The 72089-nt window shown below is 39.3% G+C and overlaps 3 protein-coding genes and 1 long non-coding RNA gene across 6 annotated transcripts; 2 read left to right on the plus strand and 2 right to left on the minus strand.

Annotated features, from left to right (window-relative positions):
• Window positions 1-55: 55 nt before the first annotated feature.
• On the plus strand, window positions 56-5175 carry LOC104120017 (calcium/calmodulin-regulated receptor-like kinase 2). The gene is made up of 8 exons (XM_009631663.4): window positions 56-223; window positions 1324-1711; window positions 2083-2236; window positions 3133-3259; window positions 3967-4049; window positions 4132-4203; window positions 4360-4563; window positions 4664-5175. The coding sequence occupies exons 2-8, from the start codon at window positions 1386-1388 to the stop codon at window positions 4964-4966; spliced, it is 1269 nt and encodes a 422-aa protein (XP_009629958.1). The 5' UTR covers window positions 56-223; window positions 1324-1385; the 3' UTR covers window positions 4967-5175.
• Window positions 5176-19926: 14751 nt separating this feature from the next.
• Window positions 19927-21307, minus strand: LOC104094298 (uncharacterized). Its single transcript, XR_685849.4, has 2 exons — window positions 21189-21307; window positions 19927-21012 (listed from the first exon to the last, which is right to left on the minus strand). It is a non-coding gene; the product is annotated as an uncharacterized lncRNA (long non-coding RNA).
• On the plus strand, window positions 20824-24356 carry LOC104094299 (uncharacterized). Of its 2 annotated transcripts, XM_070195709.1 has the most exons (5): window positions 20824-21004; window positions 22269-22452; window positions 22543-22650; window positions 23242-23316; window positions 23664-24356. In XM_070195709.1, exons 2-5 carry the CDS (start codon window positions 22319-22321, stop codon window positions 23893-23895), a joined length of 549 nt encoding a protein of 182 aa, XP_070051810.1. In that variant the 5' UTR covers window positions 20824-21004; window positions 22269-22318; the 3' UTR covers window positions 23896-24356. The 2 variants fall into 2 exon arrangements, with proteins under 2 accessions (XP_070051810.1, XP_009598506.1); XM_009600211.3 differs by lacking the exon at window positions 20824-21004 and having other exon boundaries at window positions 22198-22452.
• Window positions 24357-25626: 1270 nt separating this feature from the next.
• LOC104094300 (auxin transport protein BIG) lies at window positions 25627-46323 on the minus strand. Of its 2 annotated transcripts, none has more exons than XM_009600213.4 (14): window positions 45787-46323; window positions 45596-45702; window positions 45328-45493; window positions 39155-45234; window positions 36835-37452; window positions 36553-36733; window positions 35913-36147; window positions 31261-35814; window positions 30952-31174; window positions 29990-30394; window positions 29649-29792; window positions 28350-29375; window positions 26997-27503; window positions 25627-26792 (listed from the first exon to the last, which is right to left on the minus strand). In XM_009600213.4, exons 1-14 carry the CDS (start codon window positions 46025-46027, stop codon window positions 25971-25973), a joined length of 15309 nt encoding a protein of 5102 aa, XP_009598508.1. In that variant the 5' UTR covers window positions 46028-46323; the 3' UTR covers window positions 25627-25970. The 2 variants fall into 2 exon arrangements, with proteins under 2 accessions (XP_009598508.1, XP_009598507.1); XM_009600212.4 differs by having other exon boundaries at window positions 29990-30397.
• Window positions 46324-72089: the final 25766 nt, after the last annotated feature.

Genomic DNA, 72089 nt, shown 5'->3' on the forward strand with positions numbered 1-72089 from the left:
CCATTACTAACGTCTGTTCCTTTATAAAGTAAACCGCGTGCATTTGCTTTGGTCTATTATTCTCTGCACCAAAAGCAGCCAATCCAAATTGACACACACCCTTTACAGTTTCTTTGTCATAATTCAGTATTTCCTCATGTCCCGTCTCCAACAACCATCAAACTTGTTGGTTTTGTTGGAATCCCAGTTTCCTCCTTTGACACCTGCTATGTCAGCTCATTAGGTATGCTTTTCTTGATCTTCATTTTCTTTCTTTGTTTTGCTTATTCAGTTACTACATGTATTCTGTTCTTGTGAATTGATGGGGTTTAGGGGAAAAAGATCCTTACTTTCGTATGTTTGCTAGATGCGCGAACTGGGGTTTTAAAGTACTTTGATTTTGTTATGGCACCAGTAGAGGGAGTAGAATGAAAAGAATCGCGTGATCTAGTCTTTTACCGTTATTTTTGGACTGCACGCTCTCTTGAAAACTGAATTTATTGGTTTCTGTCTCATAAAAGAAAGCAAAGAAGACAGTACTGAAATTGTCTCCTATCGAGATAAGAATGAAGGATCATTGTAATTTGTTAGGCTAAGTAGCAGTTCTGAGTCTTTGTTAGCACATTGTCCACATGGAAACTTGAAGGTGCATTTTGGCCCCCGTGTTGGAGCTACAAGGTTTTGTTAAATAGGCTAATGTGATTTTCTATAGCCAAACTAGGGGACTCATTGTGGTCTTACACTGTTAGATGACATCAAATAAATTAGAATTTGACCACCGAGCAATGTATCTGATGCGAAGCCAAATGGGGAATAGGAGACGGATAATTCTTCAGGGGCTGTGGTTTATCTTACCTGATTCTTTTTGTCCTTATTTATTTTCATAGATATGTGTTTTTATTTTAATCTACTTCATAATCCTAAGTGAATGGATTTGCTGAAATTTCCATCCTTTTAGGGGTTTTACCCAAAGCAAAGAGTAGGAAATAGAAGCAACCACAATTCTTGGATCACAGCTAAAAGGGATAGGTGTGTGGAGCAATTTGTCTTCAGCTGATGCTCCCATACGCTTACCCAGTTCAATTGACAATGTGTAATTTTCTTCCTACTGTCAATGTGAACAATATATCAGTGGGGAGGGTACTCTCCTGCTGATGCTCGGTGCTCTCTACTTGCCAAATTTAATTGACAACGCGTAATCTTTCTTCCTTCAGCTAGTATGAATAATATTATATGTTCTGCTACGTTTAATATTTTTCTTCCTTACTTCAATCTTAATTTGGAGATTGATTGGAGAAGGTGCATTATTCACTTCCGAATGGATACTTACATTTGTTATGACAGCTAATCTCCATCCCAGTCTCGCAACATGGTCAAGTTTCTTGCTTTTGGGAAAAGATTGAAGAATGGTTCATAAAGCTGATTTAGTTATTATTGGCATCTGTGTCGGTGTGACTTTTGGAATTCTCATTGCATCACTTGTGTTTTTTGGAATTCGGTGGTACAAAAGACGTGCTCGTCTTCAGCGCCAAGCAAATGAGCGATGTATAGCAGCTCTTCCAATACGGACAAATGGACTCAATACAAGCGTTGATTTTAGTGCATCTCTGTCGAGTTCTGTTGCTATTAATACATCAGGATTTCCGGCCACAAATTCACAGCCCAGTTGGTGGAGTCACCCTAGTAAAGTTCACTTTGCTTCAGCATCTGGAATACCAAGATACTCTTACAAGTATGTAATCTACAGCTCTAAAGTTTAACATCTGTAGTGGGGAAATTACCTTGTATGTTCAACAGCTTTTCATGTTATTGTATTCTGAATAGTAACTAACGGAAACTCATCAATCATGGTTCCTCTTCTCAATGTCTATTGATTAGCTACTTGCCTTTTTTTTCCACTAATGAACCTATTGGTTTTCAAACATGATATTAATGTGTTAGGAAATCAGGATGTTGAAGAATATCTTGAATCTGTAATTGGATTTTATTTTTACTTCGCACTGTGAAAATAAACTTATTATTGGTTACATTTGTCTCTATGAATTGCCCATTAAATTCTTAACAACTGCCAACTGCTTGAGCTGGTCTTTTGTGGGACTCCAGGGACATTCAGAAAGCTACCCAAAACTTTACAACCATACTGGGTCAGGGGTCTTTCGGCCCAGTATACAAAGCTACAATGCCTGCTGGTGGAGTGGTTGCTGTGAAAGTTCTTGCTACGGACTCAAAACAAGGAGAAAAGGAGTTCTTTACAGAGGTGTGGATTGCTTGTTAACTTTTTGCCACGAATATACCACTACTGTGGCTTCCATGTTAAAAGTTCCCTTTTATTTTTGAGATTTATTTCCTGCCTTTAACATGCAAATGTTGTTCACATATATCATGAATTTTGTTCGAGGTATACAATATTTCACATTAGATGCATAAGGGTACCGAAAAGTGGTTACTCCACTAATTATGTTAGAACTTTGGGTTGGATACCTAGATTCTCTTACATGCATTGAGCTAGCTAACCGTTTGTAATTCTATTCCTCACGCGTGAATTCAATCGTTTAATTCATGTGTAGACCCTTAAATTGGATTGTATGTACGGGAGGGTATTTTAAAAATGCAATGCCTCACATCAGGTGTTGAAGGACATTCAAGACGGTTATAAAGATTCTGGGTTAATCTACTCATTACCGAACCTACCCATTATCTTAATGTTTTTGATTAGACACTCAATGTAGGTTCGCAAGTGTTGATGAACTATATCAAATTTGTACATTGGTCCTGAAAAATAGGTTTATCTATCTTATTCTATTATCTTGGCCCCTCTAAGAATTTAGTTCTGCATCTGCCACCTTATTTTGGGATAAAAAGTGGTATCTCAATTGAACCTTTTATCTCGTAAGGCAAAGATGATGTGAACTCACTTTAATGTAATGGATTTACTTGGGACATCTTTAGGGGAAGTTCCTATTTACAATAGGTAAGAAAAAGGCCCAAAAAAAAATACCATATAGTTTCTGAAAGTCTTTTAGAGTTTCTTCTAAGCATATTGATTTCCAACTCTCAGATAGTACAATAATGCATCTTTACACTCCTCTATTTGTATTTTTCAAGAATGTGATTGTTCTGGATCAAGTTCTGATTAGATTGGTGTTTGTGCAGGTAACACTTCTAGGTAGGCTTCATCATCGGAATTTGGTAAATTTGGTTGGCTATTGTGTGGATAAAGGACATCGCATGTTAATCTATGAATTCATGAGTAATGGAAGTTTGGCAAACCTTTTATACAGTAAGTGTATTGCTCCTTTTTGTTGATAATATTACTTTTATTGGAGATAACTATTGATCAGAAACTTCTAGATATTTTAATCTTCCTAGTTTCCCGCAGATGTTTATTGTCATACAAGATTGTTTTCCAGGCAGCTAAATTTAGAGGTGTAATTATCATTTAGTGAATAAGAGATATTTTTATTACTGGATAAATCTAAAGGATTCACTTATACTGAACCAAGAAGGTGTTTGCAAAGGTGTGATTTTGATATATAAATCAAGTAAGCAAAAGAAATATAAGAGAACATTGAACCTCGTCAACGAATTCTCATTGCCTTAAAAAATATCCTATTTCTTTCTCTCCCTTCATATTAACCGTAATAAGGGGCAGGCTTTAGAGTTTTTTTTTTTTTTTTTTCTAGTTCTCATATTACTTAACCTCCAACTTGCCGTCATCTCTGCCGCTACTATCGACAGTTATATCCATCCATGTATATGTTATACAAACTCAAACTTTTTTGCAACTGAACTGCCAATTCCCGTTGAATCATCACTTAAAAGGAAAGGAATCTGGAGTGGATGGTCAGTAAATAGAAAAGAATCTGAATGTTAATTGTCTCTACATTCAATGGAGCTTCTTGTTGTCCTTCTGTGTGGTTTCTCTATTTTTAACCTTTTGTCGACTAAGAAGAGGTGATGAAATTTCTTCATTCTGCACATGTTCAGGTGAGGAACACACCTTGAGTTGGGAAGATCGGTTGCAAATAGCCCTTGATGTTTCACATGGCGTTGAGTATCTTCATGACGGGGTAAGCTTACTAACCAATTTGCTTGTATTTTCCATGGTTACAAAACTAGTTACTTATTCTTTGTTCACATTTCTTCCAAAAGGCGGTTCCCCCAGTGATACATCGTGATTTGAAGTCTGCCAATATATTGCTAGATCATTCTATGAGAGCTAAGGTCAGTGGATCACGTGTTTATATCATGCTAATAGTGAATTAGTTGACAAGTGCAGACTTAATTTTGCTGCTATCGATGTCACTAATAAGTTACTTCCTCTGCATATAGGCTGATATCATTGTCTTTTCGAATATTTACCTCTCACTTTATAACTAGGTTGCTGATTTTGGGCTGTCAAAAGAAGAGGTATATGATGGCCGCAACTCAGGCCTTAAAGGTACATATGGCTACATCGATCCAGTGTATATATCCACAAGCAAGTTTACGACAAGGAGTGACATCTATAGCTTTGGCGTTATCCTTTTTGAACTGATCACCGCTATTCATCCACATCAGAACTTAATGGAATACGTAAATCTTGTAAGTTTCCATATCATCCCAACACAGACACTTACCTTTTATGTTTTCGGATGCAAATTTTACATTCTTATATTTGTTCTTGACTTCTTTATCTACCAAGGCGGCTATGAGCTCAGATGGGGTTGACGAGATCCTTGACAAGAAGCTTGTTGGGACATGCAGTCTAGAGCAAGTAAGGAGTCTTGCTGCAATTGCTCACAAATGCATACACAGGACTCCTAGAAAGCGTCCTTCCATGGGTGAAATTTCGCATGCAATACTGAGAATAAGACAGAGGCGCCTTGTCAAAGAAGATACCATGTCCTTTACAGGATACGACAGTTCAAGAATGGCAAGTAGGATAGAAAATCAGCAGGTTGAATTAAGAAACATGGCCAGCATAAATGAGAGAGAAGCAGAATGAGCACTTTGTCTTTCGTTCCTTGTTTCAACGCTTGAGCTTATTTTTGCAGCTTAAAAGATATAGGAAAGTCATCATGCAGAGTATTGAATCAACAAATTGGCATGGAATTGTGTTTTTGGATATGATTTAAGTTATATACACTAACAATGTAAAGCTTTTTTATACCATTAACTTAATTTAACAAATCGCAACATGTTTCTTTCTTTCCACATCATTAGTTCATGCTTATTATGATACTAGTTTCTCCGCACGTGTATGTTAAGCTATGTAATACATGATTTTGTAAAATAAAAATAGTATTATTAAACTAAGCTTTGAATAAATAATTATACATAAAAAAAGATAAAGTAAAAATTTCTATGAATGATCAATATTGATCGTCCTGTGATTACTTCTTTGTCGGGGTTTATCCGTTGGATATATAGGTACTAATATTAATAATTATTACTCTATGTCCCTTCAAACATTAGCAATTTTATTTATTGATCATGCCATTTTATCTATACATACATGCCAAGATATGTTTTTACCCCAAGATGGAAATATGTTGAATGGAAATTTGTTGCATTCTATACAAGGAAATTAAACATAGCAAAATCATGACAAACACGTACACAAAAAATCAGGTAAATCGAACAAAGTTATTAGTTATCGATTAATATTGTACTTTTGTCACAATTCGTATACTCATCACATAATAAACTTAAAGGAAATAAATGAAAATTAATTGTAATATTATATGTTACTACTTGATAAAGATGTACATAGTGATAGATCATTCAGATAATGTTATTTATACCTAAAAAATAAAAAGATAACCGACACACATGTACATATAATTATATACATGTGTGTTTACATGCATGTGCATCTATATATATTCATATATATTATATTGGGCAGCCATGTGCACAAGGTAATCCGCGTTCACGCAGGGTCCGGGGAAGGATCGCATCCCAAGGGGTGTAATGTGGACAACCTACTCTTATGCTAGCATAATGACTTATAATACTCTTTATGTAGTTTCCGAAAATATAAATTTTATTTTCAAAAACTTGAAAAATTTATGTCCAAATTCACAGTCAAAATTAAGTACTTTGACTCTCATACTTCAAACTATACTAATCTTTTTGTAACGGAGGGAGTAATAAATTTTACAAAACTCACAATAAATGGAGTTTTATACAGTAAAAACCTGATTTAATTGTTATTTTCTCATCATTTTAATTATGATGTCATCTTTTTGGCTATACAATGTCAAGACCACAAGTATCTTATATTGGAAGTGACGAAGGAATTTCCACAAGTATCAAACAGGAAAATGCAGTTGTACGTGCAACAAGGCCATATGGAAATTTTTCTCCAACCCTTGACATACTTGAATGCATTTTATATAATTTTTCCTTTGTGCCTCTTTATATATCTTTAATTTTGTTTGCATCTGCCCTGACTTTAATTTGATAGTATTTGCTTTGACCATCTTTACAATTTCACATCCGGGCACTCCATCATCAAATCAGAGGCTTTAAATATCACTATTCTCTATATTTATATAAATTTGCTTCCGAGAAAAGTGCACTGTGCAGCCTTTGCCATTTTAAAATGTCATTTCCGCTTGGTGTAGTATTTGCATAACATTAGCAACATAATCACCACTCTAGTCAGGCATTCATATTATTGACAAAAAATACCACATGCATAGTTTTATTCTTTTCTTTTTCATTTAAAAAAATTGAAAATTTGTTGTATTACCTCAAAAAGAAATTGGTAGTGTCTTACTCATTATCCAAGTCACAGGATCCACTTCTAACTTTGAGTGGAGACCCTTGTTACTCTTTCAATTTCAAAGAGAGACACTCATTTTAACGAAACGGTGTCAACATGCCCAACTGTGAATTTTCCATTTCAAAGAAATTTGGTGCTATATTTCTTTGTATAAATAAAGAAGTAGAGATGGAAGAATCACTATATGTCGTATACAGAATTTCGGTATATCGTGCTCCTGCGATTTCAAAATCAAAAATGCTATACTTTTGAAGAAAATATTTTTCCAAACTTCTGTCTAAGTCACATTGGAAACGGAAGATTTGATTTCGGAAGCAATTATCTATTGCAAAGTCAAACAATTTATGGGGGAAGAAAAAATCAACTTAAGATGAAAATATGCAACCTTTCATCTTAAGACACAACTCTTCACTAAAATATTTTATTTATCTATATTTAAAACGTTAATTTTTTATCTATTTAAAAGGGCATTTAAGTCTTTTAACTTTTTTGTTTTGAGTTTTCCACTTTTATAATAATATAGATTTAAAAGGGCATTTAAGTGTTTTAACTTTTTTGTTTTGGGCTTTTCACTTTTATAATAATGCTAGTCTCTATGTACGTGCTTTGCACGTAAATCTTCAGTCAATTATTTACATAGAAGAGCAAAAAATTAAACTTAAGGAAAATTATATACGAGAAATAATTTTATTTGAAGATATAGTCTTTTTTTTAAGAAGTTTGAAGTATCTTCGGTCCATTATTTGCTTTTTAAAATAAATTTTATTTTCTATTATATTTTTTAATTTTTAAATAATTTTTTTGAACCAAAAGAAGCAATTTTTGAAGATATGGCCATAAGTCATTTAAACAATTCACCTCAATTTATACGATAAAAATTGAGTAATTACATATACTTATTATAACCTCTAGAGTTTTCATAGAACAATTTAAATACAATAAGATTAAGATAAACTCAATCGTAATAAATAATATCACATTATCAACAAAACTCAAAGACATTAGAAGACAAAAGAAAAAAAAATAATACTCCATGTATAAAAGCCTATCAATATTTTTGCATCGATTCAAAAGAATAAAAAATTAAACACAAAACTTACACTTCATAGAGAAATTAAAAAGCTATACTTTTGTGATATATATATATATATAGAGAGAGAGAGAGAGTCAAATAGTCATGTAAGTTTAAAGTTATACACAATTAATCGAACTTATAATTCAACAAATGTTCTATGTGTTAAATAGCAAACTCTAGGTTCCATGTGAGTGCTTTGCGCTTATATTTCCAATCAATTGTTATAAAACGTATTTTAAAAAGATAAATTTTCAATTGCATGTATTCACCAAGTATATAGATAAAAAATAATTAAATATTTCTTGAACCTTCCAAGATGAATGATTAAATTAGATAATTGTTGTACTTGTTCTAGATAAAAAAATAATTAAATATTTTCTAAGAGGAATGTCCTACCTATAATAGGAAAAGGTGCAGAGGCGCGAGCATGATGTATCTGATAGGCTACCTTGAATCTACGGTGAGAAAGAGAACTGAATTAGAATCACAGGGCAGATGCAGTGGTCATTAACTCTATTTTTTCACGTTATTTTCTTCTAAAATAAGCTACATGTTATCCTACAATAAGCTACATGCTAATCACTACAGATTCCAAAGAAAAAAAGAGGGAAAAAAAAAACAAAAAAAAAAGAATCTAGGGAGAAAACCTTAGTGTGGTGTAAATCTTAAATATTAGACATAGGCCTACGAAAGATACCAAAAATAGGAGAATCGAACTGATAAATTTATACTTCATTTCAGAGAAGTCTTGTAGTTTAATTCGAAAAGGAATTCCTATCATTGGTTAATTTACAATTAGATCCTTAAATTATATAAATATTTAAGGGCATAAAAGTCGATCAATATTTCGAGGATATTTTAGTCGTTCAAGATTCTGCATAAATTATTCGTGTTTTTATAATAATATAGATAGATAGATAGATATAGATTGTAAGCTTCATTACTGGCATCATTTTGCACTTCCACTAGGATGTACATTGTCGCAGACGAGTTAGCCATCATCATCGCAAGGGGAAGAAATCCTCTGTAATCAGGAAATTAGTTCAGTTTCCTGTTTCTGAATGAACAACCAAAGGATTTTTTTTGGTACCATAGATGTTTGGCTATAAATAAGGAGTATGTTCAGCATTTGCAAATAATGGTTTGGTCATAGATCCTCTCGCAGATATGCAGGGTAAGATTGCGTACAATAGATTCTTGTGGTCCGGCCCTTCCCGGATCCCGCGCATAACGCGAGCTTAGTGCACCGGGCTGCCCTTTTGGTCATCATTGTTTGCAAATATTGAACTTCTGTATTTTGAAATACCGGTGAAATAGTGATTAAAAACTTGAGTATTTCAAGTAAGATAATGTTTTTCTGATAGAACTTCAGCCTCTTTTTTCAAGTAAAATTTATGTCCAAAATCTCAACTTTTAAATATCTTTTTTCAACTTAACTTCAAATACTATTTGTTTCAACAGTAACCAAAAGGGAAGGATTCAGTAAAAGTTCAATCTTACAGTTGAAGTTTTGTTACTAGACTGCCACTCAATTATCAATACTTCGCGATCCCTCCATTCTAATTTATGAGGCGATTTTGGGTATATGATCCTCTATAGCCCCTCAAAATTTTAATAGCTCATACTTTTTCTCACTGACACAAAATGTCCCTCCGGCCCAAACATATTACATCTAACAGCCCGAAATGTCTATTTTGTATATATTTTGTATAGTGACAGCCTATTTTGTATATATTTTGTATAGTGACAGTGTATTTAGTATATTTTTTGCATAGTGACAGTCTATTTTGTATATATTTTGTCTATTTAGTATATATTTTGTATAATGACAGTTTATTTTATATATATTTTGTATAGTGACAGTCTATTGTATATAAATTGTATAGTAACACTCTATTTTTTATATAATTTTTGTATAGTGAAAGTCTATTTTGTATAGTGACAATCTATTGTATATAAATTATATAGTGACAGTCTATTGTATATAAATTGTATAGTGACAGTCTATTTTGTATATATTTTGTATAGTGACAGTCTATTTTATATATATTTTGTATAATGACAGTCTATTTTGTATACATTTTGTATAGTGACAGTCTATTGTATATAAATTGTTTACTGGCAGTCTATCTAGTATATATTTCAATGTTATGCATAGTTATCTGTGAAAGAACAATCATAAAATTTCTAAAATTCAAAAAGTGTATCATGTAAAATTATTGTATAAAAAGTGTATCATTTATGTATACTTAATATATAATGTATAAGAAGTACATATTCAGTGAGTTTACATTAAGTATACACTTATTATACAATATACTTAGTCAGTATACACTGAATTATACAGTGTCACCATCCATTCTGATTGTTGTTGTGAAGAAGGAGAAACAATGTGAATTAAACAGAAGAATTGAGTTGTGAAGATTATAGAATTTGTGAAAAAATATATAAATTGAACCAGGGGAATTTTGTAAGGCAAGATGAAATTTTGTATAAAATGAGAATGGAAGTGATGGAATAAAGAAAGTTTTGGAGTTTTGGCCTGAAAAGAAGTGTCGAGAGTTTGTATTATTGATTTTTATTACATTTTTTTGGGTGAATGATTTATTTCCAAGAAAGAAGACAAAATTGACAAAATATAATAGATGTCATTGTTAATGTGTTGTTTATTAACCATTTTCAACAAGACAAGATTGACATAATATAATAGATTAATAAATACTGGAATAGATTCTGGATCAGAATCCTTTTCAAAAAGAAAAAAAAAAAAGAAGAGAAAAGATGGTAAGATTGTTTCTATGACAGTTGACTTGATAAATTTAATTTGAAGTAGTTAAATTTATCGTATCTCTATTTTCATCGAGACATAGTTAGTAGTTACCATTCTGGAAACATAACCGAGTATTATAAGGATTTATAGACAAATAAAAAGTATTATGAGAACTTAACCTCTTGTAAATAGTAAAAACGGGAAAAAAGAATGCCGGTTAACATAATTTATTTATTTTTGGCTACATGTTGTAATGTGCAATTGTGGGCTAGCGGTTGTTTATAGTTTTTGCCGAGCGGCTAACTTTGTCAATCTCTCGGAGATTTTTGACTGAATTCAAAATTTTTAAAATTTGTGGTTTAAAACAAGGCACCAATATTTAAAATGGTTAGTTTAATTTTAAATTATTTTTAGATAAGTATAATTCTTTTCTTGATAGGCAAAAAAAAATGTTATGTCACATCAATTGGGACGGAAGGCGCAGTTATTTTACCTTAGCACATCATCACCAAAATAATATTTCAAAAAGAAAAAACAAATTTGGCGCAATTTATGGAGTGTCTCCATAGGCACAAATGAGCAACAAGAAAAATCTAAAGCAGCCACTTAACTGCAGTAGTTTCAATCTTTGCCTAGGGCATCAACTAAGAGCCTGTTTGGGTTAGCTTTGTCTATACATACATATAAATATACGGATCGCCGTCTCTGTGTATTTGTTCCTTCTCGTCGTTCTTGTATGCAGCTGTTACTTTTTCCAAAACGAAAATTGTATTAGTATAAAATTATAGATGTTTGGACTGAATTTTGTTGTGTGGTTTTGGTATAAGAGCGGCTGACACGGTGGAAAATGGTAAGGATTGTGAAGAGTCAACATGAAGTGGACGATTATGAGTTTTCTTCCCGAAACGGTATGTGTATAACTTATACGATACATATGGACATGTATGCATTTGCTCTTGTAATACTGGTTGCAGTGAAAGTAGAAGGGAAGAAGGCAGCAAATGCTGTTCGTTCCAAGCACTCTGATGCTGAGCAACGACGAAGGAGCAAGATTAACGAGAGGCAAGTTTTCTTTTTTTCCTTTTTTGTCTATAAAGAAAAATTTATTTTTATTTTTCTATAAAGGATGTCCTTTTAGCTTCGGTTCCCCCTTCCCCGAATACAGTCGAATAAATTGTTTTGTGAAGTCACTGAAGTATTGTAAGAGGGGAAGTATTTTCATTTTTGCATATGGTAGGGTGGGTGGTTAGCTATTTGTTTCTCAGGCAACTGTTAATTTTATTTCTGCGAGCATTGAGTTATCCTGTTATACCTGAGAAGAACATTTGTCAGGGATTTATGCATTCGTTCTCTGTATGTCATCGAGGACTATATGTTCTCTTCGGGGCAATGCAAGAAATGTTTTTTATTAGCTTACCATTGCTCTCTATATAGCCTCCAGCCGATAATTAAAAATAATTATATAGAAAGCGTGCAGCCATGGTACTTGTAAATGGAATCACTAGGTAGCCATATATAGTAATATAGAAAGTTTGCGTACTTGTAAATGAAATCACTGGGTAGCCGTATATATCTCTGCCCAAGCGAATTAATTTGAATATTTAAGCCATTTGTTGGTTGGCTTCCAATCCAGTAAATATGAGAATTAGCCGCGCTTCAATAAACTTTTAAGCTTCTTTAGACAGCCGTCAATGATTACTGCATGGTAGTATGTGTGAAGATATGGACCTTGGGCCTAACTCAACCCCAAAAGCTAGCTCATGAGGGGAGCCAGTTTCAAGTGTTAATTCGGTTGTTCAAAATGTCAACTCATGGGTGAGTTGTTTGTCTTCATTCTAATAGGTCCTAACGAAGAATTAATGTTACCATTTTGGTGTCATAGTCTAATGATACTGCTTTACATCTAAAATTTTGATGATAGACCTCAATTATCTCCAAGAGTCTCCTTAAAGTCGATGATTGACTTAACATCAGTTTCACCATTTGAATTGCGTAGATATCCTTGAGTGACTTCCAGATCAGTTTGGCTAATAAATGGCTTTATGAATCAAGTTCCATGGTAATCGATAATGTTGCATTTATTTATGCCTGTAAGCTAAGAAGTGGCTAGGTAAGGGAAACAAAATAAAAAACAGTCAAGCAAATAAGAAGTTTTTCCTTCTTTACTATGAAACCTTTTGGTTATTCTTGCTGAAATGAAGCATTTTTTGTCATTTGTTGGGTGAACAATTTAAGCTTTTGCTTCTAGCCGTCAAGGATAAAAGTAATTTCACATATGCTCTTTCTGTTCTAAGAGGACTCTAGGTTCTCTTATGGAGCTTCTTCAATATTGTCAGTGTCAAAGGCTGAGTTATGCTCAATTCTTTTCAGATTTCAGATTTTGAGAGATCTCATACCAGAAAGTGATCAGAAGAGTGACAAAGCTTCATTCTTGTTGGAGGTGTGACATTTCACTTGCTTGCCTATACTGCTGTTTCTTCAATCTCTTACATTAGGTGATCACAAGGCCCAGCTTCAAGGTTTGATACGAAATACAGGTTATACAGTATATCCAGTTTTTACAAGAGAAACTACAGATGTATGAAGGAACATACCAGGGATGGAGTGAAGAATCCTCAACGTTTATGCCATGGGTAAGATCTGTGTGATGCTTAATTCACTTACATTTCTATTAATGTGGAGAGCTTGTTGGTTTCAGTGGTTTGCTACTTTGCATACAACTCTCGTCTTTTACTCTCTCTCATTTACTCAGTTCATTTGTTGGCACATTCCTTTACAGAATTAGTTACATTTCCTTCTGGTTTATATCTGAGCATTAGTACGACATTCTCTCCGTTTCAGTTATTCTGAAATTTGTTTGTTGTTCACGGTTTGTCATTATGACCTACCAGAGTCAAGTCTTGGCACATTCTTGACTCCAAGACATGTTGAAGCCAGAGAAACTTAAGGTGGATTTTCCTTAATAGGATACTGTAGCTGCTCTCTGTATGATGCCCTTCTATGTTGCTAAGATTTTGTGAAGTTGTTCTTGCTTGGTCTGATAGAAGTTCTGTTTCGACCGAAAAAAGTTGTAGTTTGAATTTCTTACGGAGCTGGACCTTCTGGAACTAACAGGACTTGCCAAGTGAATGAATAGAGTATAAACTTGCTTAATATGTCATATGGTTTTCAGCCAGTAGGTTACTCATGGGCTGCAGGAATCCTGATATGTCCTAATGTTTGTCACCTGATGCATCAAAATTCAGGTTTTGTTACGTATCTGGTCAATAATAACAAGCATATAAATGTCATGGGTTGCTTTCTATCATCGACCCATGACCCCTTGGACGCGCCCCGTGGCGTCCCGGCAAGCCTCCCAACGCCTAGCGCCACGGTCGGCCCCGTGGTCTCGGCAGCGCCAAGTGACAAGCGAGCATACGCCTCTGTCGCCCCACCGATAATCAATGCCAGCGCCCAGCGGCTGGCCAATGCCATCAGTGCCGCGCGCACCGACAATGCCGCGCGCACAAATCATCCTGTTGCCATCAGCGCCGCACACCCAGACAGTGCCCCGCGCGCAGACCCAATGCCAAGCACCAGCGCCCAGCCGCTGGCAGATCCAAATAGTGTCGCGCGCGCAGACCCTGCTGCTTAAGACAAAGTTGCTGCCATCGGACTTGCTTCCATAGAAGACTAAGTCATTTTCATTGTAATTATAGAGTAGTTTTACTTCATTCATTTTCAGTGTGCTTCTACAGCTTTCTTAGGTCAACTCATGTAACTTTGATTTATTTTTTTTAAGCATTATTAAGGGGGACCAAAGCATTCAAACATTCAAACATTCAAGCATTCAAACAATTCTCTGTACTGGTGTCTCTCCCCCCCCGACACCGCATTGCATCTTGTAATAGCTTTCATCATCATCATCAATACAATCATCAGCTTTCATCATCAGTTGCTCATTTTTCGCTGCTCAATTGCTCACGACATTGGTTTTCCCGTACGGCACTGACAATCTAGTCTAGCGTACGGCGAGTACCTCAGTTGGCGCATAACAACCGCACTGACATCGGTTGCTTAGCCTTACGTCGCCCTTCCAAGGAACTTCAGGAAGGCGCCGCGTAACAGTTGGTATCAGAGCCTAGGCTCGACATCGGACGAGGGAACTCATTGCCATCATCATCACCATTTCTGACCATGGTGAATCACGGGGATCGCATCGCGACCCTAGAAGAGACGGTTGACGCATTACGGCCCATCATGGATACGTTGCCTGATCTAAAAACCAGCCTAGTGCAAAGGTTGGACGACCTGGACCGCAGAATGCGGCAGGCCGAAAATGACATAGCAAACATCAGTCAAGACTCTGAGGAAGACCGGCAAACGGTTGCCGTCGAGGCAACCAAAATTCATGGCCAATTCGAGGACCTCCAACAGGAGCGTGCCCAGGATTTAGCCCATCGGGAACTAGAGGCAGACAGACTGACAGTCATGCAGCAAACCATAGACAACTTGACAGGCCAGCTCAATGTTGTCAATGCTGCACTACAAAGCCTGCTCAAAGGAGGCGAAAACCACATCAGGGGTGCCATGAACATTGCCCCCATTCCACAAAAGCTGAAAATTCCGGAGCCCAAGCCATACAACGGAGCCCGGGATGCTAAAGAAGTGGAAAACTTCATCTTCGACATCGAACAATACTTCGATGCCGTTGGACATTTGGAAGAATCCAAAAAGGTAGCAACTGCTTCCATGTATCTTCAAGGCGATGCAAAACTCTGGTGGCGAGTCAAATACGAAGCCATCAGGGCCGGTGAAGATACTCTCCAGACATGGGCAGAACTGAAGGTCGCCATACGCCTGCAGTTCTTCCCGAAAATGTGGAATACAATGCACGAAGAAAGTTGCGTGAACTCCGCCACACCAGGTCGGTGCGGGACTACGTGCGTGAATTCTCCGCACTCATGCTAAACATACGGGATATGGGGGACAAAGACAAACTATTTGCATTCATAGAAGGTTTGAAACCTCATGCTCGTATGGAGCTGCAAAGACAACGGGTAGATACCCTGCCCAAGGCCATTCAAGCTGCTGAGTGCCTTGGGGATTACCAGTTGGAAACTCAGAAGGATAGGCCCCAGCCGCCTGTCCGAGGGGGATACAACGGGAGCCAACCTAGCAACGGTGGCCCCAACAGAAACGGAGGAGATCGAGGTGCATCCAAATCCAAGACTCCTTCCTCAAGCAGTAACACTACTGCATCAGTCAACAACCATCAGGGGAGAAAGCCCCCATCAGAATGCCGTCATTGCGGCGGGGAACATTGGAACAATCAATGCCCCAATACACAAGTCAATGCTCAACAAACTGTTGATGATGACGAGACAGATACCGACGACTCAGACGGCGCCGATCCAGTAGGTGCCTTCAACGCATTTGTCGGCTCCATTCATGATACCTTGGCGGGAACCAGTACTGGCAACCCCAAGAAGAAGACATTCCCAATCGACAAGAAAGGGAAAGGAAAGGCGAACGAGAGACCTCCCACATCACAAAAGAGGACCTTAATATTCGTTGACATGAAAGTAAATGGCAGACCTATTCGGGCATTGATAGACACGGGTGCTAGCCACAACTACCTGGCCTCAACTCAGGTGCAACGCCTCGGTCTAGCAGTACAAAAATACAAGGGTCGTGTCAAGGCTATCAACTCTCCATCTCAGCAAGTGAGTGGAATAGCCAAAGAAGCGCCAATCCAGCTTGGCCCATACAAGGGAATATTTGACCTACGCATAGCTATCATCGATGACTTCGAACTGATAGTGGGATTGGAATTCCTCAGGCAGACCAACACAATCCCGGTACCATATGCCAACATGCTCCTAATGATGGGAGACAACGAGGCCAAACCCCACACCATACCGTGCATATCCAAGAAGATGGCCGCTGGAAACATCACGGCCATGCAGTTTAAGGAGGGAATCAACAGACCTGAACCCACAGTTCCGGCTGCCCTCAACATTATCAAACAGGCATCACATCATCGGGGTCCAACAGCTCATGGCGCCCCTCATTGTGTGAAGACTTGTCAAGCATTTCCAAAGGACAAGTCAGATCACCCAGCACAAGCAGGACTCTTGGAGCCGCTACCTGTCCCACAGAGACCTTGGGAAAGCATTTCCCTGAATTTCATCACAGGATTACCCAAGGTCGGAAATCATGCAACCATCATGGTGGTAGTAGACCTATTTTCCAAGTATGCTACCTTCATCGCAGCCCCACAGAACATGTCGGCAGAAGAAACAGCTCGACTCTTCTTCTCCCATATTGTCAAACATTGGGGTATGCCCAGCAACATCATCAGTGACTGCGACCCACGCTTCACTAGCAAGTTTTGGACCCAACTCTTCAGTTGCCTCGGATCCAAATTGAGTTACAACTCAAGCCATCATCATCAGCAAACACATGATCAAACAGACCGGTTCAATGACATGCTGGAGGAATATCTCCGCCAATTTGCTACCGGGTCACAAACACATTGGGTGAAACTTTTGGATGCTGCTCAACTGTGTTTCAATTCACAAAAGTGCGCCCATACAAACAAAAGCGCTTTTGAAATTGTTACCGGACAGCAACCGCTACTCCCACATAATGTGAATGCACCAAACATACCATCATCTCATCGAGCTGCCAGTTTCTCTATAGAATGGGAACAAACTTTGAAGATAGTGCGGAGCTATCTTGTCAATGCCCAAGACAGGGCAACGAGGCATGCCGAACAAAACTGTCGCTTTGCCCAACATCAAGCAGGGGACAAAGTGATGGTAAGAACCCCGAGGCGAAACTTGTTTGCAAAGAGGACCCAAGATCCTCGCCTATTGCCAAGCTACATCGGGCCTTTTTCCATTGAAAGGCGCATCGGGAAATCCACATACCAGCTGAACACACCAGCCTGGTGAAAAATCCATCCAGTCTTCCATGTCAGCCGCCTCAGGCCATTTCAGAAATGCATGGAAGATCATTCAGAAAGACATCTCACAGCACCGAGGGGAACAGACCTCCCAGTCATCAAGAGCCTGACCAATCATCATCATCCTGCAGGTAAGGCTCCGAGGACGTCGCCAACTCAGGTGGGGGAGAATGTCATGGGCTGCTTTCCATCATCGACCCATGACCCCTTGGACGCGCCCAGTGGCGTCCCGGCAAGCCTCCCAACGCCTAGAGCCACGGTCGGCCCCGTGGTCTCGGCAGCGCCAAGTGACAAGCGAGCATGTGCCTCTGTCGCCCCACCGATAATCAATGCCAGCGCCCAGCGGCTGGCCAATGCCATCAGTGCCGCGCGCACCGACAATGCCGCGCGCACAAATCATCCTGTTGCCATCAGCGTCGCACACCCAGACAGTGCCCCGCGCACAGACCCAATGCCAAGCACCAGCGCCCAGCCGCTGGCAGATCCAAATAGTGTCGCGCGCGCCCACAGCAATGCGCGCGCAGACCCTGCTGCTCAAGACAAAGTTGCTGCCATCGGACTTGCTTCCATAGAAGACTAAGTCCTTTTCATTGTAATTATAGAGTAGTTTTACTTCATTCATTTTCAGTGTGCTTCTACAGCTTTCTTAGGTCAACTCATGTAACTTTGGTTTATTTTTTTTAAGCATTATTAAGGGGGACCAAAGCATTCAAACATTCAAGCATTCAAACAATTCTCTGTACTGGTGTCTCTCCCCCGACACCGCATTGCATCTTGTAATAGCTTTCATCATCATCATCAATACAATCATCAGCTTTCATCATCGGTTGCTCATTTTCCGCTGCTCAATTGCTCACGACATTGGTTTTCCCGTACGGCACTGACAATCTAGTCTAGCGTACGGCGAGGACCTCAGTTGGCGCATAGCAACCGCACTGACATCGGTTGTTTAGCTTTACGTCGCCCTTCCAAGGAACTTCAGGAAGGCGCCGCGTAACAATCTGTATGTTAAATGTTTGAGCCTTACTTTTAACTTGCTCCAGAATTCTCAAAATAATCAAGTGAAGGACTAATTGATGTGTTCCTAGTTTGCTGACAACCTTTGGATTTCGAACAGATTATGGTTAGAAGTCAATAATTCTGAAGTAGTTATTGTTGCTACTTAATTTGGATCCTGTTCCTGTGACATGGGAGATCTCTGTGGTGAGCAGGTTGTTGAATACCTTAAATCAGACACTAGCATCCATGGGAGTGGATATGTCACAGGCCAATCTTAAAGTGCAGCTTGACGTTGGCAAACACACAAATAGCAACATCATTAAGTAGTGGTGAGAATATTGATATTTTTCATAAAAGGCTTAGAACAGAACAAATGTAGTATGGGATTATGCCGGTGTCTAGATTGTTCTGCATCTGATTCTTCCTTATCAGTTCAGTTGTTTAGGTGGGGAGACAGTTGAAGTGGCTGGTGGCTCTGCACGGGATGGTTCATAATCTTCTGAGGCTGCTACTTTTATTTATCACTCCCAAATTTCCCTGTTGGACATAGCTTCCATTTGAATATGAGAAGTTGCTTTCATTTTAAGGCTATTTGATTTAGATGTTACATCTCGGTTAATATTATTTGTAAATACTGCCAGTGGTAATAGAAAAGTTTCCATAGCGCATAATTGTGTACAATCAAGAAGTTGTGTGGCACGAACGAAGGCAATATGTATCAATGCTTTGTACTAGGATAACCTCGAAAAAGAAAATTCAAGTGAATATACTTATAAATATAGAATTTTATATTTCCTATATGAGAGGCGGATCCGGCACGGAGGTACTGAGGTAGTGAGATGCACGTAAAAGAAGATTATGGCTACATAAATAGAGCATCTTCAGTTGGGAATTATATACCATATTGCAAATTTGATGAATTGAATAGCATTCAATATAAGATGCGCGCAAAAGAAAGTTGTCCTGCTAGGAAAAGTTATCACGAGTATAAGCAGCAAATTATAATGCCATTCAAATGACGAAAAGCTACATAATAAGAGGGAAGAAACACTTTTGGTGGAAGAGGAGGCATGTTAAATCCGAACTGCAATGGTCCTTAATATGGTATATTGTAGGTAGGAATTAATTATACATGAATATTTTTTGCTATATGTTTGGTTCGTGATATTTAAAATTAGTATTATGTAGTACTCATATTTTAAACGAAATAAAAGTTTGTTTGTTAATTATTAGCCAGAAGAGAAAGTATGTTAGAATGGGGGCAAGTATAGTTGTTGTAATTCATGTCTTAGTAGTAACATTCACTTTCTAACTTCATATTTTGTCCCCATAATATATTAGTACTACATAAATTCCGCCATAATCAATGCACAAACTAGTAATGAGGAAAGGAAAAAATAGTAATTAGACATCGTCATAACGTTGTTAGATTTCATATAGAAATCAAATCTCCTAACCCAAACAACAAACGACTTGTTATGTAAAGGTGTTAAATTAAAAGGTCCAATGTTCAAATTCCTTCACAGTGAATTTTTCTTATGCACTACTTATTTGAACCCAACATAAAGTAGGTACTCTATAAAAAAAGCCGGCAAAAAGACACTAGGTAGTCACTTTAAATAATCACAATTTACAATATGTTTAATTATAGTCACAATTGCAGCACCAAAGCAAATTAGCAGATTGATCACCCGAGGAGAAGTAAGGCAGACGTCAGCCCTGACGTTTAGCTCCCGTTTAGCCATTGGTGTTTGGATACTTTTTTTTCAAAATTGTTTGATCAAGGAATATGATCAGTTCCCAAAATCTGGTTTAGGGTAGTTTTTGGTGAAATTTTTTCTTCCACTCACAAAACTTTAAAAAAAATTCATAAAATGCATGTCCAAACATAACTTCAACTTTTAAAAATTACTCCATCCGGTCCACAATAAGTAATTTTTTGGAGTAAATAATGTTGGAGTATGTGTTAGGGGTAAATAATATTGGAGTATTGCCCTTGCAGTAAATAATGTTGGAGTATGTGTTAGGGGTATTTATGTGAAGAGATAGTAAAGGTTAATATGGTCAATTACATTGCTAATTAATGTAAAAATGTAGATTTCTTAATCTATGTGAAAACATCCAAAAATCACTTATTGTGGACCGGAAAGAGTATTTTTTAACACAACCTCAAAAACTCTTTTTTTTTATGTTTCAACCAAATCTACGTCCAAACGCTAGCTTAATTATGAGCAAACTTCAATTATGGACAGCCGCTAGCCACAAAATTTCAGTATGCATTTTATAGCCCAAAACTAATTAAAAGGCTATAGCCAAGAATCCTCCCCATCTTCGCCATCCTTGGGTTTCATCTTCGTCTTGGGCCTTGTCGCCACAGTCGCATCCCCTCAATTTGGACCTGGCCCGGTCCCACCCTCATCCAACACAGTTTGGATCTCCTCCGTCCGGCGCAAATACTCGGTAAATTTCTGAGTAATCGCTTCCTTAATCTTAGAGTTTTTCTCGTATTTTAAATGGGTTTTGAAGTACTCCAAAGCGTTAAGAATCAATTTTAAGAAATACAATCACCCACACCAATCAATTTTTTTTTTCACTAGAAAATATGGCAACCATACAAATATACCAAATAAAAGCAAATACTCACCAGTGAAGAAATGAGGGAACTTGACAGGCAAAATAACAGATTCCTGCAAAGCTTGCTTAGCACTTTCCAACCCGGCAATATCATTCCACTTAATATTAGGTTTTTCCCTAACAATCGTGGACGGTGAGCATTTCTTTTGAATATTGGTATTATTACAAAATATATATACAAAATATACTATCGTCATATATAAAAATTATACAAAATAGATTGTCACTATACAATTTATATACAATAGACTATCACTATACAAAATATATACAAAAATAGACTGTCATTATACAAAAAATATACTAAATAAACTGTCACTATATAAAATATATACAAAATAGACTGTCACTATATAATTTATATACAATAGATTGTCACTATACAAAATAGACTGTCACTATACAAAAATATAGAAAGGTAATACCTAAATAGACTCACTATACAAAAATATATACAAAATATACTATTATTATACAAAATAGACTGTCACTATACAACAAATATATAAAAATAGACTATTTCTATACAACAACTAGAGTGGGTTTCTCTAGTGGTGAGCACCCTCCACTTCCAGCCAAGAGTTTATGAGTTCGAGTCACCCCAAGAGCAAGGTGGGGAGTTCTTGAAGGGAGGAATTCGAGAGTCTATCGAAAACAGCCTCTCTACCCCAGGGTAGGGGTAAGGTCTGCGTACACACTACCCTCCCCAGATCTCACTAGTGAGATTATAGTGTGTTGTTGTTTTTGTTGTTGTTTACTGTCTCTATACAAAAAATATACAAAATAAATATTTTTGGCTATTAGATGTAATATGTTTGGGCCGGAGGGACATTTTCTGTCAATGGTCAAAAATATGGTATATTAAAATTTTGAGGGGTTATAAAGGGTAATTTTCTCCTTAATAATTATTGTCGTTTGGAAAAGGGCTATTTGAGAAAAATACTCAAATTAGCCACTAAGCCCATGGACTAGCCTACTAATCTTTATTGACTTGGGCCTTTTTATATTGTTTTCATCGGTCCAACCCGAAACCAACCCATTTTCCAATTCTCTCTCCTTTCTTCTTCTTCTTCTTCTTCTTTCTCATTAGGTTAACCTAATAGTGCCATCGCGAAGCTTTTCCTCTGAATTCGGTCAAAGATGAGGAAGCTAAAAGCTCATGAGCAGAAGCTTCTAAAGAAGGTGGATTTTCTACAATGGAAGAGAGAAGGAGGTCACAGAGAACCTAATGTCATGCGTCGCTACCACGTTACTGGCCGAGACGACTACAAAAAGTATGTCTTTTTATTCTCCTGTTTTCATTTTAGTGGCTTAAAGAGCTATTTCTTTATGTATTTATGTTTTCTTTTGTGTGTGTATGTTAGGTACTCGGGTTTATGCAGAATGGCGCAGAAGCTGGTGAATATACTAAAGCAGATGGACCCGAGAGATCCTTATCGGATTGAGATGACTGATGCCCTTCTGGAAAAGCTGTCAGTGCTTTAGCCTTATGTTATTCTGCTTTGTGTATTAAGTTTCAAATTTGGAGTGCCTGAGAGAGTATTTGCCAAGTGATACTAGTTAGGGATGCGATATCAATTTGTTTGTGTAGGCTAATTGCTTTAGACCTATGATTTTGCTTAGGATATATAGTTAATGTGGCACGCACGATGAGAAGAAAATGTAGCAGGAGTCAAGAAAACCTTAATTTGTTGTAGCTATTTAAAAAAAAATCTCCAACTATTAAATTATTGTTTTCAATAAATAAACGTCAGATACTAGGCAAACATGTTTTTTTTCTGAAACAGTTGAGAACTGTATATCTCGGCCTCTGATCCTCCTTTTGCTTGGTTTCTATGTATTATATCATATGAGCTTAATGGATAGATGGCGATTAGCAGTATAATGTATGCGCACAAACGTGTTTCCCCATCTCCCTCTTTTCTAGTTTGAGAGATGAGTTTTTATTGCTTTTGGTTTTTCTTTTGATAAAGATCTTTTCTCGATCAATTCAGTAATCTGTCTTTATTATTGCCACAGATGTCGTGTGATTACAAATTCTGATAGATGTCTCCTTAATTCAGGTATAACATGGGTGTAATAACTACGAGGAAAAGCTTAGCTGTGTGCGAGAACTTATCAGTTTCATCCTTCTGCCGGTAAGTGAGCTCTATATTCCATATTAAGCAGTTCTATGTGGATCAGAAAATGCTCTAGCCCACATAGCTTCCAAGCATAATCAATCATTCTGCAATTCTTTACGGATTACTGATCTATGTTACTCGGACTCTTCAAAAATGTTGTTGGGTGCGTGTCAAATCCTCCAAATTTAGTGCATTTTTGGAGGATTCGACACGGGTGCGGCAGCACTTTTGGAGAGTCTGAGCAACATAGTTACTGATTGAGACAACATTTCAAGTCACCGTTAGTTGCCCATAAATGGGATCGTGTTATTGCATGATATTGTTATGGGTGCTAAATAGATGGATGTGCTCTTCATTTGCAGGCGTAGGCTCTCCACTATCTTGGTGCGGCTGAAGTTTGCCGAGCACATGAAGGAAGCAGTGACTTATATAGAACAGGGTCATATTCGAGTTGGACCCGATACAGTTACTGATCCAGCATTTCTTGTGACAAGAAATATGGAGGACTTCATCACGTGGGTAGATACATCCAAGATTAGGAGAAAGGTCTTGGAGTACAATGAGAAGTTAGATGACTATGATGCAATGAATTGATGACCGGTCAGCAATTTGTGAAGCATTCCAGAATAGAACGATAGAAAGAGAAAATATTCTTCTTGGCTGGTGTGAGAGTTTGCCTATAAGTTTACCTCATGCTAGATTGTCTTATGCAACCCCTCCATATTTTTGCTCCTGAAGACTGTTGAAGGTTTATGTTGCAGACACATGATATTCAACAGTAAAGTTTAATTGAACGTCGTATTTTTGCAGTTTCTACTGAATGGTAGTATAATAGTAACTTAAATCACTCTACGTCCAGTTGTGGCAGATGTGTCATGATTTTGTTAATCATCCAGATTGGTTATTTGGAGTTCAATTTGTTACCTTAGTACTAGTGTCATCTACACTTGAATTTCAGCCGTCATCTTGTATTGTATTGTGGCTGAGGATGTTTACATTCATATATTGCTGTTAGCTGTGTTTTCCTAGTCTATAATTTCTTTTTTTTACTGGTATTCTCCAGGCTTTTCTTTCTTCTCTTTTATATTTTTTATATCTTTATTTTTGCGAGGGTTGGTTTTGCTAGCAGTTGTTTAGGTACTTTGTAGTGGCTATGGGATCTTATTTGTTTTTCCTAAGTATAGGTACTTTATTTGCTAAAATTGGTGATTTTAAGTTATGCTGCATGTTCTTTGGTTGTCGGTTTTCTTACAAATTCTGTGCTTATGCTCTCTAGTGCGATTATTTTTCTTGTGCAAGGGTCTCCTTATTGCTCGCTTGGCTGCTAGAATACTGCAGTCCATTTACTTAGGATTTTAGGGAGGATCGTATGTACTTTCTCAAGGACATGAAGAACGCTATACTCAAGGTTATCCCATTATAATGCGCTAGGTAGGCAATATTTGGCAACCCAAATAATAGCTAACTTACATTACTAACTCCATCCATTAACACTCCTTCAATGGTAACTTAGTTATGAATCCAGTCCTACTTGGTCAAACTAAAGCCAAAAATCCAAGTTGAAATTGCAGAATATGATAATGGACATGGTGAGGTGAGGCTGTGTACAGTGGAGGGGCATATATTGAACTATTGCACAATATTGCCGAGTGGATATCATTGCCTATGAGGGCAACAGAAGCAGCGCAGGACCTGGGTAGAAAGAGTCAATCCATCTTATTTCAATCCCAATATCCATGCTATCATCTAAGAATTGTAATCCGTCTATGTCAATGGTGATACTGACTATCGTGGTCCTGATGTTGCTGGCGCTATGGCAGCGCGAGCTGATGTGCTGCAGGCTGTTTAACCTTCGTTCAGGAAGCAACTTCTGAAAATGGAAGGATCTGCGATTGGGGTAATTGAATTCCAATATATTGAGGTGGAAGAATCCAACGTCAGAGCTCTCTTGATCAGACTTCATCAAGTCAATTTAACAGTCTATTATACGTTTGGTACACCTATTTCAATGATTTTCACAAATTAGGAGTGTAGGACTCCTGTCATTATTATCTTTATTCACTTCAGCTGCATGACTGAATATAGGACATCCCCATCTGAAGTTAAATTACAAAGCTTCAAATTGCTCTTAAGATAAATAAATTCAACAGACAGTCGAAGCTAGTTGCTCATTTAATACTGTTACTGTCAAGATAACTACAAATATTTACCGTATCAAAATACTAATATGCCGCAACGATGCAAATGACTAATAAACGGTAGGCAACTGTCTAGACGGGTAAATCATTCGCGACATACATCAATAGATTTAGTACACTGATGCAGTAAACAAAAGAACTAATTGAAGATAGCATATTTGCATTGACAATTATTCACAGCATCAAGAATGATGGAAACAAAACTCGGGGACTCTTTGTGGGTTCACTCGCAAAATCATTCCAATTACTATACGAGCAATCTGTGTATACAGTGGAACAAGAGATGCATCTACAAAAGAATATTTGACACACTCAACTCAACCAAAAATCTTGGGAATACAACATCGAACCAAGAAACAGCCCCCGACAAGTCTGCAGTATTTCCCACATCTGAGTGAAGCATGTACATAACACTCACATTGACTGAACCCAGAAGGCCAGAAAACACATCAACAAGACACTTCTGATAGATCAGTTTTTCCCGCCACTGATTGCAGCATGTACATAATCCTCACATCGACTGAACCCAGAAAGCACATCGCCCAAAACACCAAGAATATCAAATGCCTCCTGGAAGTTCGTCGCCGATGTCATGTCATCAAGCCACGATAATAGTTCCGAGGAGAAATCTGCCATTTCCTTCACATTTAATAGTCTATCTTTCATGACGACCTCCCAGCCTTCTAATTTTCTGCTCTCGTCATCCTCTTCGACATTCTTAGAAGTACCTTGGGTTCTCAAGAGGGTCATACTAGATGATTTCTTGACCTTGAAAAAGCGCTGCAGCTGTTCTATCAAACCAGTGTAGACAAGCATCGGGTGGATAGTTGAGAATAACTCAACTGACCCCCCAGCCTCAGAAGCAGATGCACTTGTACTTCCTGACTCTGGTTTCAAAGCCCCAGACAGATTGCGTGAAGAACGAGGCACAGGCCTACCATGAGTCCGCTGGATATATGCATGGTATATACCTCGTTGTAAAAAGGAAGAGCGATGCTGCAACCACGACTCATAGGATTCTGAAAGAAGTGAGGTAACCATCATGAATTGGACAGTTTCCTCTGTACCAGCAGAAGTCTGAGTTCCAGCAGTAGTGGAGGCTCTGGATTCTGATGCGGGAGAACTTAAATAAGTTGAGATAGACTTAATCATGATATGCCGCTGAGAAGAATCATGATCAAGAAGGTGACGAGCCATTTGCATCATGAAAGGCAAAAATCGAGCATTACTCTCTTTTCCACCACCTCTGCAATCTGCACTAAATAAAGCACCAGTTGCAAATCGAGCAAGCATCTGCAAGTCACCCAAAACAGATTTGTATTTGCATCAACAGTCTATATTTTAAGAACATTCACCTACCTCATTGTCAAAAAAACCCACTAATCCCTCGACCCCGTCCACAAAGAAAGGGAATGATAAAAAAGAAAGGAAAACAGGGAAGAGGGGGGGGGGGGGGGATGTAAACATGGAAAAGAATAACGAAAAATGGCAGCTCACCAGAACAATGTCGTAAGTTAACAACCGGAGCCGACTTCCATCAGCACGCCCAAGAGCATTGAGGTAATCCCAGTATTGATCAACATATCGTATATATTGGCCCATTGGTACTGATGGACCTCTCACTGGGAATAGATTATTGCATAGTGTCTCGTTGTTTCTTAGGGCTGCTCCGTCCCATTCTTTTTTAGGATTCCTTAAGGCTGCATCTGCTCGTTTAGCCTCCTGATGGCACTGAAAATGTATGATGTTGAAATGGCTGACTGTTGTGTAAACACAGTCTCCACGAGCATTTCCAGAGCTTCCAATACCAAGGTTAACCCGTTTACTATAAGTGTAAACGCCAAGCAAGTCTGTAGGGCGCAAGCGGTAGCCTTCACGACAAACCATGCAAGCCAATCCTTCCTCCTCCTCGTCCTCAACATCTTCCAAACCTTCCAAGACTGGTTGAGCAACAACAATACGTTCACCACCATCTGAGGACAGTTCTTGCCGCATACCAAGTCCCTGGTATAGAAAACGAGAAAAAGCTCCATAGTTATGATATTGGCAACTGAAACAACTTTAGAGAATCTATATCTCAATTAGATATTAGATGTTGCATCCTGGACAAATCTCTAAGCTTCATTAAACAAAACTCAAGAAACACATGAATGTAAAGAAGCATATCGCCACTAGATCAAAAGATATTTTTACAAGAACCAATTAGATGCTTGACAGAAAACATATCAGAGAGTTAAAAGACCAAGTTGGGGAAAATACCACAGCTGCTACAAAGAAAGTGAAAAATTACCAAATGACATGCTGTGCCACAACTATTCTCTGTTTTAGCATCTGCATATAACAATATGAACTGCCTATGCACGTTGAAGGAGTCCTAGCTTCAACTTCAATTGCTTCCTAAAAGATAGATAATGCTTCTAAGCTTCTCTAATATCTCTGCAGCACCTCAATTGTCTTTCTCAGTTCTTACATAAAATAAACTGAACTTTTATCTTCCAGCTTAAATATATATTTAGTAACATGTTTCAGGTACTTAAATATATTCTAAGTATTACTCCTGTTGTGTCTATTCCCCTCGGGATCTCTAGTGCGGGGAAATGCTTTGATGCCAAAGAGGAGACTATTGATATGCAGTTTTGCTGGAAGACGCTTTCATACCAAAGAGGAGGCTATTGATATGCAAATTTTCTGGGAAGATTTGACCATAAAATATGCTTCAGATGAAAACGGGCAGTCTTTTATCATTACTAAGCAACAGATCAAAAGTATTAAGCCAAGACAAAGACGAAGACGCAAAGGACATTAACAAACAGTATAGTGGAGCGAAGTGCAAGTGGTATGACAAGGAACCTGCAGCAATTCTGTTCTCTTCCTCAATGCTCGTCGCCTCATCTCATCCCGCGTTGCATGACGTAGTTGGTGAACTTTCTCGGCTAAGAACCCATCACCATTTCCCTCCTTATCAGAAAGTGTGTCCAACAAGTTTTCAGCCCTGGCTCCAATCTCATTTTCACCTGAGACACCCTCCAAAGCATGAAGCAATGGCAAGATTCCTCCTTCATCTATGCACTTTTGAGTGGCCAAATGGCCCATGGACAAACCCCTCAGCATGGATAAAATAAGAGGAATAGATGGGAACTTTAAACCCGATGTCCACTCCACAGTTGATTTGAAACCAGCCTGTCCAGTGAAAGCAAAACTTTCTTTTAAATGGCTGACTGCAGCCCCAGTAATCCCCTTTTCCAGTATAATATCCTTCAACCTCTCTCCACAGGAACTTGTCTTGAGCGATTCTGAAACTCTAACAAAATTCTCCAGGGTGTATTTTTGCTTTGAGGCTTGCTGTGCAATTGTTTCATCTTTCATATTGTCTTCGTACAGTTTTTGCAGCCTATCAAATTCGCACCAATTCTGCAAACACGGCTCAAAATGATGCACAAGAGCTTCCATTGCTGCAGGCTCCCCGTAAGTCAAGTAAGGCAATATTCTTGCAACCATCTCAGTGTTCCTCTGCTGCTTATTTGACTTTTTAAGTCCAGATGGATGGGATAATCTTTCAAGGAAAAGTAGTACAATTTTCTTGGCCTGTTCACCAACACCTGCTTCATCACTGGAGACTACATTAACGCCTGAAGTAATGCTGATGTTATCACTCTCATTTGCTTCTAGCGTTAAGCTCTCCACAATCAAAAGAATACCCTCAGCTGGTTCCATGGCATCCACAAAGAAAGCACGCCTAGCTGTCTCAAGAAGTAAGCCTAAAGCACCTAGCTTTAGCAATGCTTTTCGGTTTTCTCTTATCTTGCAACAAAGCATGAGCAAATTAAGCACTGCAACCAACTGCTCTTGATTGGACTTGAAATCATCTTGCAATCGCTGCAAAATAAACCAGTAGAAAGACATGAACAAGGTCATAAACAGAATGTCATTATCCATTCATCACCAGTATGTAATTTGTTTAAGCTACAGAAATGAATATCTTTCCTGGGGAGTTCCTTCAACTCAACAACCCAAATACACTCCAGTTCCAACAAGAGGAAATAAAACTGAAAGAAAAGGGAATACCAGACAACAAAAGAACTACTAGAAGGAAAATGAGCTACATGTATAAAAAGAATAACCTGCTAAAGTTTGGATCAATACTTATACCTGAACCATTCCTAAAAGAATTTCCAGTCCACCACATTCCCGCACTGCGCCAGCTATGGCAAACTCCACCTCTGGATCTTGGGTCTCCTCTCTATCCTCATCAATTTCTTTAATCATGGGCTCAGTAGCTTCACCATCTAATCCCTGAATAGAAGATAGGGGAACTGTTAAGTGTATCAAAGAAGCTATAAGAATGCCGATTACGCATAGACGTAAATCAAAATTTCGAAGGACAGAGAAAAAAAAAACATAACAGAAAGCCATGGGAAGAACCATTTTTTCTTTTAAGGTTTCATCAAGTACATTCTACAATAAAATGGCAGCGAAAAGAACAAGAGAACCTGTAGTCGGTAGGTCACTGTCATTGGGGCACAATCTCTGACTGATACACCAGCACTGGAAGAAAGTGAAGTTGCCGGGGCAACTACACTTGCAGACTGACTACTGGATTTCTTCCACACTTGCTCAAAGACTTGAGCAATACTCAAATCCAAAGAAATAATATTCCCAGCTACTAGCAATTCCATGCCATAATCATCTTCAATAAGACCTAAGAGATCAAGCTGTTGGCAGATTTTATTTTTGACATCACGCATCAATGGACCAATTTCAGCACTCGAATATGGATTCTTTGTCATCGATCCCCTCATAAATTCTTCCTGTGTATGAGCCTTGTTCAAGATCAAAAGATACACAGGCTCTGGTTTTGAAGGGCTAATCAGATTGCAGAGCTGCTCCAAGATGAACTGCTTGTAAAGACAAAATAGAACAGTGTAAATTCACTGTTTAAAATACTATGCACCAAACAGATAGTGGAGGAAGACATTGAAATGATTCCCTATATAACCAAAATATATAGGAACCCAGGCAGTTATCAAGTATACTGCAAAAGGAAAAGTAAGGGCTCCGCTCTGCCTTATAAAATGGGTCCTTCCCAATATCAACTAAAGAGCAAATATTACAGCATTATGCTTTACACTAACAAAAGATGTGAACTGATTCTCATCTGGAGCTGGGAATATCTGATGCAGAACCTTGAGAAGAAAGAAATTCAAGAGATCATGGACAAACTGTTCCATTGGCATTGAAATTACCATCCTTAATTAAGTAGCTTGGCATGTACAATCTGATTCTCCAGCAAAAGAGGAAATCAGATCTCCTACGCACTTTTCTATTGTTGTGCCCAAAATAAACCGAAGAAGAAACAGAAAAGCAATAGTTGGAAATCACTTCAAAGACCAGAACACTTTACTAATATTGCAACTTTTTTCTTTTGGGAAAAATTAAGAAATTCATTACGTACCAAAGAAGTTCGCCCTCTATTCTCATCTCCGTGAATTTGTAGACCAGAGATGCATGCCTGGATGAACTGACGTTTATTTTCATTACTTTCTAGCAAAAGACTATCAAGAAGATCTTTGAGAAGTCTGTTACAGTCATTTATTAGTTTTGTCTTCTGCACAACCAACCCCCTAATCACAATGAGAGCCTCAAGAACCTCGGAAAGCAAATGCTCTCTCATGAATCTACAAGTGAACAGTCAAGAAAGATTGATCAGCAAATATGTCAGCAGTGAATAATTCAATATATTAAGAATGTGAAGACTACTTGCCTGGATCTGATGTTCGGAACCTCCAAAAACTTGCCAAGGAGCTCGATAAGTTTATGAAGAATAAAGCCCTGAGATATGTCAACATGCAGGCTCCTCTCCAACTTTTCAACATTAACCAGTTCCTGAGTGATCAACTTACATATTGTTGTCAAGCAACCACGCACCGTCAAGAAAAGACGAGCATCCTCTGAGTCTATCATTTTAAACAGCAGTTCAAAGTACTCAGCAGCATTTTCTCCAGCAGCAAGAGTTGCCGATAACAAAGACATGAGCAAGTTTAGCAAGCGAAACCGTCGTGATGAACTCTGGCCACAGAGTAAACTAATCAACATACACATCTCTGACCTAATAGACTGCGAACAAGCACTCAGTATGAGTTCTGTAACCCATGAGCCCAGTTCAAATGATGATATCTCATTTCGATCTGTCTTTGAAACACGTCGCTTCCACTTGAGAAGATATTTCAGCGCCAGGTAGTCCTGCCTTTGAAGACGGGATCTTTGACCACTTTTCCCAGCCTGAGAAACCTTATACTGTCGCCTCACAAAATCTAGATAGGAGGCTCCTTTTTCCCACTCTGAATAGCTTAACAGTCGTATATCTTGAGCCTTCTGAGAACCATTCCAACTTTTCTCTGACGACTCTGACATTGACTTACTTCCTCCACTAACAAGGCTGTTAGACCCAGAAACATTTGAACTGTCATCTTTCACTTGCGTGACATGAGAAGATTTTCCTGCTCCTTGCTCTTTGTCAACACCATCAGGCTTTGGAGGAGTACAAGCCTGAGATATGATCCTCAGGCAAGGAAGTATCACATGTTCAGATATTGCAGGATGTTTAGCTCCCACCTTGATAGATGCAAATAACAACTGGAAAACGACCCTTAATCTTGATTCCCAGAATTCATCCGACAATGAGCACACATCAGAAAGCAGGGACAACTCTTCACGTGTAGCCAACGCGATGTCCATGGAGCGGTGATGTTCAAGGCAATACATTACCTTCTTCTGTATTAGACTGTTCAACTCAGCTACCGCATTAGTGTCACCCTCAGAGTAGGCACAAAGAGCTCCTCTAGCTTGGACACGAGCGGTTTTAGGGCCCTGATGGATGTTATTTTCGAACAGCTCAGACAGAACACCAGCAGCAACAAGTTGCTTCTTGGATGCTGGATTTTTTGATAGCACTTGTAATATCTCCAAGCATTGGGTGACAAAAGTGGAAGCACAACCATAGCAACTGTTAGGTACCCTTGAAACAACAAATCTGGAGGCTGGACCAACATTATCTGATTGTTTCTGATGCAAATAATTCATCAAAACTCGCCTCAGACCTTGGAGGGTCTGAACACTCTTACTGACAGAATCAAATGCTGCTTTGCATTTCTCACCATAAAGGACACCAAGAAGAGCAATTTTACGGTTTATCTTGCATGAAGGTCCAGGCAAAGAGACCATCATTTGTTGAACCGAATCCTTCTGCTGAGAATCCATCTCATTTTCACCAACACTAGACACAATCTTCAGCAAAGGTTTTTTGAATCCTAAAAGCTGCTGATATCTACGATGAGCATTTTCCGACTCTGCCTCTATTGCAGCCAATCCCCTCTTCATGTCTTCTTCATTTTCCATGCTATCAAAAGTGAAACTTGGCTTTGCCATAAAATTAAATTCAAAGCGACCATATTTGCTGTATCCACACTCATTGCATAAGAAGGAATCAAGATTTTCATAATTGATGTTCCTGCACTGTCTGCATTGATAAGCATTCTCATGACAATTATTGCAAATACCGTGCTTATCAGTCACAGCCCGACTGCAACGGGGACACTGCAACGGCTCGAGGGACAAAGCTTGAAGATTTTCATAAAATGAATCCAATTCAATCATAAAATTACACGCTGTAATTGGGATGGCAAAATCAACTTTCAGCTCAGTTTGATTAAAAGCAAGATGGCAGCTTTTTGCACGCTTCCAAAGGGACCAATTGTTTTTCAACTCTGACAAGTCAGCCACGGGCCTGTTATTGTAATAAAGGTTCAGAACTTTCACTGACTTGGATTTACGAGCATCATGAACATTCATTGCCACACTCTGAATGGTGTAGCTACCAGTACATTTCACTATGATGCGATTGTCAGTAAACTTCGTTTCTGACTTCAAACTTTCAAGCTTAATCCTACTATACGGAACCTCAGGGGAGCTGCAGGCTACACAAGGCTCACTCTCAAGGTAGTAACCGTCAAATTCCACCAATCCACTCAAAGTGTTGTATATTCGAGAATTTGGATGGTTCGCCAAAAGCTCGTTTTGTGAATGAAGTGTGTCAAATATGCAACTAATCACATTGGCAGTCAAGCATTTGTCAACAACTTCAGCACTCTGTAGCTTCGCACCATGATCAGGGACCTTCCCTAGCAAGAATGTAACAAGTTCTGTATATTCAATGATGTTCTGCCCATACATTGGTAAAGATTTTACCTTCTGCAAAAGTGCAGTTAACAATGTTTCTCTGAATGCCGGGTTCCCGTGATGCCATACACCGAGGAGAACTGATTTGGATTCTGAGCGCACAGCGCTTGAATTCCATTCCAATAAATAGCAGTCAATAAATTGTTTCAACACATCACCACCTTTTCCAATGAAAACATCAACCACTGCTTCCATATCCAACTGAGTTTTCTCAACACCAGATTCATTGTCTTCCCCCTTCTTCTTCTTTTTATATTCAGGGGCTTGTGACCCTAACTTACTCGCAGTTGTTCCAGCTTCCGCTACCTCAGCTTTCTGTGATGAGTGGGTGCTATCTTTCCCAGTATAGAAGGCCAGATTCAGAAGCTTCAATGCCTGAATAACACACTCTTCCCCAAAATAAAATATTCCATTCAGAAGGAAAGGAAGAACATCACCATGCCTTAAACAATACTTTTGCCAATTTCGAGGACGAGCTGCAGCCACTTCAGCCATGGTCGTTAGACACCTTACTATCTTCACATTTCTCTCATACGAGATAGAACTTTGAAATCCACCAGATTTATTTATGTGCTTATAGAGCTTTTTAACTTCAGTTGAGAACTGCCAAGAGTCTCGAACACTGTAGTAGTGTGTCTTACTACCACAGAGATGCAGAAAAAGCCTCCTGGCATACCTTCTAACATAACTGGTGTTAGGATTGTTGATATAGCTGCACAGGACATCCTGATATCCATCTAGCTTCAAATCCTTACCAGAAGTCATCTTGTGGAGCTTCTCTTTCTCCCCAGCCTTGTCGTGCTTTTCTGGTCGTATCAAGCTATAGAGCAGACGGAAAGTGTTCTCCAACAACAGCCTATGGTAGTCCACAAATATGTCTGCACGGTGTGATTTTGCATACGAGTCTGAAAAGAATGGAGAGAAGTTACCCGCAGGCACTTCCCTGCGGATTGTCAACAAAGCACCACAACCAGAAGCCATGTTCAACCCAGAAGATGGATCAGTGCTAATAGGTGGAGATTTAAAAACTTGAGTTAGCTCCTGTAGAATGTTCATCAGATAATTGACAAATGCTTGCTGCCTAAGATGGCTACAAGCACGAAGTAAATGGGAGATGAAGTCAATTTTCTCTTGACCATCTAAGGTAGGTGAAACAGCAACACAAGTGGAAGGTGAGATATGCAAGGCAGCTTTGTCATGCGCATCAGTCACACCACCAGATTTATTTGCCGAACCATCAGATCCTGGTTGGTGCCAGTTTCGCAGCATTAAGGTAAAGAACATAAGTACCAGGATTGTAACTTCTCCAAACGGGGTACGGCTTCTGGCTACGAAAGGTTTATTCAGATTTATCTCATCCAAAAACCACTTTATCAAATTCTCCAACCCTATGCTTTCAGGTTCTGAACTGTCAGCAAAGGGTCCACCAACCGCTGAAGACAATCTGTAGAAGAGCTGCATGACTGGAATAGCCCCAGTTCCTGAAGTGGTTTCCATCCATCCTTTCAGTTGCTCAAGTAGTTCAGAAAGAAGAAGAGAGTTAACAGCTCTTTTGGATGCAGAAATAGTAACAGGATCAAGTATCGACGGTGAAAACTCTTCCGATTCATTTGGTTCCAACTCGTGGATTGATGGCGCAGAATTTTGCACACCAACATCAGATGCAACTGTCAACAAACCTGGATCACTTAAATCATCAGTAGAGAAATGAATTTCACTTCCCTCACCACCAAATGTTTCCACTTCAATTGGAATAGCTGTCATAGGATGATCTCTAGAATGCGGTGGTGGGAGACGGTCTGCATCTAGCACTTCATAGCATGCCTCACACAAATCGAAATCTGGGCAAACAGTACAGTGCCATCTTCGCCTTAGGATAGGAACAGTAGAGCAACCATCGCAACAGTATTGAACAGATGATGTGATGGAGTCTTCTTCAACCATGACCTGAGTACTTCCACTAGCTCCAGCGGAAGCATCAACTCGCGTAGGAACACAGGATGGGTTCTCCACGTCATCAGTACCTATCATTGTTTGCTTTGGGAACGGAACCTGAAGGAATCTTGAAGATATAGCCAAGCTGGAACCAAAGAATTGAAGATTTGGAGACATAAGTGAATGAAAATGGGAATATCACAGTTATGCTTTCAAAGAAATTGGTTCAAGAGCTATAACAACCTGCTAGAAGTTTGAACAGCCTCATTGGTAGAGAACAACAGTTTCTTAAACAATGAAACAGCAGGTGCAACAGAAGACCTGCCTCCGTCTTTTCCATGCAATGCTAAGCACTCGGCATAACAGTAAATAAGTTCGACGGACGATACAACAATATTGTTCATAGTCTGTGTGTCAGGTTGCTCTATGTCTAAAATTCCCCAAAGGACGTGCATAAGTCCATCAACCACTTCAGAACCTACATTCAAAAGAATAAATAAGGAATTGCCCACGCAAGGAAGCCCCAAAATTTGTTTTGTGAAGGTAAAATTCGCAATGTCATAATCAATTGCAGCATAAATGTCGGCGAAGGTCAGTAAACCATGCAGAATAAACATAACAATCGCTCACCAGATAGAAGACAACAGTGACAAGAGCGCATGTGAACGTTTATTTTTTATTTTATTTTATTTTTTTTTGGGGGGGGGGGGGGGAGAAGAGAGAGGGTGCATGAGCACAAGGGAGGGGTTCAAAATTAGTGAAAGAAACAATGCCCTAACTTCATTATTTTGACCCTAGTCAGATGGTACCCCGTCCAAGGGCTTGGAAACACTGGACTCTATTGTAAAGAGTAGCTGTAAACCAAAAGAACAAGAAAAAGTACCATTCATCTCAAGAAAAGAGGCAAGGTTTGAGCGACGATGCAGCGCAATCTTGGAAACCACGCGCATCTGTGCAGTAAATTCCTCAATTATCCACCCAGCAGTGGTCCCATCGACACCAAGTTTTAATGAGAGCATGGCAGTGGATTTCACGACACCAGCCAGGCGCATGGCATCCTTAACCTATTCAGATACAAATTTCTGGTCACATTAAGATATTTAACATAAATAGAGAAAAAGCAAGATTAATTCACTCATTTCACACATATAGTCCGGGCAGTTACTTGGTAATATATCTCCCTCTTTGGGAAGACGGCTTGCAGGACACGATTGGCAGCTGCCTGCAACAAAGGCTCTCTGTCACTTTCAAATATAACTTCTAACAAGGGCTTGCACCTCAATTTGCTCAGCTCCCCCTTAGCTTCCTCAACTTTTGAGCATCCTTGCGGTTTGCACAAAGAGTAGATTCTTGACAAGAGCTTCAATCCAGCAGCCACAACCAGCTCCTGCAGTGGTGCAGACTGTGTTGCACGACACTTCCTCCTAGATCCAGCAGGCCACGAATTACAACCAAGTACACGAGCCTCCATGTCCAGAACAGCATCCATCTTTTCTTTCCACCCAAATTCATCCTTAGCTCGGCCATAAATTTCTAAGGAGTCTATTCGGGGTAAAGCAGCTCCACTGAATGTTGGTCCAACAGAGATTGTAAATTCTTCATCAGCAAGAAGTGATTCGGCGACTGTAAATGCAACATCATACCAAGAACGCATTCCCTCATCTAATTTTATCACTCTCTGAAATACAGTAATCTCAGAAGGTATGTGATTCGCAGATGTGTTACCCACATGCAATCGCAGACCGACCATGACAAGGTCGGGATTCGAATTGGAAACAGCTATCTGGAAAAATGGCACACATTATAAAGCTGAAATATACAGAGCTATGACCCAGATTCCCGAGTAAAGTGCATCAAAAGCTAGAATACTAATTTAAAAGAAAACGACAACGACGACAAAAAATGCAACATTGGGGAAAGTAAAAACCAAAACCAGAGAGCTCACAGGAATATCAAACTGTACAAGTAAGAATAATATTGTATTAAAATGTTAGTATTTCTCTCCTTGAAGATAGTAACCACTCATAAAAAGGTAGAGAAGGCTGAAAAGTGATTCCTAATTGTGTTATCCACATTGCCAAAAGAGCGAAAACTGCTGAATTCATATTCCTGGAATGATCCTTGTCTACTTTTCCCCAAGTTTACCATATTCTCCAAAAGGAAAGGATGAATGCATATTCCTGGAATGATCCTAGACTACTTAGCCCAAGTTTATCTCATATTCTCCAAAAGGGAACAACAAGTTCTTAAAACCAAAGTTCACTAACATCACCAGTTCAACTCACTTCTGAGAATACCAGCTACATATTTATATGTTAATTCAGCTCTCCCCATCAATTATTACTTATATTTTTATCCTAGTTGATAAAATATATAAGAGTTTGCGCACTGCTTCTTGACAAACAGATTTGAAGCAATTACAAAGTGAAATTGAAACAATTGCAATGTCAGAACTGCAAAGATGCACAAAGCATCTGTTAAACAAAAAGCATGGAGAAGGGTAAGTTATACGTGCATGTTACGCTTCTTTTACACCAGAACATTATCAACTTTGTCCAATCACTTGAGTGCAAAACTCAGACCGCTCCCTAAGGAATAGACCCTAGAAGCTAGAAAAAGGTTTACCCTAAGCATTTGTAATAATTGGTTTCATTGCTATCCCTGGTATAGAAAATGGCAATACGGTTATGATTAGTGTTGAACTGGTTTAGCGTACAGTGGATAATGGTGATGCTACACCGTTGGGCCTACGGAAGAAAGACGAGAAGACGCAAAGCATGGGATGTTGCCTGACTAGCTCTTATGTGGGTTTCATGGAAAGAGGAAAGAAGAGCCTTTGATGGTGTGCAGAATGGCTTTGTAGATACAAGGAATAACCTCTTGCTTCTAGTTTCCTTTAGGTGCACCCATGAGGGGTTCCAGTCTGTACAGAAGATAGGTTGCACTCATAAAGAACCATGTTTATGTGTAGGCTCTCTACTTGATATACTTTTTTGTATGGAAAGTTTTTCATATTAATGAAATTATTTTACCTTATCCCAAAGAAAATAGTAAATGCAATCACACAAACAATGATATCCAATTCAATGGATTCGTTTAATCTTAAAGTGAGTCCATATAACTATGCACGTAAGCCTTACTTCTTGGTTTCGTCCAAACTTCACCTGTCTCTTTCCAGTAAATAACTTCAGCTAAAATTTTATCAAAACACTAGCACTTCAACTCACTTAGAATTCAACAGGCAAAAGCAGGGATAACAACCTCATATAATCATGTTCTCATCTCTCCCAAATCTCCTGGTTTGTATAGTCAGACCACCAAACACAAAAGCTAGGACAGGCAAAAATCACTTAACTCCGACTTTGGCATTTTCATATGTGAAAGATTTTCCACTTAAAGAATGAATCTCAAACAATCATGTCTAGAGAGAGGAAAATTTAATGAATTAGGAGACAAATATAACAGAAACAACAAGAAATTAATACCTTGAATCCTCCGGGGGTAGGACTCTCTAAAAATCCATCTTCAGAAGCCAGGGTTTGTTTAGCTAACTCAGAGTCACCATTCCTGATAGCATCACTGCTCAGCTTCACATCTTGCGTTATACACACAGTTTTCTCAAAAAAATCAAGTGGAAATTCTGGTTTTGCACCTCCATAAGCCTTATTATTGAGTATCCCAGGGCCAAGCTTTTTAACCTTATCACTGACAGCACTGACACCAGAGTCTACACCAGCAGGAACATGTGAGTATATCTGAAGGCTTCCATCTTCATGTAAAATAAGACAGTGGATTTTGTCTTTTGACAAAGGCTTATAAGCGGCAACCCCTACAACAGGAGAAGTTGAACCCACTGAATGTCGCAAGTTCTGTACGAGTACTTGACATTCACCAAATGAGACAGCACTTGCGGCATTTGAATTCAAACTTGAGAAGGAAACAAATAAGGCACTGCCACCAAATAAATCTCTCCACCGGTGCAATCCTGCTGGCCGAAGTTTACAGTCTGTTTCATTCTCCAATATGGCAGAGACCTCAGTTAAAGAAGTTGCATCTGGATTTACTCGGCCAACCAAGGTGGTCCCATCTTGTAAGGACAGAAAGAGTAACCGATGCATTGATGAAAAATATAAGGAGGAACCTTTCGCATGTCTCTCTTTACCCTCGATTTGCATGATTTCCTTCAATGGCTTGGCCCCAACATTCCCTTTTGTTGACAACTCCAACCTGTACAAGCTACCATGTTCTGAAAGGACAATCAGAAACATCCTACCCTGTGAAGCCACAATGAGTGCAGCATCCATAATCATGCCATCAGGCAAAGTGAAATAGTGCACAGGACTAATGTTGTCAAGGGATAAATCATATATTTTAACAAATTTGTTAGTGACCACCATTAGCTGAACTTGAGATCCAGGGACCCAGTCTACATGTTTGATATAAGCACCTTGTAGAGCGAGTTCAATGGCTAAACGATCACTCACCTCACCTCGATGATTTACTGTGAGAACCTGGCAATCTTCATAGCCAGCCACCGCAAGGTAATTTTCCACAAGTGGATTGAAAATGAGATTTACAATTTCAAAACGGACAACATTCTTAGAAAGAGGCTTCACATTGGTCTTGTCTGCAGTCACAGGAGCAACAGTAGCTTGTCCAATAAGCTGTCCAACATCAAATATGGCTACCTTGTCACCTTCTCCAACAGCAAGCCGACCTCGTGTGCTAACACTGAGCAAAGATTTAACAAGAGAACCACTAGCCAAGTGGGATTTAAGTTCTTTGGCATTTGAATAATCAGCCTTTATCTTCAAATCTAACGATCCACTTTTATATGCCTTCTTCAATTGCAAAAGATCAACACTGTTACAAAGTACTTTCTCATCACCCAGGAAAATTTTCCTCTCTCTCGAAAGGCTAGAATCTCTCCGGCTTGTAATAGAAGGCATCAATGAAGAGCAAAGTCTCACAACACAACTTTCAAGATCAAGTTCGTCTAATAAGATCGGCATCCCATCTTGAAGGTCCTTTGGAATAGACATCTTGATAGAGTTGTCTGCTTCCACCAAAACATCCTCATCAATATCTGAATCACTGTCAGGAAGTTGATCTCCATTTTCCGTGAAAGGCAGAAAAGACTGGAAGTTACTAGCACCACGACTGGCTGTGTTGTTACTTCCAGCGAATTTTCGAGGTTTCAGACATTGACAATTGCTACCACGAACACCTCCTGCACCACAGTCACAGAAGAAGCGACTGGACCTAGAATAAACCACACGATGACCTCGGTGACAAACTTTTGCACAAACAGAGCAACAGCCTTTGGACACAGTCAGATCACATGTATAGCAGAAGTACCAATGTTGTTCCATAAAATTGCTACCACTAGATGTAAATGTACAAACTTTAGAGGCGAGGGCCCTTTCACTGTTATTATCTTCCTCTTCATCCTTGTCCAGGCTACCGTTCTCGCCATCAGATGTTCCATCATCCTCATCTTCATCAACAGAAGTTGCATCACACTCAATTGCGGACGCACCTTGACTGGAAGAAAGGACCACAGCATCAGCGTTCTTCCTGGAACATACAGATCTAGTAGGTGCAGACCCCACCGCAGAACTACTGCTAGAGATAGACTTTACAAAAGATCGTTCAGTGGCACTTTTGGCAGAGCAGCAATCACTCAAGACACTTGCAAAGAAACCAAAGAGATACTTCAGCCCTTGAAGCAGATGCTCATCATCAGCCAGCTTCTCAGTCAGCAACATCGTCTGCCGCATAAGTTGCTTGATTAAACTTTCAACTCCACAAAGCTGAACAAGAAAATTGAAATAACATTTGGCAACATTGAACTCAAATAGCAGAAAAGCCTTATCAAGTGAAATCAGCATAGATTTCACCAAATGCTTATGTAGTTCCTGCGAAAGGATTCCAGAAGACAGAGACAACAGGCATGTGATGAAATTCATAGTTGATTCTCTTAGAGAAACTGAAGCTCCTGTTGCACATGCAACTCCACTAGATTCTTCAGTCACAGATCCTAAAAGCCTGGTTTCAAGCCACTTTGACAGGTAGACCATGTCCATGTGAAGGAACTTCTTCTGCAACTTCTCTTTGACATGAGCATACATATCTCCAGATAAAAGATCAACAAAAAAGTTAAGAACCCTTATATTGACCTGCTCAGAGTTGCATCTGTCTAGAGCATCAACCAGAACCAACAAATCACCGCGTTGTGAACCATAAAGATCCTTAATCTGTTTGGAGCCGTCGTCAAGAGAGAGAAAGTATTTCAAAACCCCAGTACCAGAAGGCTCTCTTTTTAAGCTTTCAACAATATCAATTACCTTGACAACCAGAACTTCATAAATGCCGCTAATATCGCCACCATCTCTCTCATTGACACACCTTAAAAACTCCTCCATGTCCTTTAATACGAATAAGCTACTGTAGTCAACTCCTCCGGAGCCTTCGGTCAACCGTTGGTAAATAGCATTACATTTTCCATGAAGGTCTTCAAATATACTGTCACACTTGATCCTACAGACCAATTCAAGAATCTGAGAGATGGCCTGTGTCTCCAAGCAAAGAATTCCTCCAGCATCAATGACCTTCATTAGCCCATCTATACAATTTACGACTCCTGCAACATTAAGGATAGACGAAAGCAGAGTTCCACTTGGAGGTTGAAGAAGACAGGGGAATCCATGCAGCAAAGATTCCCATAAGATTTTAGAATGACTTCCTAAAGATAACTTGTCAAGAGCAGTATCCAGCCTTGACAAAGTTCCATAGAGAGGCTTATACTGGCATGGATCAGAACCCATCTTCTCAAGGAGTTCGTCCTGCTTGCATTTGTCAAAACCAGCATGCACAAATGACATTGCAGGTGAAAGTCGGTTGGGCGAAAACTGATCACCGTCGATCGTCATAATTAAAGCTTTCTGATAAACTTGTAGGTATCTCTTCAACAAAGATGACAGTACTCTAATCAACCGCTCAACTTGATTTGTACCAACTAAAGTAGAAATAACACCTTCAGTGAACGCATAAAATTTACCATCTCTTGATGTCTGCTCTGGTAACATGGGAACAGCAGAAGCTAGTGACTTATCCATGCAGTGTCCAATAGTACCAGCAGTAAGCAACGAAAGTGACAGAGATAACCAAGATCCAGACCTTAGAAAATACCATCCGCGTTCTCCCACATCCTCTGATACGTGTAAATCATGCAACCGCTGAATCAAATCCAACAACACAACAGAAAGATGACTATAGTTAATTTTCCCCATTTCACCCGAAAATAATTGGCTAAAGTAAACAAAATGTTCAGCATTTGAGAGTTCAGGAACTTCAGCACTAGTTAGCCAACGCTGCAGATGTTCTGATGTGGATTTCACGACTGGTAGATCCCAACAAAGCACAAAAATGTATCTTTCAAGTATCAGGTCCTCCACTTTTTCAGGTTTTTTACCTTCCCAAAACCTCAGAATCCTGGAAAAAGAGGCACATATGTCATTCCAGGACAAGCCTAGGCATGCTATTGTTGGATCATCTCTACATGCAGATGGAGGAAGAGGAGTGATATCAATCAGATGACTTAGCAAGGCATTGCAGGTAGGTGTTTCTTTAATGAATCCACCCATCACACCTTCAAACAAAATTGAGACCCAAGATGAAGCACGACTGCCACTGACACAAGGCCTCAATCTTGAAAAGGAGGCTTCCCTCAGCTTGGTCCTGAACTCCAAAAGCAGGGATGATGGACAAACAAGGGGATAAAATAGCATGTGACGAAGCATTACTATCAAACGTGAAATTAATAGAGCCCAACATGACAATTGCGTACTATCAAAACCAGCAGACGGGACAGCAACGGCTTTAAGAGCAGAGAATACCACATTAGCCTGAACAGCCTTTTCCTCTGCTGAAGACAGGTGAAAAGCCATTAGCAGTATCTCCACATGAAACAAAGATGGAAGGATCCCCAGAAGCTCGTCCAAGTTAGGACACTTTGAACATATTGTCTTTGCCTTTTCACGCACAAAATCAGCAAATATATTGTACATTTTGGTCCTCAAGCTGCTGCCAGCAGAATCTACCAGACAGACAACAGCATGCGCAAGTAAACCAAGAGTTAGATCATTGTAAAGAAAAGCACCATTTTCAATAACCAGGATTTTCTCGACAAGTGATTCTTCAACTCGATCAGACAAAGCATGACGCGATAGGAGGTTATGGAACAGATCAAGGCAAATTTCACTGAGATGTCGATGACCAAGTTTCATTTGTTCATTTAGAGCTATCCCAGCATCATGACCTGTTGCATCAGCATCACATCCTTCGGAGCTAAGTACAGAAAGCAAAATATCAATGTGGTAGCTTGTGAATTTTCTGCACCCATCTTCATATACAGGACCACACCATTCAGGTGAAAAAATGCAATCATTCAAAAAGCTGAGCAATTCGGTAGCAGCCTGAATGGGCGTGTTGCTTGTATTTGAACTATGTGCAACAGCAGGTTGATCATACCCATCCACAGATCCTGCTGAGCGACCGCCCTCAGAGAAAAGGTCCCCAAAGAGGGCTTCATCTTCATGGCAAGCAGTGTTTTCAGACTCAGAAGTAACAGATGTTTTGGTGACACTGGAACATGACCTCTCCAATTTAGGCTTCAATTTGACACCCTCAGAGTGAAGGAACAAGAGTAGTTGCATCAGATTATCCACCCATTGGACTGATGGTGAGAATATTATTCTCAAAAGTTCCTCCACTGAGTACTTCTTCAGCAGGTTGACCTTAGCTGAGTGAACCTGACATAAAGGAGGCTCCACCAGTTGGCTGGTACTCACACCTTCAACAGCGAGGCCCTTGTACTCGAATAGCTGATATGTTCTATTCCTGACATCTAATATTAGCTTGAGAACATAAACAACCACACGGGGGCAGTAGGCCAAAGGAGGCCTCGGGTTAACAGCACTATTGTACTTCCACACGTCAGGATCCAAATGATCCAATATTGAAGCTGCGATGCATGCTTGGATGTTTTGAAACACATTGGTGTTGCAGAAAATTGCCTGTACAATTTGAATAAACTCTTCCAGCAACAGCATTACTTGACTTTCTAAGCCACTCTCAACTGCAGGATATCCACTTACGAAATCAAAAGCCAGCTTGAACAGGGTGGGCAATACTTCAGTGAATGAAGCAACAGACTGGAATAACTTGGTATCAAAGTGAGTGTATGAGCTATTTTTAGTAAGACTACCCAGTAACTTGAATACTTTCACACAAAATGAAAATCTCTTCCTCAAATTAGGAATGGCAGATTTCTCATCAGATGGAACGGGAAGTCTTAAAAGGTCCTTGCAAATAGTAACAAGACGATGAACACACTCCAAATGTACAACTGCCCAATGCTGAGACACATTGATCAATTTATTACAATCATAAGGAACAGACTGCCCAAGAGTGGTTGTATTCACATTGTCAGGGTGCTTCCATTCAGAAGCTAACGTCATTAGAAGACTATCAGCTGCTTTCTCTTCCTTTGAACATCTCCCCCCTGCAGAAGCAAACCGGAAAAAAAAGGTAAAAACACACATTAGAGACCATGTGATTCAACATACAAGGCAGCTTAAAATGGATCCAAGAATACCTTGAAGCATGCATCTCGTATCGTCCTGCCATTTACTAATGTTATCTTCAATTACAGCTATTGGCAGCATATCCATGCTAGCATTAGGCGAACATGGCTGCAACAAATCAAGCTCTTTATCCGTTTCATCAACTAGTGCTATTTCCAGTAGCTGCAGGATATAGCTCTAAATATAGAGAGAACGCGAACATTAAATACAGCACAAAATATGGTGCATAAACAACAGCCTAACAAACTTAAAGAACAAATTCCACTACAGTTCCAATACCTGCAGCATTGAATCATCACTGTTGCAAATCCATTTTTCCAGATAGCACAACGCAAACTCTACAGAAAGCTGAATAGCCGCCACAATTACAGGTTCAACTCGCTCAACTGTAATAATATTAAATTAAGTCACACGCATAAAATTTCTCGCAATTAAATCCATGAATACACAAATTATAGTTCTAAGAGTACCTGACAAAGATCGAGTGGAGTTGACGAGTGCAAGTGCGAGGGAAGCGACTGCTTGAATCTGCGACTGATCCCAAAATTGAAGCCCTAACTTGTTGCCATCGCCAGCGACGAGTTCTACGGCTTGCCCGAGAATTGAACAGAGTTTCCGGAACCCTAGATTGAGTGATGAATCAGCGCGAAGTCTTTGAGAGAGATCATCGCCGGAAGAGAGAACATCGACGAGCTTGGCGATCTCAGCCATCACTCTGATTATTATCACAGAGAAATCAATCAGTGCATTACAGTATGATTGATCGGAGAGCAGAGAGCTCTCGCGATTAGAGAAGAAATATAGGAAATGAGATTGAAATATGCACTAACAGTGTAAGATTTTTATTGAAGTGGGAGGGTTTGGAAGTAGTGTTGATAATTTCTTGGGGAAAATGAAGAAAGTTCCTACGTGTAAATTACTGCCTTATTTCCTCCTGGTAAAGTCATGAAAAAAGGAGAATTACTTGTAATGGCGGTTTAAGGCAAGAAATCGAGAGATGACATTTGGGCACTAGTCGACTTTTGGCTTTAGAAAAATGCGACTTTAGAGTAGCCTCCAAGTCATTCTTTGGAATTTCTTTGTCACCTTTTAGGAAAGTGTGCTGCCGACTGCTCGGGTGATTTGTTGTCCAATAATTCAGCATTAAAATTGATTTTCTTTTATTAAACCGACTTAATCAAAGTTATCTCAAACTTAAGCCTCAAGGTGCAAAAATAAAGAAAAACGTCATGCATCGAGAGGAAAAATAAGAAGGCTACAACTCTTTCGTCTGGTGTATGATATTTTTGGTCCGGAATAATTTGGAAATACAATTGTTTACCAATGTTATTTTGTGGCTTGAATTATTTCTTTGTATTTTTAAGAAATCCACAATCCCTATAAATTTAGGAAAACTCATATTCCTAGAAAAACTTATAGTCCTTGTCAAATTGGAAAACCTTTATCTTATAGATTTGGGACTATTTGGGATCTATATATAGTAGTTGTAGTTGGGGAGTCTATAGATTGTATTGTGCTTTTTTTCTCATTCATAGTAAAAAATTCTCTTTGTTTCTGCCCCGAGGATTAGGCTTAGCCGAACCTCGTTAAATCATTGTGTTGATTTTTCTTCTCTATTTGTTTTGTGTGTGATTGTGTGTTAGTTAACCCACGATCTTCCGCAACAATTGGTATCAGAGCAAGGTTCGGGTGTCTACATATAATTTAGGGTTAAGATGTTGTTACATCTCGCGTTTTCGTACGTTAAAGTTTCATTTTCAGTTAATCGACGTAGACTCGGGGATGAGATTATCTTGAGGTTAACGTATTTATGCTATTTATAACAAGCGATAAGTAAGTGCCATGAAAGATAAAGGGTACACGAATTAAAGAAAATGAATTTCATTGGAGGTTGTCGATTTGGGATAAAATACGGTCCGAGCTATAATACCCGTTATTTATGAACTAGTACCATACAAGATACCATATGACCGTGATAGTATGATGTATAAAGTGTATTAAAAATAAGTATAATTTTAAGTAATTTGAGATAATTCTTAATTATATGGGTAATTGATTAATTATCGGGTAGCGGGATATTACCTAATTAATTAATTGGTTATAGGATAAGATTAAGACCCCTCTCCCACCCCACGTGGCACCAAGACACTAACCAAACAAATGACTCTTGGTCATTTGTGATTAGGTGGCAACCTAATATATTAATTTCAAGACACTACATTTCTAGGATTTTGAATACAAACAACATTTCATTCTCAACCACTACAATCAGATTCCTACAATTTCTTACACAACACTACAATCAAGAACGTGAGCTTTAGCACATTAGCAACACAATTTCTTACAAATTCCTACAATTCCTACAAAGACAATACAACGTGATTTATTCAACCGAGGAGATTTCTTAGCACAGTAGCAACATGAAATTTTGCGGTTCTAAAGGAGTACGGTGCAACCTTTTTCATGAACACCATACAGATTTTTTCCTACTCCGTCTATGTTAAGGTCATTCCTTCTTTCTTTTTGGCATGATCCAAATGATACAAAAAGAAACGAGCAAACACATAGTTTTCATAAACGACTCTATTCATAGAAATACTAGGGGTCTCTATATTCTTGATTCTCCATGTGACATATTATTATATCTTCTGTTCATGGGTCTCAGAATGATACGTAGTTGATAAAGTTTATCCGAAAGAAATATTGAGATTATTAACATATTTTTATGCATTTCATTCATTTATACATGTATATTGACTCATGACCAGATGTCGTTATATACGCGTATTTATATGTATACATATGTATATGGGATATGTGAAAAGTTAATGCGTTATATATGCACCACCACCTGATCAGTTGGCATATGTTGATGATTTTGCCCACAGTGGCTGAGATGATATGATGGGATGCCCTTAGAGGCTTGATGATGTTATGTATACCTATACCCATGCATGACACGATATTTGTACGCACGTGCATGACATTATAAATGTTTCAGGGTTTACAAGTTATTTAGACTTACAGGCGGAATTCTTTATTTCGTGCTTCATCTATGTCTTTTATGTACTGATTTTCATGCTTTACATACTCAGTGCATTATTCGTACCGACGCCCTATTTCCCGGGGCATGCGTTTCATGCCCGCAGGTGCAGGTAGGCAAGCAGACGGTCCCTCTTCTTAGGATCCTTGATCAGGGAGAGTTGGCGTTCTCTACTTGATCCGGAGCTGCTTTTGATTTTGGTACGATATGCTTGTATACATATATGGGTATGATGTGGCCCAGTCCCGTCCTTGTACAATTGCATTTTCTATTAGAGGTCTGTAGACAGTTATGTATAATTGGATAGTATGTGGCCTTGTCGGCTTCCACTTTTGGGTATATAGTTGTCTATAGTTGCCGGCTCGCCCACTGTATTCTGCGTGTATATGTACATATGTATTTTGGATAGGTTTCCCTCACATACGTTATTCATGATCATATCTTAAACGCATACTTAAGGATATTCGACATGTAGAATTCGGGCACCCGTCGCGGCCCATCGGTTTGGGTCGTGACAAAAGTGGTATCGGAGCAGTTCTGTCCTAGGGTTGTCTACAGACTGTGTCTAGTAGAGTCTTGTTTATGGGTGTGTCGTGCACCACACTTATAAACATGAGGCTATAGGACATATAGGATGTTATCTTCTCTTCTTATCTTAGATCGTGCGATATAAGAATTCATATTCTTAACGATATGTTATATTTTCAGCGATGCCTCCAAAGACTACAACCACCCAGAAGGGAAACTCCGTGGCTGGTGAGATTACTAGTCGAGCGCCACGAGTTACCAGGGCTCGGGGAGAGTCTCATAGTGAGATTCCATCTCAGACTTCACATACCCTGCCCCTCTCCAGGAGAGCTCCGAGGGGCACTAGCTTCAGCGCCTGCCCCTGTACGTTCAGCCACTCAACTAGATGTATCGGGTCAGGAGATGCGAGATGTTATTCAGCTATTAAATCGATTAGTAGCCAGGCAGGCTCGGTGTCAGGAAGTAAGTATTGGTCATGCAGATAGGTCCGTCAGTGCGAGGGTTCGTGATTTCATTAATTTAGACCCTCCGGTATTCACGGGGGCAGATCCAAACGAGGACCCTCAGGTATCTATTGATAGAATGTAGAGGACGTTGAGGGTAATGAAGGCCACTGCGACTGAGTCAGTTGAGACAGCTTCCTATAGACTCCAAGATGTTGCAGTTAATTGGTATGAGTCTTAGGAATTGTCCAGAGGTGAGGATGTCCCTCCAGCAGTATGGAAGGAGTTTATAGAGGCTTTTCTTCGTCATTATCTGACACCAGAGCTTAGACGGGCCAGAGTTGATAGGTTCTTGACCCTTCGACAGGGTAACATGAGTGTTCGGGAGTACAGTCTTCAGTTTGATTCGTTGGCTAGGTATGCTTCCACTATTGTATCTAAGATGGAGGATCGAGTTCAGCGGTTCGTGATGAGGTTAGAGTCGCACTTGCTTTACGATTGTATGTTGGTCTCACTTCAGGCAGACATGGATATTTCTCGTATTCAGGCATATACTCAGAGTGTAGAGGAGTGTAAGCAGAAGCAGAGGGCCGATCGTGAGCATGATAGGGCCCAGAATAATAGAGCGAGGTCTTCGGGTCCTTCTGGTGAGTTTCGAGGTGGTCAGAGACAACAATATCCGAGGTATCGAGCCCAGCCATCGGCTAGCGCACCACCTCAGTTTGGCGGTAAGAGATTTGATCGTTCCACATATTTAGGGCATGGTCAGAATTTTAGGGCCTCAGGTTCTCAGTATAGGGGTGAGTCAAATCAGATGAGGTCGCCCTTGCCACGATATGCTCAGTGTGGTAAGCAACATGTCGGGCAGTGCCGTATGGGGTTGGGTGTCTGTTATACTTGTGGTTATCCGGGCCACGTTATGAGGGATTGTCCAACGAGAGGTGATACAAACATAGCTCAGCCAACGGGATATGTAGTTGGTTTGTCATCATCAATACGCCCCCACTGGGAAAGGTTCACAAGAACCAACGAGTCGTGGTAGAGGCATAGGCGGAGTATCTAGCTCCAGCGGTCCTCAGAACCGCATTTATGCAGTAGCATGATGACAGGATCAAAAATCATCACCCGATGTTGTTACAGGTATATTATGAGTTTTCTCATATGATGTATATGCACTGATTGACCCAGGTTCCACCTTATAATATGTTACTCCGTTGGTTGCTAGTAAGTTTGGAATAAAACTTGAATTGGTTAAACCTTTTGAGGTGTCTACACATGTTGGGGACTCAGTGATAGCTAAGTGAGTATATAGAGGTTGCATAATAGTAGTTCATAGTCGATCTACCGTAGCAGACCTAATCGAGTTAGATATGGTAGAATTTGATGTTATAATGGGTGTGGATTGGTTGGCTTCTTGTCATGCCAACATTGGTTGTAGATCGAAGATAGTCCGATTTCAATTTCCAAGGGAGCCTATTTTGGAATGGAAAGGTAATACGGCATCGCCGAGAGATAAATTTATTTCCTATCTCAAGGCAAGGAAGATGATCAAAAAGGGCTATATTTATCACTTAGTTCGGGTTCGGGATGTGGAAGTAGAGTCACCAACCATTCAGTCTATCCCTGTGGTTAATGAATTTTCCGATATTTTTCCCGATGAGATTCCAGGTCTTCCGCCAAAGCGAGAAATTAAGTTTGCTATTGACCTACTACCAGATACTCATCCAATACCTATTCCTCTCTATAGAATGGCCCCGCAGAGCTGAAAGAGTTGAAGGAACAACTAAAGGACTTGCTTGAAAAAGGCTTTATCAGACCTAGTACATCACTGTGGGGAGCACCTGTGTTATTTGTGAGGAAGAAAGATGGTTCCTTACGGATGTGTAGTGATTATAGACAGTTGAATAAGGTGACGATCAAGAATAAGTACCCGCCCGAGGATTGATGATTTATTTGATCAGTTGCAAGGTGCCAAGTGTTTCTCAAAGATAGACTTGAGGTCCGGATACCATCAGGTAAGGGTTAAGGAGAAAGATATTCCGAAGACAACATTCAGGACTAGATACGAGCACTTTGAGTTTCGTGTTATGTCGTTCAGTTTGACCAATTCCCCAGCAGTATTCATGGATTTGATGAACTGTGTGTTCAGAACCTTTTTAGATATGTTCGTAATTGTATTTATTGACGATATATTGGTGTATTCTCGTTCAGAGACTGAGCATGCAGATCATTTATGTATTGTACTCAGAGTTCTACAAAAAAGGAAGTCGTATGCAAAATTCTCTAAATGTGAATTCTGGTTGGACTCTGTAGCTTTCCTTGGGCATATCATTTCGAGTGAAGGTATTTGGGTTGATATACAAAAGATTGAGGAAGTAAGGACTTGGCCTATACCCACAACACCGACGGAGGTTCGTAGCTTTCTCGGTTTGGCAGGTTATTACAGGAGATTTGTAGAGGAATTTTCTTCCATTTCAGTACCTTTGACAAAGTTGACTCAGAAGGGAGCAAAGTTTCTATGGACTGATGCTTGCGAACAGAGTTTTCAGGCATTAAAGGACAAATTAACTTCAGCACCTGTTCTAACGCTCCCAGAAGGACCGATGGTTATGTTATCTATTGTGAAGCTTCGGGTGTTGGATTGGGTTGTGTACTGATGTAACACGGTAAGTTTGTAGCTTATGCTTCTAAACAACTAAGAAAACACGAGAAGAATTACCCAACCCATGATTTAGAGTTAGCCGTAGTGATTCGTGCACTAAAGATGTGGAGGCACTACTTGTATGGAATTCATGTTGATATCTATACGGATCATAAGAGCCTCCAGTATATCTTCAAGCAAAAGGAATTGAATTTACGACAAAGGAGATAGTTGGAGCTACTTAAAGATTATGATGTTGATATTTTATACCATATGGGGAAGGCGAACGTAGTAGCCGACGCCCTCAGCAGTAGATCTATGGGTATCCTGACATATTTACAGCCATAAAAGAGAGGAATAGCCTATAAGATTCATCAGTTAGCTAGTCTTGGAGTTCAGTTATTGGACTCAGGTGATATTGGAATTACTATTCAGGATACGACAACATCCTCTTTAGTAACTGAAGTGAAGGAACGTCAGTACGACGATCCTATGTTAATTCATTATAGGGATACCACCCCTCAGAAGGAGAAGACACCATTTGAAATTTTAGGAGATGAGGTCCTCAGATATCGAAGACGATTATGTGTCCCTAATGTTGCAGGGCTGCGTCGGTGGGTTATGGGAGAAATTTACTATTCTCGTTATTCTATCCATCCAGGAGCAACAAAGATGTATCATAATATCAGGGAATTATATTGGTGGGACGGAATGAAAAAGGATATAGCGGAGTTTGTTGCCCTAATTATCAGCAGGATATAGCGGAGTTTGTTGCTCAGTGCCCTAATGAAAAAGGATATTGCAGGCTATGGAGATTCCGGCTTGGAAATGGGAAGTAGTTAATATGGATTTCATCGTAGGCTTACCTCGTACCCAGCGTAAGTTTGATTCAATATGGGTGATTGTTGATAGGCTTACAAAGTCAGCCCATTATCTGCCTGTTAGGACTACATATTTCGTAGAGGATTATGCAAGGCTTTATATTAAGGAGATAGTACGACTGCATGGTGTCCCTGTATCTATTATCTCGGATAGAGGAGCTCAGTTTACATCTAATTTCTGGAGATCCTTCCAAAAAGAATTAGGGACTCAAGTAAGTCTTAGTACAACATTTCATCCCCAGACATACGGACAGACTGAGCGTACTATTCAGACACTTGAGGATATGTTACTAGCTTGTGTGATAGACTTCAAAGGTAACTGGGATGATCATCTGCCGCTTATTGAGTTCGCATATAATAATAGCTATCATTCCAGTATTTAGATGGCTCCATACGAACCTCTTTACGGACAGAAGTGTAGGTCGCCTATAGAGTGGTTCAATGTTGGGGAAACTATGTTAGTAGGAACAGAATTAGTACAACAGGCAATCGAGAAAATTAAGCTTATACAGGAAAGGCTATTAGCAGCTCAAAGCCGTCAGAAGTCTTATGCGGATAATCGACGGCGAGACTTAGAGTTTCAGGTTGATGACTAGGGATTCCAAAGTGTTATGAGGTTCGGTAAGAAAGGAAAACTTAGCCCTCGGTACATTGGACCATATAGGATCATACGCAAGGTAGGCCGTGTAACATATGAGTTAGACTTGCCTTCGGACTTGGAGTCTGTACATCCAGTCTTTTATGTGTCTATGCTCCGTAAATATATCGGAGATCCTTCCTGAATCGTGTCAGCTGACGACGTTCAGGTCACAGAGCAGCTATCATATGAAGAAACTCCCATTGCTATATTAGACAGACAGATTCGGAGATTGAGAACTAAAGGTGTAGCTTCGGTGAAAGTACTTTCGAGAAACAACAATGTGGAAGAAATGACTTGAGAGGCCGAGGAAGATATGGAGTCTAGATATCCCTACTTGTTTCCTCCTCCAGATAAGGGTCTGACTGAGACATCACAACCTTAAGGTACGTGTATGGATCCTTATGTTAGTTATTGATGATTGTGGTCATATGTGGCGTTGAATCATTGAGTTTCTACAGGAAGAGTTGGTAGTAGTATTGTTACAAAGGCGACTCTGCCAAAGTTATATAAATCCCAGGGAGTTAAACATTCGAGGACGAATGTTTCTAAGGGGGAAAGGATGTTACATCTCGCGTTTTCGTACGTTAAAGTTTCGTCTTCAGTTAATCGACGTAGACTCGGGGATGAGATTATCTTGAGGTTAACGTATTTATGCTATTTATAACAAGCGATAAGTAAGTGCCATAAAAGATAAAGGGTACACGAATTAAAGAAAATGAGTTTCATTGAAGGTTGTTGATTTGGGATAAAATACGATCAGAGCTATAATACCCGCTATTTATGGACTAGTACCATACAAGATATCATATGACCGTGATAGTACGATGTATAAAGTGTATTAAAAATAAGTATAATTTTATGTAATTTGAGATAATTCTTAATTATGTGGGTAATTGATTAATTATCGGGTAGCAGAATATTATCTAATTAATTAATTGGTTATAGGATAAGATTAAGACCCCCCACCCCACGTGGAAGCAAGACACTAACCAAACAAATGACTCTTGGTCATTTGTGATTAGGTGGCAACATAATATATTAATTTCAAGATACTTCATTTCTAGGATTTTGAATACAAACAGCATTTCATTCTCAACCACTACAATAAGATTCCTACAATTCCTTACACAACACTATAATCAAGAACGTGAGCTTTAGCACATTAGCAACACAATTTCTTACAAATTCCTACAATTCCTGCAAGTTCCTACAAAGATACTACAACGTGATTTCTTCAGCCAAGGAGATTTCTTAGCACAGTAGCAACATGAAATTTTTTGGTTCTAAAGAAGTACGGTGCAACCTTTTCCAAGAACATCATACAGATTTTTCCCTACTCCATCTATGTTAAGGCCATCCCTTCTTTCTTTTTGACATGATCCAAATGATACAAAAAGAAACGAGCAAACACACAGTTTTCATAAACGACTTTATTCATAGAAATACTAGGGGTCTCTATGTTCTTGATTCCCCATGTGACATATTATTATATCTTCTGTTCATGGGTCTCAGAATGATACACAGTTGATAAAGTTTATACGAAAGGAATATTGAGATTATTAACATATTTTTATGTATTTCATTCATTTATACATGTATATTGACCCATGACCAGATGACGTTATATACGCGTATTTATATGTATACATATGTATATGGGATATGGGAAAAAGGTTACGGCGTTATATACGCACTACCACCTGATCAATTGGTATATGTTGATGATTTTGCCTACAGTGGCCGAGATGATATGACGGGATGCCCTCAGAGGCTTGATGATGTTATGTATATGTCACGCCCCAAGCCTGGGGGCGAGACCGGCACCCGATGCCTTACCTATCCTTGTGTACCACTTACGACTGAGAGGCTCTGAACATCTAATGTCATACTATGGCCATGGGCCACATTACAAGATAATGTACGAAGCAAAATATAAAACTGAATAGAGGCTAACACTGACTAAATGTCAACATAAAGCTGACCCGGGAAGGCCGTCATAACTACTATAACTGACAAGCCAACAAAATATACATACAGGGCCTACAAGCCCAACATACTGCACTAACTGACAGGATATGTCTACAAGCCTCTACTAATAGATGTACAGTGATCGGAACAGGGCCCCGACCTACCCTTAACCAATATACATATATATACCGGATGTACACAAAACTCTAGATCCGGCAACTCCGAAGGACGGGGAGCTTACCGATAAAGGTGAACTCGGGCAACACCTACTGAGGAGATCTACTCGTTTGTCTGTCTGAACCTACACACATGAAATGCAGCGCCCCCGGAAAGGGACGTCAGTACAAAGTAATGTACCGAGTATGTAAGGCATTATACTGAAAGTTGAAACTGAACTGATAGTATAATAACTAAAAGCAGCTGAGGGTCAAAGATAATCTGAAGATATGCTCACCTACTGATACTGACTCTATTTTCTCAATATAGTAAGTAAAATAGTTGTCCGGCCTTACGAGGCTATGTATATGTATATAACTGCTCTGCCGTAGTAGGCTCGCTCATAGGCGCTCGGCCATACTAGGCTCTGTATCTCGGCCAACTGGGCTCACTCATAGGCGCTCGGCCACAGTAGGCTCGGTATATAACTTACCATCTGATCAGAGGTTGCCCAATAGGAGCTTGCCCATCGATTATAGCTCGATGGTAATGAAAGTACTGTAATATTGTATATATAGACTTTCTGCTCTCTTGACTGGAAAAAGAAAATACTCAATTGAATATGAAGTCCCGATAGGGAGAATATTGTAACTTACAAGACTAGGAAAATATACGTAAATTTCGGGACATGAATATTTTCTTTATACCTCGTTTATCAAACCTGTGTAATTACGAGATCATGCAAAATGAAGGAAGAGCTTAGCCTTAACATACCTGAAGTAGGGGAAAATCTGTATGATGTTCTTGAAAAAGGTAGCACCGTACTCCCTTAGAATCGCAAAATCTTACGTTGCTAATGTGTAAATAATTCTCGTTGTAATTGTTGAAACTTGTAGGAATCACGTTGCTTAATGTAAGGTTTAGAATCTGATTTGAAGTGTTTGAAAATGAGAAATTGAAAACTTATCATAATGGACAACGTTAGTGTCTTTGATATGGAAAATATTGGAATGATATGAATGTGTAAGGAATTTAGGAATCTCATTGTTGAGAATGAAATGTTACTTGTCATTAAAATCCTAAATGAAGTGTCTTGAAATTCATACATTAGGTTGTCACTTAATCTCAAATGACCCTTAGTCATTTGTTTGGATAGCTCCTTGCTGCCACGTGGTGGGGGTTGGGGGTGGGGTGGGAAATATTAATTTTTATCCATTTATTAGGTAATTAGGTAATGTCCCGTTATCCGATAATTAATTAATTACCCGCACAATTAAGAGTTGTCTCAAATTACTTAAAATTCTATTCATTTTTAATATACTTTATACATCATACTATCACGGTCATATGGTACCTTGTATGGTACTAGTCCATAAATATCAGGTATTATAGCTCGGACCGTATTTTATCCCAAATCGACAACCTTCAACGAAATTTATTTTCTTTAATTCGTGTACCCTTTAATCCTTCACGGCACTTACTTATCGCTTGTTATAAATAGCATAAATATGCTAACCTCAAGATAATCTCATCCCCGAGTCTATGTCAATTAATTGAAGATGAAACTTTAACGTACGAACGCAAGATGTAACGTCCTTCCCCCCTTAGAAACATTTGTCCTCGAATGTTTACTCTTCGATACCTTGGAATTTATTTTTTTTGTCAGAGTCTCCTCCGTACACTAAACTAAAATCACCCTACGCGCAGCCAGAAAATATACTATACATGCCACACTTGGCCTCACATAACTGTCTAATATGAATTCAAAACGTCAAAAACAAGATTTTACCTGAGGACCTACTGGCCTGAATAGGGTTGTGCTGAGGTATCCCATCTCGAGCCATATCCCGGTTTGAAATAGGTGGGGGTATTTAGACCTCATTTCTTCCTCAGCTTCCCACGTCATCTCTTCTATATTCTTGCTTCTCCATAAGACCTTCACGGAGGCTACCTCCTTATTCCGTAGCTTGTGGATTTGTCGGTCTAGGATGGCAACCGGAACTTCTTCGTATGACAAGTCCTTTGTAATCTGTACATCATCCGTGGGCACCACTCGGGTAGGATCGCCAATGCACTTCCGTAACATAGATACGTGAAAAAATAGATGGACAGACTCCAATTTTGAGGGCAATTCTAACTCATAAGCTACTTGGCTCACCCTCCGAATGATCCTATATGGCCCAATATACCGTGGGCTAAGTTTGCCTTCCTTGCCAAACCTCATCACACCCTTCATAGGTGACACCTTTAATAATACCCAGTCATTAATCCCGAACTCTAAATCTCATCGCCGCACGTCAAAATATGACTTCCGACGACTCTGAGCTGTCAACAGTCGCTCCCGGATAAGCTTTACTTTTTCTATGGCCTGTTGAACTAGGTCCGGCCAATGTAACCCAGATCCTCCAACATCAAACCACCCCATAGAAGATCTGCACCTACACCCATACAAAGTCTCGTACGGAGCCATCTGGATACTGGAGTGGTAACTGTTATTATATGGAAACTAGATAAGAGGTAGATGTTCATCCCAATTTCTTTTAAAATCCAATACACATGTTTGTAACACATTTTCGAGCGTCTGAATTGTGCGCTCGACTTGTCCATCAGTTTGTGGATGAACAGCTGTGCTGAGATTCACCTGAATTCCTAGACCTCCAAAAATGTGCTGTAAACTGGGCCCCATGGTCAAATATAATAGATATTGTGTAATACCCCGAAAAAATTTCGAAGTACTTAAGTGTAAAGCCTGATAAAGTTTGCAAAGAAAATAATGTTTCATGGTGCCGGACTAGGCTTACATGTTTGAGGATTGTAGAAATTCTCCGCGGCGAGCTTGCGAACCGCGACTCAGACTTTTTGGGTTGAACAATGCACCGAAAAGTAAAGAAAAAGTTTTGGCGAAAAAAGTGCATTTCTGCGGTCCATTATGCGACCGCAGAACCACTCTGCGGACCGCATAATGGCCGCTCTGTGAGGCAGATAATTGGGTCAGTTGGAAGCAACTATGCGGTCGACTATGCGACCGCATAACTGTTATGCGGTGCATTATGCGACCGCATAGTGACCGCATGCACAGACAATTCTTTTGGCTATTTTGTAACCACTTATGCGACCGATATGCGATCCGCATATCGGTTATGCGATCGCATACCTTGTTCCGGAGCTCCATTTTTGGGTTTTTAAAACCCGACCCTATTTCGTTAAATACACTATTTGGGACATTTTTGATACATAATTTGATATTTTAGAGTGAGAGAGAGTGCCCTAGAGTGAGAAGGTGTTCTTCAATTCTTGCTCAAGTTTTGGAAGATTAAGAAGGAAAGCTCACTAGGTCTTCATCCTAGAGGTAAAATTCTACACCCTAAATCTTAATTTCAAAATTTTATAAAAATGGGTAACTAGCAAGATAATTTTTGGGCATGAGAGTTGTTTATTTTACATGCATGTATTATCAAAGGATATAGGAAGATTGTTGAGCTAAAAATGGTAAAGATTGGGTTGGGGGATGATGAAATCCTTCATAAAAAGGACATTGAAACCTTATGCACACTTAGTGTTTGATAAAATGCTCAAATGAGCTCGAACCATGATCATCTTCCTAATTTTGATTCAATTTGTTATATTTCTACAATAGATTGAAGTTGCTAAGAATTCCGGAACATTTAGAGTGTAAGGAAGCTCAAGTGAGGTATGTTGGCTAAAATCTTCTCTTAGAATTGAATCCCACGATATTCATGTAAATTATGTAAGTCCCGAGTGATTCATTATAAAATTGGCTATTCCGAGTAAGATTGGGTTGAAAGATATATGTTCAACAAGTATCCCAAATGCTCTATTCATGTTATGTTACCAATTGAGGATGTGTTAAAATATGGGCTGTGCATTAATAATGTTTCGACTTTAAGTCAAGTTCAAATGAAGGCTATTATGCCAAATTTTGTGAAATATCTCTATGTGCATTAGACTCTAAATTGCTCACATGTGTACTACACACTTTGATTTGAATTGTGTTTATTGTTGATGATGAGGATGATATTTGAAATTGATAATGTGAGCATGAAATACTGAATATGGCCAACGTGCCCAGAATGATCTTATAATTATGGCCACTAGTACCAATAAAATAAAAAGATGTGAAAGTATTATGAAATGCGATGATTGATATAAAAAGGTTGATGTCTCAAATAAGATGGCCTAGCTGGTCAGGTCGTGATCGGACATCATGTCGCACATATGATGATGATTGTGCTGGAAATTATAATTGAAATTGTGATTGTGGTCGATGTCCCTAATGGATAGCCTAGCTGATAGGGTCGTGATCGGACTCCATGTTAAAGACGATGGTATTGATATTGAGAGAAATTGTAGTTGATATCTCTACTGAGATAGCCTAGCCGATCGGATCGTGATCAGACTCCGTGCTAAGAGTGCGGTGGTACTGGTTTTGTGAATAATGGTATAGTGAATAATGGTATTGGTTTTGTGAATAATGGTATTGGTATGGTGAATAATGGTACTGGTATTGTGGACAATGGTATATCGATACTAAAATTTCCCAATGTGAGATATGGAAATTAATTTGAACACTGTCTTGATTCTAAATTGAGATTTAATGTTAATTAAGGCTTTCATTGATATTAAAATAATCTTATTTTTATTATTTGTCATTCTATTGAGAGGGTGTTTAGTTATACATACTAGTGCTATTCGACAGTACTAACGTCCCTTTTGCCGGGGGCGCTGCATCTTTCAATGGATGCAGGTGGTTCCACAGCAGGAGATATTGGTCAGTGATAGCAGTGCACCTTCTTCCCAGCTGACTTGGTGAGCCCCATTTCATTCCGGGGTCATGAATCTTTTGTACTTTGTATATTCTGTTTGAGGTATAGCCGGGGCCTTGCTGCCGGCATTATCATTGTACTCTTCTTTATCTATAGAGACTCCGTGGACATAGTGTGAGTTGTGTATTGGTGTTGGGAAAGACAAACTATGCTATGTTGTGGTTGTATTACTTGTCCATTTGAGACTTTAAAAATAGAGAAACTTATGGTAAGAAATTGGTAATTGCAGACATGACCACTTTATTATTTAATTAAGGAAAACATATATTCTCTTTATTCATGAATGAGTTTGGGTAGAAGGAATCTAACAGGCTTGCTCGGTCGGGTTCACTCGGTTGAGCGTCGGTCGCGCTCCTCGATTTTGGGGCGTGACATATTGGTACTCCGTGTAGTCGCACTATCTCCTTAATGTATAATTTGGCATAATCTTTTGCTGTGTATGTAGATATGACCGGTAGGAAATGAGCTGATTTCGTGAGCCTATCGACTATCACCCATGTGGAGTCGAACTTACGATGAGAACAAGGTAAACCCATGATAAAGTCCATGTTTATCGCCTCCCATCCATGTCGGGATCTCTATAGTCTGCATTAGTCCTCCGGGCTTCTGGTGCTCTATCTTCACCTACTGGCAACCAAGACGCTGAGCGAAATACTCAGCAATGTTCTTCTTCATATCATTCCATCAATAAACATCCTTAATGTCATGATACATCTTCGTCGACCCGGGGTGAATGGAGTACCACGAATATTGTGCCTCTGATACAATCCTATCTCATGACCCTGCTACATATGGAACACACAAATAACTCCTGTACCTGAGAACCCCATCTCCCTTGAGTTCTAACAACGGCTTCTTCTGTTGCGAGACTCGCTCTCTCAACTCGACCAACTCTAGGTCCTCGTACTACCTCTCCTTTACTTCAGCTATGAGAAATGTTTTTGCAATATTTTGGAGTACGACTCCACCATCGCCAGAGTCTACTAACCGAATCCCTAAACAAGCCAATTGATGATTCTCTCTAGTTAATTGTCTTTTCTCAGATTCTACATGTACTAAGCTACCCATAGATCGACGACTTAAGGCATCTGCTACCACATTAGCTTTGCCTGGATGGTAGAGAATGTTAACATCATAATTTTTCAATAACTCAAGACATCGCCTTTGTCGCAAATTCAACTCTTCTTGCTTGAAGATATATTGCAAGCTCTTATGATCTGTAAATACATCAACATGAACACCATATAAATAATGCCGCCATACCTTAAGTGCATGGACAACCGCAGCTAACTCAAAGTCGTGGGTCGGATAATTCCGCTTGTGCTTCCTTAATTGCCTTGAAACATATGCAATTACTTTCCCATATTGTATCAGGACACATCCTAACCCAACACCTGAAGCATCACAATACATGGCATAACCATCTGGACCCTCTGGAAGTGCTAAAACTGGCGCTGAAGTCAATCTGTCCTTAAGCTCCTGGAAACTCTGCTTGCAAGCATCAGTCCACTGAAACTTAGCTCTCTTTTGAGTTAACTTACATGGGTATTCTAATTTTTTACAATTCATGAGATTCCCCCCTTTCAAAGGCCCAAACTTCACCCTTCATCTATCACGATTACGCCCTTATTCTACTACCAGGGCAGCATTCTATCTCTTCTAAGTGCTACTAGTCTTAGACTCTTTTGAGTTTATTCAGGCTATACTGAGTCTTCTATAACTTAAAGAAACCATCAGCTCTCTTATGAGCTTAACCCCAAAAACTTATCCATTCTCGTCACCTTTTCACTCATCTTTTCTTATCCTTCCTCTTGTCTTCCTAAAACCTTATCGCTCTACCATACTTTAGCTTGCGACCTACACATATCTATTTATACTTATTCACAACCTTCCTTCCACTTGCTTGCACCATATATTTCTTTATGTTATTCTGGAACATCAAGCGAGACATCACATACCACTCGAGCACTTTTGCCAAAGGTTCTAAAAGAGAAGAAAATTCCTTTACAGGTTTTCTGTAATAACCTGCCAAACGGAGAAAGCTACGAACCTCCGTCGGTGTCATGGGTCTAGGTCAAGTCTTTATTGCCTCAATATTTTGTGTATTAATCGAATACCTTCACCTGAAATAATATATCCAAGGAAAGCTACAAAATTCAACCAGAATTCACCTTTAGAGAATTTTGCATACAACTTCCCTTTTTGTAAAACTTTGAGCACATTATGCAAATGGTATGCGTGCTCAGTCTCTTAACGAGGTTACACCAATATATTATCAAATAATGCAATCACGAATAGATCTAGAAAGGATCTGAACACTCGGTTCATCAAGTCCATGAATACTGCTGGGGCACTAGTTAAACCGAATGACATAACACGAAACTCGAAGTGCCCATATCTGGTCCTGAATGCTATCTTCGGGATATCTTCCTCCTTAAACCTTACCTGAGGGTACCCAGACCTCATGTCTACCTTCGAGAAATACTTGGCACCTTGCAACTGACCAAATAAATCATCAATCCTCGGGAGAGGGGGGTACTTATTCTTGATTGTCACCTTATTCAACTGTCGATAATCAATACGCACCCGCAAGGAACCATCTTTCTTCCTCACAAAATAACATAGGTGCTCCCCATAGTGATGTACTAGGTCAGATAAAGCCTTTTTCAACCAAGCCCCTTAGTTATTCCTTCAACGCTTTTAGCTCTGCGGGTTCCACTATGTAGGGGGAAATAGATATTGGTTGAGTAGCTGGTAGTAGGTTAATAGCAAACTTAATTTCTCGCTCTGGCGGAAGAACTGGAAGCTTATCGAAAATAAAACATCGGGAAACTCATTAACCATAGGGATAGATTGAACAGTTGGTGACTCTACTTCCACAGTCTTTACCCGAACTAAGTGATAACCATAACCTTTTCTGATCATCCTCCTTGCCTTAAGATAGGAAATAAATCTACCTCTCGGCGATGCCGTATTACCTTTCTACTCCAAAAACAAGCCCTCTTGGAAATTGGAATCGAACCACATTTGATCTTCAATCAATGTTAGCATAACAAGAAGCCAACCAATCCATACCCATTATAACATCAAATTCTACCTAACCAAGCGCCACGTACCTTATCCTTATTTTTTTATCAAACTTATCACGGGTCATTACAAGCACACACACACACACACATATATATATATACGTAACAATATTAGGACTTAACTCGTAGAACTCCTTCGAGAAAAAAGTTTATATGGATACATAAGGGCCGACAAGGCCATAGATATCTCATACCAAAAACTATATACAAGATACTATCTGCAAAACCTCTAAGAAAACATAACCATAATACATACAAGTCGGGACAGGGGCCCCTACGTCCTCCTAAAACAACCTAACATATTCAGAACCCTGACTTGGTAATACTCCAAGAGGAGGTGGAGCTCACCAACCAAAAGCTGACATCTGGAGGAAGTCTACAGTAGAGGGTCCTTGCCTCGTCCTATGTGAGAGACTCGATCAAACACACTTCGAAGCGAAATCTCCATATCCTTATCAGTCACTTTCCTCCTCTTCGCCCGACTACTATCCTCTTCCTCTGCATATCCTATAACATACACAAACAAACTTTGATTGACGGACTCCCAAGACTGTGGACTATCTGGAACCTCAGAAGAGCTGGTGTCCGCAAATACCATGACATAGTTTTGAGCCTGAGGGGAACTCGGTTGTGCCAATCCATGCACCACTCCCCTCCTACCCAAATCAATGGGCTATGATAATGAAACTAAGGGCCTTGGTGAGGTCGGAACTCCTCTCACCCCATCTACTGCCGGAGTGATTGAAACAACTCGAACGGATAAATCATATGGATCCTCCTCAAAAGAACCCATGATCTCCGATGGGTCTGACTCCATAGTGTAACTTATATCTCCTTCTTATACTTTTGTAGCCTAATGACCCATGCTAGCGGCTCGCGCCTGTCGTCTAGTAGTAATAGGCATCACTAAAACATAAATAAGGTAAAGATTAGGAGTGGGTACTTATGACTCAGTTCTATCGCACCATCTGGATTAGAAAGAAAAGTAACCATCCTAAATATCCGGTAGTCTCCTATTTATAAGTGTGGTGCATAACACACCCATAAATAAGACTCTTACGACTTGTAGACTCCCTAGGACAGAATTGCTCTGATACCACTTTTATCATGCCCCGAGCATGGGAGAGAGACCGGCACCCGGTGCCTTACCTATCCTTGTGTACCACTTACGACTGAGAGGCTCTGAACATCTAATGTCATACTATGGCCATGGGCCACATTACAAGATAATGTACGAAGCAAAATATAAAACTGAATAGAGGCTAACACTGACTAAATGTCAACATAAAGCTGACCCGGGAAGGCCGTCATAACTACTATAACTGACAAGCCAACAAAATATACATACAGGGCCTACAAGCCCAACATACTGCACTAACTGACAGGATATGTCTACAAGCCTCTACTAATAGATGTACAGTGATCGGAACAGGGCCCCGACCTACCCTTAACCAATATACATATATATACCGGATGTACACAAAACTCTAGATCCGGCAACTCCGAAGGACGGGGAGCTTACCGATAAAGGTGAACTCGGGCAACACCTACTGAGGAGATCTACTCGTTTGTCTGTCTGAACCTACACACATGAAATGCAGCGCCCCCGGAAAGGGACGTCAGTACAAAGTAATGTACCGAGTATGTAAGGCATTATACTGAAAGTTGAAACTGAACTGATAGTATAATAACTAAAAGCAGCTGAGGGTCAAAGATAATCTGAAGATATGCTCACCTACTGATACTGACTCTATTTTCTCAATATTAAGTAAAATAGTTATCCGGCCTTACGAGGCTATGTATATGTATATAACTGCTCTGTCGTAGTAGGCTCGCTCATAGGCGCTCGGTCATACTAGGCTCTGTATCTCGGCCAACTGGGCTCGCTCATAAGCGCTCGACCATAGTAGGCTCGGTATATAACTTACCATCTGATCAGAGGTTGCCCAATAGGGGCTTGCCCATCGATTATAGCTCGATGGTAATGAAAATACTGTAATATTGTATATATAGATTTTCTGCTCTCTTGACTGAAAAAAAAATACTCAATTGAATATGAAGTCCCGATAGGGAGAATATTGTAACTTACAAGACTAGGAAAATATACGTAAATTTCGGGACATGAATATTTTCTTTATACCTCGTTTATCAAACCTGTGTAATTACGAGATCATGCAAAATGAAGGAAGAGCTTAGCCTTAACATACCTGGAGTAGGGAAAAATCCGTATGATGTTCTTGAAAAAGGTAGCACCGTACTCCCTTAGAATCGTAAAATCTTACGTTGCTAATGTGTAAATAATTCTCGTTGGAATTGTTGAAACTTGTAGGAATCACGTTGCTTAATGTAAGGTTTAGAATCTGATTTGAAGTGTTTGAAAATGAGAAATTGAAAACTTATCATAATGGACAACGTTAGTGTCTTTGATATGGAAAATATTGGAATGATATGAATGTGTAAGGAATTTAGGAATCTGATTGTTGAGAATGAAATGTTACTTGTAGTTAAAATCCTAAATGAAGTGTCTTGAAATCCATACATTAGGTTGCCACTTAATCTCAAATGACCCTTAGTCATTTGTTTGGATAGCTCCTTGTTGCCACGTGGGGTTGGGGTTGGGGTTGGGGTTGGGGGTGGGAAATATTAATTTTTATCCACTTATTAGGTAATTAGGTAATGTCCCATTATCCGATAATTAATTAATTACCTGCACAATTAAGAGTTGTCTCAAATTACTTAAAATTCTATTCATTTTTAATATACTTTATACATCATACTATCATGGTCATATGGTACCTTGTATGGTACTAGTCCATAAATATCGGGTATTATAGCTCAGACCATATTTTATCCCAAATCGACAACCTTCAACAAAATTTAATTTCTTTAATTCGTGTACCCTTTTATCCTTCATGGCACTTACTTATTGCTTGTTATAAATAGCATAAATATGCTAACCTCAATATAATTTCATCCCCGAGTCTATGTCAATTAATTGAAGACGAAATTTTAACGTACGAGAAACGCGAGATGTAACGGTATACCTATACCCATGCATGACACAACATTTGTACGCACGTGCATGACATTATAAATGTTTTAGGATTTACAAGTTATTTAGACTTACATGCAGAATTCTTTATTCCGTGTTTCATCTATGTCTTCTATGTAATGATTTTCATGCCTTACATACTCAGTATATTATTCGTACTGACGCTCTATTTCCCGGGGCCTGCGTTTCATACCCGCAGGTGTAGGTTGGCAAGCAGACGGCCCCCCTTCTTAGGATCCTTGATCAGCGAGAGTTGGCGTGCTCCACTTGATCCGTAGCTGCTTTTGATTTTTGGTATGATATGCTTGTATACATATATGGGTATTGTTACACCCTGTACATTCCAATGTAACGTATAATGAATATGAGACTTATTAATCATAATTTAAATGATTTTAAAATCATAATATGACTATATATAATGTTTGTATAAAACACATAAAGTTTGAAAAAAATCGGATTAAAGTTACGGAAAAACCGACTAAGAATTTGCTCCTATAATAGAGCTTTTTGAGAAATAAATTTCGTGTACTATATGAGGTCTTTTTCAGACATATTATATACCAAATTGAAGGTCTTGAAATGTAGTTTCCAACGCTCTTAACTGTTCATTCATATGACATCCAGATAAAAAGATATAAGCGTCGAAAAATGGGCGAATGAGAGAGTGCCAAGCTAGCACCTTTTGACTTTTCAAAAGTTTGATAAATATGTTTTAACTTGTCTCTCTCTCTCTCTTCATTTTACTTAGAATCTGACCAGAGGCACCATAAAAGACGGTCCTTGAGCTCTCTAATAGCTTCAAATAATACTAACATCCCGGGTACGAAATCGAGAAGTGATAACATCAGAACGATCCCTACAACGTAAGTATCACTATATCGCCTCTCTTTTTCTTTGTAGTTTGAGTTTTGGAATGTATTTAATAGTTAATAAAATTCCTAATTTCTGTATTTAAGCTTTAAAATATCAAGAAAAGTTGATAAATTTGTTTCCTAATAGTTAGACCTTACGAGACGGTGATCGGAAGCTGTGAGTTCGAGTTATTTGACTTGTAGTGGACTGTTTTGTGGGATGTTTTGTGTTTCTTTTAGGCTGTCTATTGTGCTGCTAATTTATGAAGTTTGGAAGGATAAAAATGGCGTGGAGAAACGCCACATGTGGTAGAGAAGTAGGTTGGTCACTCGTCGTTGTAGTTGCAGGCTAATTGATAACTTGTTGATTGAGTGTATTATGGTATATTTAGGGTTTTTGTTGTATTGAAGGTCCCCGATTGTAATTAGGTTGGTTTTGAATTGCTGATTGTATTATGTTTGTATCTCGCCTATAGTAGGCTTGAGGGAGCAGTAAAATCAGGGGAAATGCTGCCAGTTTTATTTTAGAATCGAGTTATCGTTTGAGATACGTAATATACTACCGCCATCTAAATTGTACACGTATTTCTTTGCTATAGGGTTGGCGCGCTAGTTGTCATAATCTTGTTGTTGAGTTGCATTGACGACTTGAGGTATGTTAAGTCTATCCCTTCTTTCTTTTTGGCATGATCCAAATGATACAAACGAAACGAGCAAAATACGCAACTTTCATAAATGACTCTATTCATAGAAATACTAGGGGTGTCTATATTCTTGATTCCCTATGTGAATTAGTATTATATCCTCTATTCATAGATCTCGGAAAAATATGTATTTGATAAAGTTTGTCCGAAAGGCATATTGATTTTATGATATTCGAGAAATCTTATTAACATATTTCTTATGTATTTCATGCATTTATACATGTACATTGACCCATGACCAGAAGGCGTTATATACGCACATATTATATGTATATGGGATATGGAAAAAGGTTAAGGTGTTATATACGCACCACCACCTGATCAACTGGTATACGTTAATGATTTGCCCACAATGGCCGAGATGATATAATGGGATGCCCTCAGAGGCTTGATGATGTTATGTACACCTATACCTATGCATGATATGGCATTTACACGCACGTGCATGATATTATAAATATTTCAGGATTCACAAAGTTATTTAGACTCACCTGTGGAATTCTTTACCCCATGTTTCATCTATGTCTTTTATGTACTGATTTTCATGCTTTACATACTCAGTACATCATTCGTATTGACGTCCCTTTTTGCCTGGGGATGCTACGTTTCATGCCCGCAGGTGCAGGTAGGCAGGCTGATGGTCCCCCTTCTTAGGATCCTTGATCAGAGAGTTGGTGTGCTCCATTTGATCCGAAGCTACTTTGAGTTTTGGTATGATGTGTTTACATACATATATGGGTACGACGGGGCCCAGTGCCGTCTTTTATACAGTTGTACACTCTAATAGAGGTATGTAGATAGTCATGTATGATTAGATAGTATGTGGCCTTGTCGGCTAGCCCTACCGTATTCCATATATATATATATATATATATATATATATGTCTTTTGGATATATATATACATATATATGTCTTTTGGGCATGTTTTCTCACGTAGGCTGTTCATATGAATTAGTAGTTTATTTCCAGACTTTATGCATGACATACACTTATTTCATGTTTTTATCTTAGACGAATGCTTAGGGGTGTTCGATAGGTAGAACTCGGGCACTCGTCACAGCCCATCGGTTTGGGTCGTGACAGGTATGACGTGGCCTAGTCCCGTCCTTGTACAGTTGTATTTTTTATTAGAGGTCTGTAGACAGTTATGTATAGTTGGATAGTATGTGGCCTTGTTGGCTTCCAGTTTTGGGTATATAGTTATCTATAGCAGCCTTGCCGGCTCGCCCACTGTATTCCGCATGTATATGTACATATGTCTTTTGGATAGACTTCCCTCACGTACGTTATTCATGATTATATCTTAAACGCATGCTTAAGGATATTCAACATGTAGAATTCGGGCACCCGTCGTGGCCCATCGGTTTGGGTCGTGACAGATGTCTTTGTCATCTTCAACAAAGTACGAAGTAGAGAAATTTGACGGGGGTTCTAGCTTTCACTCTATGGAAGATTAGGATGAAATCGTCTCTAGTGTTACAAGGGTTATGGAAGGCAATTGATGAGGATTTTCCTGAAGAGATGATAGAGACAAATAAGGCAGACCTAAAAGAGAGGGCTTTGAGTGCGATTTTCATGAGCGTTACAGATAGCGTTCTTCGAGAAATTACTGAAGAAACTTCTACAACAATAACATGGAAGAAGCTGGAAGATCTGTATTATAAGAAATCGCTAACAAACCGCCTCTACTTAAAAAAGAAGTTATATAATCTCCGTATGAACGAAGGCACACATGTTAAAACTCACCTTGATGAGTTTAATTCAATTATAATGGACCTGAAGAACATGGATATCAAAATTGAGAGTGAGGATCGGGCCTTGATTGTGTTACGTTCTTTACCACCGTCTTATGATACTTTTGCCGCTACGCTGCTATATGGGAAAGACAACATTTCACTGGAAGATGTTAATAATGCAATAAAATCTAAAGAGTTAAAAAAGAGCTTTCCAAAAAACAGAATTGAGGGCGAGGGTCTTGTGATTAGAGGAAGAACACAACTAAGGGACTTTGATAGGAAAAAGTCAACCGCCAGATCAAAGTCTATAGCAAGGAAGCAAAACTGTTATGAGTGCGGGGAGCAAGGTCACTACAAGAGAGATTGTCCTAAGCCGAAGGAGAAAAGATGGAAGCAGAAAATAGATAATTCAGCAAATATTGTTGACACTAACAATAAATCTGATGATAGTGACTATGCAGGGGAAGTCTGTGTTGTGAGTTCTAGTCATGGGCAGAATTCTTGGGTTCTTAATTATGGTGCTACTTTCCACATGTGTCCACATAAGAATTGGTTTGCAACTTACAAGCAAATGAGTGGGACTATCTACATGGGAGATGATAATCCATTATCAGTAGAGGGGATTGGTAACATCAAATTGAGAATGTTCGATGGAATTATCAGAAACATTGAGTGTTGGCATGTTCCTCGGATAAAGAGAAATTTGGTTTCTCTTTCGACTTTGGATGTGTAAGGCCCCGAATTTTTTTACATAAAACCCGGGTTTCGTGGTGGCGAAGTAGGCTTATGCGTTGTCGGTTGTAGAGATGGTTCGAACTTTTTGGGTTAAACAGTGCGTTGGGGAGTTGAAGAAATTTTTTGAAAGTGCAAGGCATTTCTACGGTCGCAGAATTGATATGCAGGCCTGATGTGTGGCTATAATTTATATTTTAGTACATTATTTACCTTACATTTTATGTGCTTTAACGTTAAACTACACTTTATTTGCGCGTAATTTAGTTTATTTTATGTGTAGGTACATTGGAGATGAAAGTAGAGCAAAAGAAGTATTTAAAGTCTAAAGCGTGCTCGAAAATAATTGAGAAGAAGAAAGAAAGAAGTGAGCAACGGAAAAATAAGGAAGCTGGCGAAGCGAGCTATTAAGCAGTCGGAGGCCGCTGGAACTAGTAGAGTCACAGAGCTGCATGAACTTGACGAGTTCACTTACCATGCTTTTGAGAGTACAAGGTTATATAAGGAAAGAATGAAACTGGTGCACGACAAAAACATTCTTGAGCGAATTTTTAAGTCGGGAGACGTGGTATTATTATTTAATTCGAGATTGAGGTTGTTTCCGGGTAAATTGAAGTCAAGATGGTCAGGACCATTTTGTGTGCTAGAGATTCATCCCACCGGAGTCGTTGAGATTGCTTCAGAAGACGGTTCTCGCAAGTTTAGAGTCAATGGTCACATGTTAAAACATTATTTGGGCATGGATGAGACGAAATTAGTATCAGTGACTCATTTGCTAGAGCAAACAATGTTGAGCGAGCCTTAAGTCGATTTCATGTGCCGTGCCGCGACGTTAAATCAAGCACTTCATGGGAGGCAACCCATTGTTATGTTGTATTCGTCATGTCGTGACGTTAACTAAGGCGCTCATTGGGAGGCAACCCAATTCGTAGTTGATTTTTAGCGTAATTAGAATTTTTCTTTTCGTTTGTAGGAACTAACATGTTTGCAGGCAATTTCGGCGGATCGTGCACTGGACCTCGCATCGCTAGGTCCCCAGCGAGCTAGGCCAGGTAGAAAGCCTCGCGTTGCCAACGTTATTTCTCGCGTGGGAGCTCGCCTCGCATGGGTTACAGTGAGGTAAAACGCGCGTACTGTCTCGTGCCGCACGCCCCACATCTCGCGTTGGAGCTCGCTTTGCACGGGGTATAGCGCGCCATTAGCCTCGCGTCGCCAGGTAAGTATTTTTTCCGATTTTCTTTTAATCCATTTGTTTTGTTCCTTTTAAAACCCCTCCCTTAAAACATAAACTAAACGCCTCAAACATCACTCATAACAATCTCACACACTCGTGACTCAAGAACCCTCCCTCACAAACCCTTTGAAGACATGCATTCTTTGCTCTTTCCTTCACCTGCAACATCAATTCAAGGGCAATACTTCCTCTTAAACATCTAAGGCATGATTTCTATATCCATTCT

The sequence above is a fragment of the Nicotiana tomentosiformis genome, chromosome 2 (genome assembly GCF_000390325.3).
Source record: "Nicotiana tomentosiformis chromosome 2, ASM39032v3, whole genome shotgun sequence".
Lineage (NCBI taxonomy): Eukaryota > Viridiplantae > Streptophyta > Magnoliopsida > Solanales > Solanaceae > Nicotiana > Nicotiana tomentosiformis.

Excerpts from the sequence above, each read along its gene's own strand:
- LOC104120017 (XM_009631663.4), top strand. The coding sequence starts at position 1,386 with ATGGTTCATAAAGCTGATTTAGTTATTATTGGCATCTGTGTCGGTGTG. Across the intron at positions 2,237-3,132 it reads AAAAGGAGTTCTTTACAGAG|GTAACACTTCTAGGTAGGCT; the intron begins GTGTGGATTGCT and ends GTGTTTGTGCAG. Across the intron at positions 4,050-4,131 it reads TTGAGTATCTTCATGACGGG|GCGGTTCCCCCAGTGATACA; the intron begins GTAAGCTTACTA and ends TTCTTCCAAAAG.
- LOC104094299 (XM_070195709.1), top strand. The coding sequence starts at position 22,319 with ATGAGGAAGCTAAAAGCTCATGAGCAGAAGCTTCTAAAGAAGGTGGAT. Across the intron at positions 22,453-22,542 it reads GGCCGAGACGACTACAAAAA|GTACTCGGGTTTATGCAGAA; the intron begins GTATGTCTTTTT and ends TGTGTATGTTAG. Across the intron at positions 22,651-23,241 it reads GATGCCCTTCTGGAAAAGCT|GTATAACATGGGTGTAATAA; the intron begins GTCAGTGCTTTA and ends TCCTTAATTCAG.
- LOC104094300 (XM_009600212.4), bottom strand. The coding sequence starts at position 46,027 with ATGGCTGAGATCGCCAAGCTCGTCGATGTTCTCTCTTCCGGCGATGAT. Across the intron at positions 35,815-35,912 it reads GCTGTTCAAACTTCTAGCAG|CTTGGCTATATCTTCAAGAT; the intron begins GTTGTTATAGCT and ends CTTTGGTTCCAG. Across the intron at positions 29,376-29,648 it reads TTCTTTTAGGAATGGTTCAG|CGATTGCAAGATGATTTCAA; the intron begins GTATAAGTATTG and ends TTTATTTTGCAG.